The sequence below is a fragment of the Argiope bruennichi genome, chromosome 1 (assembly GCF_947563725.1).
Source record: "Argiope bruennichi chromosome 1, qqArgBrue1.1, whole genome shotgun sequence".
NCBI lineage: Eukaryota > Metazoa > Arthropoda > Arachnida > Araneae > Araneidae > Argiope > Argiope bruennichi.
The window spans coordinates 57,357,960-57,430,048 of record NC_079151.1 but is presented as its reverse complement, the minus strand read 5'-3'; the positions used below and the strand labels follow the sequence as shown (position 1 = coordinate 57,430,048).

The 72,089-nt window shown below is 27.5% G+C and overlaps 4 protein-coding genes across 6 annotated transcripts; 1 reads left to right on the top strand and 3 right to left on the bottom strand.

Annotated features, from left to right (window-relative positions):
* Nucleotides 1–11,898: 11,898 nt before the first annotated feature.
* LOC129971747 (endochitinase-like) lies at nucleotides 11,899–33,512 on the top strand. Its single transcript, XM_056085724.1, has 10 exons — nucleotides 11,899–12,078; nucleotides 13,462–13,581; nucleotides 15,320–15,532; nucleotides 20,313–20,575; nucleotides 23,122–23,225; nucleotides 23,649–23,772; nucleotides 29,024–29,218; nucleotides 29,308–29,430; nucleotides 31,088–31,290; nucleotides 32,449–33,512. The coding sequence occupies exons 2-10, from the start codon at nucleotides 13,503–13,505 to the stop codon at nucleotides 32,855–32,857; spliced, it is 1,713 nt and encodes a 570-aa protein (XP_055941699.1). The 5' UTR covers nucleotides 11,899–12,078; nucleotides 13,462–13,502; the 3' UTR covers nucleotides 32,858–33,512.
* Nucleotides 33,513–36,487: 2,975 nt separating this feature from the next.
* Nucleotides 36,488–45,068, bottom strand: LOC129969056 (actin-binding Rho-activating protein-like). Of its 2 annotated transcripts, none has more exons than XM_056083468.1 (3): nucleotides 44,933–45,068; nucleotides 43,203–43,531; nucleotides 36,488–40,699 (listed from the first exon to the last, which is right to left on the bottom strand). In XM_056083468.1, the coding sequence occupies exons 2-3, from the start codon at nucleotides 43,527–43,529 to the stop codon at nucleotides 40,475–40,477; spliced, it is 552 nt and encodes a 183-aa protein (XP_055939443.1). In that variant the 5' UTR covers nucleotides 43,530–43,531; nucleotides 44,933–45,068; the 3' UTR covers nucleotides 36,488–40,474. The 2 variants fall into 2 exon arrangements, with proteins under 2 accessions (XP_055939443.1, XP_055939450.1); XM_056083475.1 differs by having other exon boundaries at nucleotides 44,913–44,981.
* A 9,649-nt stretch (nucleotides 45,069–54,717) lies between these two features.
* Nucleotides 54,718–62,890, bottom strand: LOC129969842 (uncharacterized). The gene is made up of 3 exons (XM_056084419.1): nucleotides 62,737–62,890; nucleotides 57,539–57,700; nucleotides 54,718–55,499 (listed from the first exon to the last, which is right to left on the bottom strand). The coding sequence occupies exons 1-3, from the start codon at nucleotides 62,798–62,800 to the stop codon at nucleotides 55,300–55,302; spliced, it is 426 nt and encodes a 141-aa protein (XP_055940394.1). The 5' UTR covers nucleotides 62,801–62,890; the 3' UTR covers nucleotides 54,718–55,299.
* A 4,381-nt stretch (nucleotides 62,891–67,271) lies between these two features.
* Nucleotides 67,272–71,876, bottom strand: LOC129969858 (uncharacterized). Of its 2 annotated transcripts, none has more exons than XM_056084420.1 (4): nucleotides 71,711–71,876; nucleotides 70,487–70,577; nucleotides 69,117–69,278; nucleotides 67,272–67,382 (listed from the first exon to the last, which is right to left on the bottom strand). In XM_056084420.1, exons 1-4 carry the CDS (start codon nucleotides 71,821–71,823, stop codon nucleotides 67,359–67,361), a joined length of 390 nt encoding a protein of 129 aa, XP_055940395.1. In that variant the 5' UTR covers nucleotides 71,824–71,876; the 3' UTR covers nucleotides 67,272–67,358. The 2 variants fall into 2 exon arrangements, with proteins under 2 accessions (XP_055940395.1, XP_055940396.1); XM_056084421.1 differs by lacking the exon at nucleotides 71,711–71,876 and adding an exon at nucleotides 71,373–71,443.
* Between the last annotated feature and the right edge of the window lie 213 nt (nucleotides 71,877–72,089).

Here is a 72,089-nt window from a genome sequence, read left to right as displayed (position 1 = left end):
ATATTATGTGATTACACGTTGATTTTCATTTTAAATAATGATAAAAAAATATTTAAATTAACTTCCAGTTACAAAAATACTTTTAAGCACATAAAGAATCATATTTTATGTTGTTTGAGTCAGCAAATGTACTCTGGAAAAGTTGCGATCTAAATTTCTATACAACCTTTTGATAAATAAATCATTCTTGTTTTATTAACATTTTAAACAAAAAAAGTTCAATACTTCAGTGATCAAAACCTGTTGAGTTATGAAACTCTGAATATCACTGTTTTATATAATTTTAGATCATTTGAATGGCCACCAAGAGGAAGATACGCCATTTAATACTCAAGGCTCCTTTAAGGAGGTCATTGATTGACCTAAAATGTGAAGTCAGTTTTGATCACAGAAAAGTGGAACTCTTGTATTTGAAATGATTCTGTATCAAGACTATTTTATTAAATATGGTTAATACGATAGATAAGCTGTATAAAAACTTAAATTTCGTAATTTTTTCACTCAAACAGCATAAAATATGTTTTTTTACATCATTTAAAAAAAAATTTTCATTTGGAACTATGTATTTATCTGTAATGGCTTGAAAAATATCTAATACCCAAGATTACAGTGGACATCTTATATGTAAAAAAAGGAAGACAGGAATTAAAACTGAATTGTAGACAATGCAGAAAGAAATAAAGAAGCAAAATGTCCTAATATTTTACAGAAATGAGATTAATCATGTGAATGAAGATTTGCTCAAAGAGTGTGCTAATATTACCAAATAATAAACAATCAAAATTCATGTGTCAAGATTAGTAATCTTTCATTTTATACAATTTTTATTTATTCAATGTCGTGTGTGTGTGTGTGTGTGTGTATGTGCATAAAGCAACATCAGCTTCTTTTGCTGTGTTTACAATCTTTTATTAAACTTAGAAAATTGAAGTTTATATTGTTACGAAAAATTCCGCCCTTCCATGGTTGGAAAAATTAAAAAGTCCAATAGCCTCATTAAAAATAATGACGCTTTATTCTACGAAAACACAGAAACAAAACTTATCTGAAACATACACAAATAAAATAGTTTGCAGTAAACAGTTGCACACAAGCAGCTGATCGGTTTTAAATAACCGCAACAGCACAAAGTGCTCAGAGATCTCACCAGCACCAGATCAACACTCCAAAGAAAAATTCAACTCAATAAAACTGATAAATCTCTCTCAAATCACTTGACTTACTGGCTGTGCTCTCCTGCTTTTATAGCTCGCGTGAAAAAGCATCGAAAATTCTAGAACAAATGTTCGGACTCGATTCTTAATTGAGCTATCACCAAAATTCTCGAATATTCTAGATCCTTTATTTTTGTTGCAAAAGTTGCCAAATTCATTGTCAAATCGCCAAAGGTTGCCAAAATTGTCACCAAAGCCGGGGACTATTAAACCGGTATCCATTTAGAAGCTATTACTATATTCGTAAAACAATCTTCCTTACTAGGACGCTTACTGTGCAGTAAAGCGATATTACATTATTTGTAGCAATAACCTTCTGACGAAACGTTTATTGGATTTTTGGAGTCATTTATACTATTTCAGAACACATATATAAAAAGTGTAGTGTATAGCTAAATTGATTCTTGTTGTTCCATAGCTTTTTACTTATAAAAATCAAACGATTAAATAACTAATTAATTAATATGTATTTCAAATTAAATAAATATAAATATAAGTGATGTGATAGAAGATGAATCATGTTTCTTACTTATACTTCTCACTCAAAGAAAGCAAACATTATTTCAGTAACACAAAGTAGATCACTAGACTAAATTTTAATAAATGTGGCATTTTAAATAATTAAAGCGACGTGTCTTTACACCATAACAGGGCAATTTAAATCTGTTCATGTATCTTTCTTTCAAGAATCATATATTTGAACGACTGACTAGAAATTTGAAGGATTCCCTATATTTTACCTGCAGTTAACAAAGAAGAATGTGTATGTATATGTTGTGCACTGCATGTTAAAACCAAAGCTTGAACTAAGGTTGGCCTTGAATTGTCTAATCCAATCGGACACAGATATACTTAAATTCAAAATATATCTTTTTAATACCAATTTATTTGCCTTGGAATTCATAAATTGTCGATTTATAAATGCTTGGAATTAGGCATTTTTTTTAAAAATATTAAGTTTTCAACAATGGACTTCATTATTATAATGAAATTTAAGCCGTTTTCAATGTTCCATCACATATTAAATTGCGTGATTTATAAATACAGCTGGAGAAAAGAAATCTTCTTTTTATCTGTACTATTTATATGAGGAAAATCAGAAAATGAAATTACAATGCAGCAATTCGTTGTAAGTTCCTAAGATACTTAAATTTTAAATGACATTATGTTTTTAAGAAATTCTACTCCATTAAGAAAGTTCTTGTATGTAATAAACAAAATTAATATCTGCTGCAATTAGATGATTAAAAATACTTTTACATCATGAATTTTAAATTATGCATAAATTTTACACATCAAACATTCCCGACGAACTAACTGGTCGCTTAAAGCAGCAAGTTTGTAAAAATATCATTTTTTTCTAAACAGAATCTTGAAAAGAATGTAATTCATATTCATCGCACTATAAAGAAAAAATAATAAAAATATTGGTACTTACATAATAAGGGCGCATTAAAAAGCTAACATTTTGTCAAACAATTAACAGCTAACTTTTTGTCAAACAAAGCCTCCTGCTTTGACATGCAAGTTTTAATTTTTACAGTTTCATTTTTATATTTTGTAAAAATTAAAATAATATTCCATTTACACGATTACTTTTAATCATGATTTGTTGGTAAAGTTGGATTCACGTTGCCATCTATCTCTCGAATTTGGCACATCATATTAATTAAAGAATGCTGACAAATTTAATGCGAGCCATTCCTGTTTTCTTATTAGATTTTCCGTGGAATTTGGTCTCATGCCTTCGCCCTTTGCTCCTACTTCATGGCAACTCCCTAAACTGTTTTTAGTACATAATATTCATTCCTTGTTAAACATATTAATTTACTGAACGACAAAAAATTCATTTCGTTATTCATATGCTTTTAAATACGAAAGATATCCGGAAACGATTGTTAATAAGACAATTTTATTCAATAATTAAATACAATGCTTAGGCCATTTATCAATGTAGTTGCCACTATTTTTGAAGCATTTAGCATGGACACACGAGGTTTTGTATGCCCCCTCCACAGAAAGATGTCGCCTGTGATGAAGAAGTGAGCAGGAAATTCGAGAAAAATTCGTTAACGGTGTCGTAATGGAGAATTTTGAGTTCTCCTTAATCCTTTTCAATTTCTGTAAGCAAATTGTCATCAATCGGAGACCATCCCTACTATTAGAAACCACTTACATCCCTACCATTGAATCACTCATTCAATTTTGTTCATAAACTTCATAGATTTATCCTATCTAGGAATTTCAATTTATTTAGTGTTCCAAGCATTAAAGATGCAGATGATAAATTGTAAGCCTCAAGAGGCAGAATACTCAATTTTTTTAAACATTCAACATGCAGTCGGTGCAATACTCAAGCTATCTAAAAATGGCACCTATTGTTCGACAATGAATCAGTGGGCGTGCAGGCGTAAACCACAAATTGCAAAAATTGAAAATGGAACTTAGTTTCTAAATACTCCTTGTATGATTCAGGTATGTAAAAAACGCTTTCAATTTTTTTCATTAATCAATCACTATTTTATCGGTAATTGAATAAAAATCAAAATACTATCAGGCTCAGTTCTTAAAAACTTCAAAAGTAGTATTTAGATATAAAATAGTGTTGGGTTCAACTGCGTCCTCGCAGAAATATCAAGAAATTTACACACATAGAAAAAAAACGAAACGAAGTGCCTAACAATGCCTTTATAAGAACAAAAATCATGACTTCTCCTCTTTTCTTGAAAGTAAAATATATTTGTTTTGCCACGTGTAGTGAAGACAAAACATGGACAACTATAAACATTAAGCAATCCCAATGAAAAATCACTTCTTACTCGTGAATTATTCATACAGACTGCACTATAAATCACAGTTGCTGCAAATATACGACCAAAATAAAGATAAAACTTGGAAGATGAATAATAAAAAGACACTAACCTTCTGGAAGCCGAGTTTTTAGTCTTAGGCTTTCCACTGAACCCAGCGAGGTAATTGGATTTGCAGAATAGAGCCTCCTGACCTTGAAAAAGAATTCACCTTCAAAAAAAGTGAACTCGAGAATGTGTAACTTCTTTTTCTTCTGTGAATTGAATAAAAAATGACTATCATTAAAAAAGTGAGCTTTGCAGCTTTAAATTCAAGTTATTGGGGGGGGGGGTCTTCTTTTCTTTGAAATAAACATGTTTATTTCGGTTTGAAATAAAGTCTTGTTATTATTTAGAAGAAAATATATCGGTCTCCAAAGCGCAAATTAAAAAATAGCTCCAAAATAGGGGGAAAAGAACAAATTTATCCAGTAATAAAGAGGAGCACCATTATTCTGCGAAGTGACATACTTCCACATTATTTAAATTCAGTCTTTTTTTTAAATGGAAATTTTAGATTCGTGTACCTAAGATAATTTCAACATGTTATTAGATATACAACGCATAATTTTCCATCTTGAATTCAGCATTTATACAAAGTAGTTATACCGATACTTACATAGATATCGTTCTGGTTGATGTGTTTTGTTGAAAATTTGCTCAAAAATTGAATATACAAATCCAATTAATAATTCAAATTTCGACCAGCAAGTGAGTTGGTGGCGCATAAGAAAAAAAAAAAGAAAAAACTTGAAACACAAAACTTTATTTAATCACATTTTTTTTTTTTTTTTTTTTTTGTTCAAAGTGCTTTCTATTTGCATCAATCACACATTCAACAACAGCTGGTGAAGTTTCTTAAGAATCTGCTGAAATATGGCGTGTTATTCTAGCTTTCAATTCACACAGAGTCCAATGCTTTTTCCATAAAAGTAATCTTTCTGGAATTTCCATAACAAGGAATCGCAGTAATATATGTCTGGTGAACGAGAAGACCAGGCAATACAATCATACCCAAAGCAGTTATTTTAAAATAATATATGGGATATTACAATGCCTTGACAATAGTTTCAGAATATTCGCATTTTCATAAGATAGGCATGTTTTGCTACAGTAGAAATGTGCTGTAATAGGAACAGGCGATGAAATACTTTTTAGACCTTTGGAGAGTGTTATCCTCAAAGAAAAAAAGACCAAGAATAAAGTCAGCAGTTAAATTGTAATTTACAGTCACGTAATCAGGAAGCAGAAGCTTTTCATGTACAACACTAGAGCATTCATCACTTCATATGTGATAGTTCTCAATAGTAAATAGTCTATTTGGTGTGAAATGAGCCACAAAATGTTCTAAGATCATGCGCTGTTAACGACAACTCTGACCATAAACCGGTAAGCAAAATCAATGCGTTGTTCGGCACTAGAGAGGGTAACTTTTGCACCAGTTTGGAACTTGAATGGATATCACTTTAAAGCGAATCGCAGTTTTTTGTACCGTAGATCCACGGGGAAATAAATCACGTGATACCACTCAAAGAATATTGGGAGATGGATGCCTTTTTAACCACAACAATAGTGATTACTCCCACACTTTCATTTGCAATCCATTTCCATTTTCTTCTTGGCAGCATATCTAACTCCCAAATTTCTTTAAATTTACAAATCATCTTTTTCACTCCATTTTTAAATATATTCGCTTTTCACAATCCTTTCAAGTGTCAGTTTTCACACAGTATAATTAAATCATTACTGCAGGTCTGATAAAACAACTAGATCAGTAAACCCCTATCTTCCTTCTCTAAAGGCACTGACTTTACGATACTAACACATTTTTAAACGTTCCTAAATCACATTATAACCCGTCTACGTTGAATAAATTGAATCATCTAGGATCAAAATTTAAACTAATATTTCTTGTAGTTTTCTTTGTCCTAATAATGCATAAACCCAGTTTTAATGAAATGCTTTAACCAGAACAGGCTCTGCATAGATCTGAGTCGAATCACTCTAATGATTACCAACTTGAAACTACAATGTATTATTATTTCTTCTCAGTTTAACAATTCGTGAGACAGGGAGTACAGGAAATAATTTTGGCTGGATATCATAACCATATAATTGGTTTTGGTCAACTCATAAGATAGTTCGGACCCCAAGCATGCACCCGATTCATCGATCGTAAGAACACTTGATACTGATTTTAAAAATGTTATTGACATGTTTTATACAACATTCAATGAATATTGAACTTCTCAGCAACACCTTCAATACTCAAGTGTGAAGAATCTAAATTCTTTCTTTGATATTAATCTGATGCTTTCTTTGGATATACTTTTCTATTATATTGATCTAAAAAAACTCAATAGCTGAGAGATTGTCTCCTAATATCTTTCCATTCGAATAAAAATTACTTTAAATTAATCAAAGCGAAATCCAAGATAGGATTTTCTTGTCTGCTCTTTAATCAGTCTAGCACAAACTCGTCCAATTTAAATAGGAATTCTTTTGCATATTTTAAAACTTTCCCAAATCAAATTTAACTTGCCGCCTTCGGCGATCAATTATTTACCGAACATACTAATAACAATAAATTAGTTATGTCAACTAACTTTTATGAAACATCTCATCTCACCGATTAAAAGTTGTGTTTCAAATTATACTTACCCAATAAACGTAGCGCATTCTAATGGGTTTGCTATTCTATTATGGTGAAATAAATGGTTTGCTATTATGGTGAAATTAATTGACGAAAGAAGTGAAAAAAAATCAGTTCAGTTCTTGAGGCTAAGAGCTGGATCAAGACTTCATTTTCCGATATTTCTTGAAAATGGAAGACAGAGGATCAAGTTGAAGACTATTGAGGAATCATGAGTTCTCATATGAAACAAAAATTGATGAAATCAGTAGCACAGTAATAGTTCTAGACATTATCAATGTTAATATTTCTTCGATATAAAATGCACAGTAAAGCAATTTTTTGGAGATTTCTTTCAAAAAGGGGAGGGAAAGGTGACCGCAGATAGCAGAGGTTTGATTTGGTTTGGTTTGAAGGAGTTTATTGGCGTAAGTATCACATATGATTAAACTATATATGATTAAATATATAGTGGGAATTGATCTTATTTTGAAAATTTGTTTCTAAATTACGTCATTTTCCAGGTAAAAAAGTAACCAGTAAAGTCTGGCAACTAGTAAAGTTTGCTAAAAGTAATCGCATGGTAAAATATAATCTAAAAGTTATTTTAGAATCAGGTAAAAAAATAAAAGCCAATCATTTTTAAAAAGGTAAAAACATGGAGATGGGGAACTTTATGAAGAATGCCTTTTAATTTGAGATTTAGGGCATAAACAAGTTTAATATGAAACTAATATTTCAAATGATTTATCAATGGGAAACTAATTCTTTGCTTTTGCCAGTTACAATAAATATATAGATAATCATAATTTAATGACGTCTAGAAGTAATGGACTATTTTAATTTATTGTCATCTGAAATGAGATCAAATGAAACGACATAGTCATTTCACTAAACTACATATCCTTCTTTCACTATATTAAAAATTTAGAAAGAATTTAACATATTATATAGTAATTATATGAATAAACCTTTATGAAATCACTTGAAAAATTTAAAAGTATATTGCTTCTGTTCGGACAAGGAAAGAGAGAGAAGAGAAAGATAGAAAAATGTAACTGTTTGACAACTAGAAGCTAATAATACGTCCGCTTTCCTGTCAAAAAAAAAAACAATTCAACCTTAGATCAGAATGAATTAGATCATTAAGGGCATATCCTTTTTACTCACTAATTGAGAAACTTTGTTTTGAGCCGTGACTTTTAACAATCTCACTTATGCTTCGTAAATGAGGTTTTAAATTGCGTGCGATCTCATTATAATGATCGTAGTTGGTAAAAGTAAAAATATTAGTAATGATTTAACTATGCAAAAAATTATTCGTATAAGCAAATGAAAACTTCCTTTTCTGTTTCAGTTGTAATATATAAAGCATTTATACGTTAAAAGCTGAACCAAAAAAATGTTTATCTTTTTTTCTTATTTTAGTATTCAAACACCAAAAATATGTTAGTTGTTTAATTATTATAAAATCGGTCAATGATTCAAACAACATTTTTTTCCCAATTTGACTGTATAAGATTAATGCAAATTTCCTGAGGAAAACTAGAAAGTGCAATAGAATTCCAAACTTTCGGATTATTTAGAATCAGGCTTGATAACTGAATAATTGACAAAAAAATTAAACTAAATAATAGACTGTTCCTTAGAAACCAAGAATTTTTTTATAACTTATTAATCTATTGATTACAGAAGCAATGTTGTTCACGTTTTGTATATTTATATACTAAATCAATTAAGTATTCGGATAAATGTTATCAACATACAAAAGTGATATTAATTTTTACAGTAAAATTAATTTATGCTTTGTTATTTTCTTCAAGTTAGGGATTTTTTTTTTTTTTTTTGCTTTATTGTATTGATTTCTGTATCATTTCTTCGTCTCTGTTAGCCACACATTTCATCTATGCATGTTCACGTACTCTTTTGTTCTTAATTAATATTTTCTGTTAATCTTCGAAATTATTTTTCAATACGATGAGTTTTAGTGATTAAGTCGGCATTTTTAATAAGATTAAATAAAAATACTAAATTAATAAATTGCACATTTTAATAAAAAATAAAAAATCTTTTTTTTTAATATTAATGTTTTTGTTTGTTAGAATGACATTTGGGGTAAACAACTCAAGTGATGGAGAAGAAAAGCATTTCCCTTTCTCTGGGAAAGGAACCTTTTTTTCCCGACTTGATTCACTTTATTGCCTAACAGCAGGACGGAAATGCCATAGTTCTCATTCACAAAATCAGGTAATACTTCGGAACACTTCCAAAAATTATCGCATCTGTGAGATGAAAGGAAACATTATGTGGTTTTGGGAGAGAAAAAAGATTCCCAGAATAGTTTAGCGAGTACTTTTATGTTGCTTCATCCTATTTGTATGACTAATAAAACATTCGGTTGCAGTGAGTCTTTGTAATTTCTAAATAAAATATTAGGTACGGCAATTTTTCTCAGAAAATATATGACTCCTTAACGATTTATGAAACCCATTATTCAAGCGTCGAAGTAAGGTCAGAAAAAAATTGAAAATGTCTCCAACTTGTGAAATAATAACTTAACTGGTAAAATTTTAACACCATATATGCTTTAGTGTATTATTTAGCGTCCCATATATTCACATTTCTAGCTTTTGTAATATAACTTGGGATGAAATGAAAAAATTCAAAGTGCATTTTAGGAATAAACGCAAATTTAAAAATTCCTCTCGGCAAGCTGGAAGGCAAAAGTCTTTTACATCCAAATTACTATCTGGTAACATAAACTGTTGATGTTAGAAACAGGCAAAATCATGGCTTGAAAATCACTTTTAAGCCTCTAACTTCTAAGACACTGCAATTATCGAAAACTCTTAAATTCAAAAGTTGTTTATCTTAAGGAGACACTATTTGCATTTACTTTTTTAAATTAAGAAAGTTATAACGTTTAATTATAGTTTTCGATTTCAATATTAAGAAAGTTATAGTGAAATGAAAATTTCAACCCTTCCATTACCATTTCCAACACCATTGAACTTCAGCTTGAGCTTTGGCCATTTACGAACTCGTTCGAGATTTTTATATTTCTAACATCAAATCAGTTAAAATCCAACAATATATATATGTGGGGGGGTGTAATGATATTTTGAACTCTAAATTTAATTCAAATTGTTTCCGGTTCTTTATTTTGATTTGGCCCATGGTAAAATATTCTTCTCTTGTTTCCTGATCTCGTTCCACTTAATAATTCAGCTGAGGCTGTGTGGAAATTACTGTTCAATCAGTCTTCATATCAAGTGAAAATGATACTTTCGGTGCCCTTGTCAAAGGTCAACACATGCATTCAGTCGCCACGTGGCCGGAGATCCCATGTTGTATAAGACTAGTGATCATTTGTTTCGGCCCCTTCTTTACTTCTGCTTTTGTGCCGCGCTGCGCCTTCTTGTAAATAAATCATGCCTGTCTCCCAGGAGAGAACAAAACGAAATTAAAAATACGAAGTATCTTCACTATTTGTAAAACCTGCATTCTGCTTCAAACAAAATATGTTTACATTGCAATATATTGCTATAAGAATCTGCCTAAAAATAAAAACTGCTGAAAGTTATGTTTTTTAAGAATTTATAAATATTTTCTGCCCACCTAACTGGAACAAATAACTCAAAATTGCTGTTCAAACTTCTGTCCCCGCTACGTTTAAACTCCAAATGTTTCCTCGGCCATTTTCAAAGAAACAACAAATAAAATTATTAGACTTTTATATTTTGCTAAATTATGACAAATTTATGTAATGAGTAATTGCATCGCTTCAGTAATTAAACTCAAATTTAAATAACCTTTTAAAGCAGAATTTCAAATCATTCTTTTTTTTTCAAAATGATATATTTCATTCTATTGTAATTACTTTTCACATATCTTTTTCTCATTTAATACTATTTTTCACTATATTTCAACAACCAAATAAATTTTATCGATAAATTTTATTGATTTCTCTTTAATTTCGAACACCAATTTTATATATATATATATATATATATATATATAAAATTCTAGACTTTCATGAATCCTGACATTTCAGACTTCAAAAATCACATTGTTAGAATTATGGTTGCCTATTTGTCTGCAAACACAATAATTCAAATACCCGTTGAAGTAGATGGATGAAATTTACTATGTATTCATTTTGCTAAATTTTTAGATTTCTGTCACATTTTAAACGAAATCCATTCAGATTCAATTTCAGCGCAGGAAATTCCAAAAAACAAAGAGTTAGATAGATAAAATCTGGCATACGATTTTAGCAAATATGGATCTAAACCATATATTTAAGGAATTCAGTCAAAGAGTTGACAGTCTATAGTTCTGTATATTTAACATACATGCAAACATGATAAATCATAAACCTAGAGACCTACATCAAAATGTTAATATATGGGACTCTGAAAATAAATATCTGAGTGTGCCCTTCACAATCCGCAATTTTTATGCTGGTGAGTGGATATTATCTTTATTAAGGAGATTTGAGAAAAGTATGGGGAAAAAATCACTCCCTCTAGGGTTTTTTTTAACTATAATGCACAAAATTGTATTTCGTTTGTCCTCAGATGAAAGCTTTTAATTGGAACAATAAGAATTTAACAGCTATATTTTTTAATTTTAATGTTTTCTGCTAATATATTAAATCAATCACCGCAACTGTCAATTCGGAATTTACAGTATTAATTATCATAAAATGAGCAATTGAAGAAGTCAGAAAAAAGGTAAAGAAAAGGGAGAAACTTAATCATTCATAAATAAAGGAAAGTCAATCCGCTTGATACACTTCCAACACAAAGTGCTAATAACAGCCGATAGTAAATTAAATCGCATATGCAATACGATACCAACATCCCTACCACTCCCTCAAGCGGATCCTAGAAGAACCATCCATCACACAAATTCAGATCGATAGCTACATAGTTTACGATCGCAGTAACTTCTATGTCACATGATATAGCCCCTTCAAAATGCATCATTCATTTACCTCCCCTAGAGAAGAGATATGCTGTAAGCAAAGACAAAAATAGCAGAATTCCAGAGTATCTCGAAGAGAGAGGTGAGCAACCTGAATGGTCTACCTTGACCTTCAAGAGGAACCCAACGAGGTTCATCAGCTCCTGTGAAGAGCAATAATGACAAACATAAAAATAAAAGTTACACGAAATTTATATGAGGAAGATGAGATGCAACTCCGAGGGTTCAAGGTCTTAGCCGAAAGTGGTTCTTGTTGTGGTGGGAAGTCAACAGATCGTTCCACAGGGAGGGTATATTTCTCAGGCACCTCCCCAATAAGAGAGGAGGATTCGAAGAGGAGATTCAGCAGCATCAAGACCTCCGAAAGCAGCGGGTGACCACTGACTGTGAAGAGGTAAGCAATTTGTCTTCATAGTGATTCGATTAAGTTGTTTCGGCTCTTTGTTGGAAGAGACTTACTCTTTCCACTCTTTTTCTCTTTCAGAATAAATGATATTAAAGCAATTTAAAATGCTATTCAATTATTAACGTAGATAGAGATGGTTTTGGTCTTTCTGTGTAAAATAAGTTTGAAAAAAATTTCAATGAAAATTAAATTGAGTTTAAAAATAAATATTGTTCCGAATACTTATTAATTTTCAAATTTTATAGTTGAATAATATTACAAATAATTTTTCGATTAACTAAATCCGAAAATTATTTATGTTCTTTTATTGAGATTATGAAAGAGAATAGAAATAGTGTATGGTATAAAATATATTCATTTTTACAAAATTGAATATTTTTGAGATCGGTTAACTAATTATATGCTTGATAATTAACTGCTTGATAATTCCGAATGTGAAATAATCCTCCCTAACGAGTGCAAAATAATTCCTTAATAATGCGTGTTAATGTGAAATAATTCTTTCCTAAATAAAATTTGTAGAAAAACATTTACATTTTTTATCGTCGAAAAAAATATTAATTAAATCTAAAAGATTTTAAATCTCTATAAGGATTAGATAATGTCTTTATTTTAAGACTTCATTTAAAATTTTAATAAATATATTTAAAAAATAATTAACAATCTTTAATAATGCTTGTTAATGCGAAATAATCCCTTCTTAAATAAAAATTGTAGGAAAATAATTAAATTTTTTCATCATCGAAAAAACATATAAATTGAATCTAAAGATTTTAAATCTCTATAATGATTAAATGCTATAACTAAATATTTTAAGATTTCATTTGAAATTTTATTAAATATAATTAAAAATAATTAACAACTTTTTTTAATTATATTTAAATTTAATTATAGTAATAGTAAAAATGTGAATCTTAATTCCTCTAATCTTAACATTTGTAACCGTACTTTTAGAGTAATAAAGAAATTAATAATATTAATAGAAATAATCATTACTCAGATGGAGCTTTATTACCTTAAAGAACATTAAATTTTCATATAGCTTCATTAAGTTGCGCAATCTATGAATACGCATTGCAGAAATCTCACAATATGAGAATTTCATATAATATAATTTTGCCTGATTTCCTATTTACGCATATTCATAAAACACGCTTCTTACGCGTCAGGAATACGAGTTATAAGAAATTGCGTTATATGTTTACTGTTTAAGATTTCATTAAAATCATCTTTTAAATCATGATTCAAATACATAAAGAAAATTCAAATAGATAAATATTAAATGCCATTTTCGTAAAAAATTATTCATCAAAAATTTTTTTTAAAAAAATTATTATGCTTTGAATAATTTTTTTGTTACAATTTTCACAGGTTTCTCTAGAAATCCTGTGTTAAAAAAGAAGCTCCTCAATATGTGGCTGACCATCTTTCTCTCGTGTGTTCTGCTGGCTTCTGTGTATTGCGCTGAACCTCGTTTCAGCCGCCCTAATAGTAAGTTAAACCACATTTCTTCTTTAATCCATTCAGTTGAATTATTTTTATTTAAATATCTAATGGTATCCTTTTTTCATAATTTAGATTTAAAATAAATTTTTAACAATTAATAATAGAAAAAAGCAAAACAATATACACCTAATTATTTTTAAATAGATTGCTTAATATGTATTACGAATATAAAGGGTGTTCCAATTTTTATATTAAATACAAGAACATTAATTCTGTAAAATGGATGTAACTCGAAATTTTATTAATTAATTTTTTAGAAAAAATGGTATGAATATTACGTTTGGTTTTACTGTATATTAATTACTTAAATTTTCTGATTTTTATAACTAAGACAGAAAAAATAAAGAAATAAAATTTAAAATAAGTATTTAATTCCAATATAATTTTAGTAAATGGCTGATTTAAATATAATATTAAGATGTATTATACAATATATCCACGTAACACTTAATTTTCTTAAAGAATTTTGCTCTTTAATTGTAATAAGGTATAAATGATATTAGTTTAATCGTTACTATTTTTGCCAACAAGTAATTATTATTTTTCGACATTACATATAATTAAAAAATAAGTTAGTATACTACTAAAAATACAAAGTTTCTGAAGTAAATAAAAGTTTTCGTGCTAAATATGTCCCATTAATTAAGATTACAATCTAATCTAAACATAATTTTAAATGAAATATGATAATTTTTTTTTGTTTGAAATAAGAAGGAAAAGTTAAATTCATCAGGGTTTGAAATTATATTTCTATATATAATGTCCATAATAATCGTAGTTGAAATAAGTAATTTTTTATCCCTTAAACACGGCCATATATTTTCATTGGAAAATTGCTCTAAATAACGTAAAAATTAAATTTTTTGTTGTTGTTTGAATAAATAAATGTGCAGCAGAAATAATTACGATGTCTGTATTTTTATCCAAGATCTTATTAACTAAATTTAGTAAAATATTCCTGACTCACTAAAATAATAAATAAAAACATGATATTCGTCTGCGGACAAAATTGTCTATGTTATGAAGCTTTCAAATTCATTAAGACCAATCAAGATTTCAGCAAACGTAGGTCGTTGATTGGCGGTTCTTCTCTCTGGCTGAAATTATCTAAAATTGTCTAAAATAGTGGTATTCAAAACTTTAAATTAATATTATTATATATATATTTTAGTCGTAAGAGAATGGAATTATTTTATAATTAAAATGGCAGGGTGTGAAGAATATTTAACTAGATATGGCTAGTAAGATGGGGGGCTATATAAAAATTTAGACTTTGCAATCTTCATTATTATATTTATTGATTTAAATAGCGTAAAATATAATTCCTTATTTAAAGCAATTCTCCAATTGGAAGTCAACTTCTGTGTCTGATGGTTTAGAAATTAACTAATGAATGCGACTGATGTGGGCGTGTTGCATACATTTTATTCACTTAATTCTTCACCATCACCATTTATTCCTCAAAGATTATCCTTGAAATTTTAAAATATCCTTTCCATTTCTTACAGATCATCTCTATAAATCCTAGTTATTCATATAATTAAAAAAAATTTAATAAAATTTAAATTACAAAAATATGAGATTAGAAGTAAAGAAAATAGCCTAATTTTTTCTAATTTCATCTTTTTATTCATAAAGGTTATTCATAAAGGCCCTTCCCTTTTGAAAAATGTCAAAATTTAAAAAATATTATTTAACATGAGATTTTTCTTTAAAATTGCAGGCATCGAAATGTACAATGCAGGCGTTCATCAAGAAAGAGGTAAAATCGTTTGCTACTATAGTGCCTGGGCTTACACGAGACCCGAACCTTGGAACTATGACATCGAACACATTCCAGGAGACTTGTGTACGGACATCATCTATTCTTTTGTGGGCCTCAACAATCAAACCTGGGAGCTCTTCGCCATTGACCCTGAATATGATTTAGAAAGAGGTAAAAAAAATCAATGAAGTGATTTACTTACAAAATTTTTACATTTCCGAAGTTCCAAAAGAAATTATTTTAAAATAAAATTTTGGAACACAGAAAGTGCTTTGCATTTTCGTTATTATGTCAAAAAAATTTTAAAAGATATTAACAATTTTTTAAGGTTTTCACAAAACAGAATGAGATTTTAAACTAAATCAAAGGAAGAAATTCATTTATATCCTAATAAATATTCAACAGAATCCAGTTTTTCTAAATAAATAACTGGAAAATAAATCTGAGAATCTTAAAGATATTTTTGAGTTAAAACTATAATTGCTCGCAAAACACATAAAAGTTTGTTAATCTGAAATTCTCATTAATCCAAATATAAATTTAAGAGCATCACAAAAAAAAAATTACCTTTCAGAACAAAAAGTGAATGAAAGTGTAGCTTCATGAGTTTCTCGTTTTTCAGCGGAAAGAAATGCGCAGCATAAAATTCGTAATTTCTGTTGAAAATTCAGTGATTTTTTTTTAAAAAAATAAAGTAACTTTGATGAAAGATCTATTCTATATTAATTAGCCTCTACGTAAACTAACTTTTTGGCTACTTCTTTATAGCATAAACATGGCAAAAACTTTGACGAATTATACTTGTATTTTATTACATCATATGAAAATATAATTGTAAATTAAACTTGCCTAATAAACACAGAGCATTCTGATTGATTAGCTGTGAACGAAAAAATGATGATATTAATTGCTGAAATCAATCCAATTGGAAGCTGGGGACAAAGTTAAGGTTTTATTTTGCGATATCTAGAAAACGGAGAATGAAGAAGACAGACGAAGATTGACAGACGAAGATTTAAATGATATGAGCTTTCAAATGAATTAAAAGTTGACAAAATCTGTGTAGCAATTTGGGCTAAAAAATTGTCGTGGTGGGTTTTTTCCCCCCATAGGGAATGTAGAGTAAAGAAGCGTATCTGAAATTACTTTCGAAAAAGGACTAGTGAACAGAACTGGAGGTTATTGATGCTTTATCTAGTGACCTTAATATTTTACATGAAATAAAAATAAAAGTATACTATTTGGGACTGGGAAAATTGGCTCTGTTGCTAAGGCTCAAGGACTAGTTCTTTAATTTTCCTATCATTTTAAATGTATAAATGGCAACGGTTCATCAAATAAAAACATTAATATGAAAGAAAAATTCTCAAATGTTTTTGATGAAAGCTGTAAGAATAACTGTTAATTCCTTACTTTCACATTTAATAATTTTTCATTGTTTTAAATGTCAAACACTCACAAAAATACTTCATTTGCCTATCAATGTTTTCTATTAAGTGGATTTGCAGATTACATTTCTTATACTAATTACATTCATTTACAAATATTTCAATATTTTTTATTGTGAATATACATATAACTTTATATTTATAAAAGAATTCATTCTAGGCAAAAAAAAAAAGAAGAAAAAGAACATTTTTTTTTCATCCAAAATCATATTTAGGGGGAATCAGCAAGATTTAATACTCATCCAATGCTACTTCCTGCCTTTAAACTCTTTTCTTGTGATCAATATAAGTCCTATTAATACCAATCACATTTCTTTTCTGTGAGTATGAGCGCTGTAATCACTATAAGAAGAATGACTATTCAGAGCCCAAAGCAGAAATTTTCCTGTAAATAAGAACTACTATTATTGAAATTGTACCGATGAGACACATAATATTATCCCATCAGAGAGCATTCTGTGCATTCTCTAATCACCTTGAGTGTAATTTTATTCTTTCGCTTTAATGTAATATATAAGTAAAGTATGATTGGTAAGTTTATCACTAATAAGGGAAGAAACGAATAGATAATTCTAATAGCAATAGCAATCTGTCACATAACAAATTTTCCAGTGTCATATTTCAGAATTCCCGTTCTTGAACAATTATTTTGAGGTTTCATCTAATCTTATATTAAATGTGGCTATCTCTTACATATTATTATCATTATTCAGATTAAAATCGTTTCATTTATTGAAACGGTTTTAATCTGAAGAGAAACATAACAATAATTTAGAAGAGACATAATAATTAAATTCAGTTATGTTATTGTCCCATTTGTAAAGTTACACTGGTCCTAATCTCGCAATTACGAAACGTAATCAGATGAACAAGATGATATCATTTCTTCTCTCCAAACTTCAATGCTACACCTACGGGAAATTATTTGACCACAACTTCAGGTTTAACGTGCACCATTCCCCCTTTACATGACTAATCTTTAGTGGAATCGTGTTTCGAACTCAGAACCTTCCCGCCCCAAAGCCAAAATTGCATCACTAGACGACTTCAGCTTAGAAAATATAACAGAATTCAATATTTTGAGAAAGATAAAAGTGTGAAAAATGAAGAGAAAAAAATAAACAAATAGTAGAAGTTGTACGTCCAAACGAATATTTTTTAAATGTTTACTTTAAAAAGATTCAGTTGCAAATTAAAAACAAAACCTTCCGCCCAAAGCTAAATACAAGGGTAAACAAGGAAGAACAAGAGTGGATTTCCTTAAATCCCATAGAAAATTCATAAATTTTCATAATTTCAAAAACCAAATGTCATTGAGGTTATTTTTGGTAGCGGATACAAATAATATATTAATTCCCCATTTAGCCATACAGCATAAAATCATGCGCTATGCAATCCTAATGTATTTTAGTGAGAACGAATTCCGGCATTGAATTTTTTCGAGGTTTTTTTTTTTAACTTGAATTTCTTGAGGTTAACTCAAATTGATCTGGTGAGACTTTGGGAGGAATCTTATCAATCATATATATCGTGAGGCCTATAATTAGACATATGTGAGAGAATGTTTCAAACAATTTAATCAAAAGTTTCATAAATGTCTTTCTCGTTACGTCCAATAATCGTTTTGTCGTTCTTAAAAACGATATTGCGTGAAAAATACTCGTTACTATAAACATTCCACATCATTTGCTTCGTAATCATTACGTTGTATGTGCTTGTGACTCTTCTAGAATGTCGTGTTACTGTGCTACACCCATTACCCAATGTGGCCTCAAGTCATTGACTGTAATATTGACTAAAAATATTGAGATCTAAGGTGAGGTCATTGTCCGCGATAGAAATTCTGTTTAAACGTCACTGAAGATAGGGAATGCAGGTGTTAAAGTATTACTCGAAATTTAGACGTTATTATTAAAATATTTTCTTCTCAGAATGATATTAAACATATAGGATGCATTTTATATCTTTACAATTGCGTGTATCATAATTTAATCTATGTTTTATTTCATAATTTTTTATGACTGGCCCTGAATTATATGGTTTTTACTCTAATTTACAAAAAAAAAAAATCGAAAATTATTTCATTTTTTTGATGTAATTAACTACCGGTGACCGAACTGAGAGAACCACTTTTTTTAAAAGATAATTTTTCAAATGATTTTAAATATAAAATGGTGTTTATCTATTTTGGGTACTTTTCCGTTAGCCGGGCACAAATGTCGCCATTTGTAAGCTAAACACGAATTTGGCGTAAGAAATTTGGCGGAATTCTACATTATTTGACGATTTTTCGCTTGCGCCCGGCTAATGGAAAAGTACCCTATTTTGTGAATTTATTAAACTAAACATGGTCTCCTGACTTGTTTTAACAACCATATTTAGTTGTAGTCCTTGCATTTAGAGGTTTAGTCTTTCCTCAACTTTCTGAATATTCAATTTGAAATTCGTAGCAAAAATTAATAAGCTATTGAAGATAGACTCAGAAGTTAGTATATTACAACCATTACTTTATAATATAATTAACTTTTTACATCTTATTTAACTATCAGAAAAATTCTTTATTCGTGTGGTCAGGGCAGTTTAACCTACGAAAGAATTTTGCGCCAAAATAATACCCACTTCATCATTAACTTATTCGTTCGGACACCTGACAAATAACAGAAAACAAAATGTAATTTATAGCAAATATTGAGAATGTGGAAATCTTTTGCCATATCTTAGCATGAGAAAGCATATCTTAGCATTTTCTTTTTAAGAACTTAGAGAATTTTGATACAAAATAAACTCATGATTGGTACGATTTTGAAATTCAGAATTTTTTTAATTATATCTTTGAAACGAAAATAATTGATTAACCATAACTTGGCCAGTCCGGGACCACCACTAAAGCATAGAGATTAATCTGACTGATCAGACCGCCGCGACAGCACCAAAATTAATTGATTAAAATGAACATAAGAACTGACATTATATTTTCTATCATATTTGGTCATGTTAAGATCTGGGTTATGTTTAAGATTTTATTTGAATTAGCAAACCACATTTTCAAGTTGCACAATGTACTTTTAACACTGGATTCAAACACCAAAAATAAATACGCATATATTGCCAAACTTGTTACAAATCAATTCCATAAACAGGATTTATAGTGTGTGTATGCGTGAAAAATAAACTCAAATCTTATAACTATACCTAAATTATTTTGAAATAATAGTCTAAGATTTCGGAACAACTAAACAGTCTACAAAATGCATATAAAAATAATTTTGATATTACCGAAAGGATTTCAATTCATGATATAAACCAGAACACCTGTAAGTAATAAGAGACTAATATCAGTTATGTTCGAATAATTGATTGGAAGGTCTTATTCAATTGAAATTTCAAACGATTCGAACAAAACTAATAAATGAATTAGTTATCATATAAGTTTGGAACAATTCCTTGGATCTTAAGCACCATAAATTCAACCAATAATCAATTGTTGAACTTCTATTTGACAGGTGGTTACAAGAAATTCACTGCTCTTCGAGTCAAGCATCCTCACCTGAAACTACTTCTGGCTGTCGGAGGATGGGCAGAAGGTGGCAGGAAATACTCGGACATGGTGGGTGAGAAATCCAGAAGGGATATCTTCGTGAGGAGTGCGGTCAAGTGGGTCACTGACTTCGGATTCGATGGCTTCGATCTTGATTGGGAATATCCTGGAGCATCGGACAGAGGAGGAAAGTACTCGGACAAAGAGAATTTCTTGAAGTTAGTGGAGGTAAAAGAATGCATCTTCATGCATATAAATAGAATTATTAGAATAAATAATCGTTTCAGAGTGAATTAATCTGTTTAAATTAATTCGATTAATTGTCATTATGATGATCCATTTCGGGTTCAATAAGAATTAACAAATAAAAGAAATATAAATAATATGTAAAGAGTTCACATTATATGAAATGGGTTTCTATTTGCCTATCCATACAGACCTGGTTTATATTTCTGAGATTCATAAGTCTGCAGAAAAAAGAGGAGCTTACCACAGAATATATTACTCTTTAATAAAAATTTTCGTGTCACAAGATCATAAAAATTCAAAATCTTATAAAGAATAAAGCCTCTTAAACATAAATAATCGTCCTAATGAATGTTTGGAAGTATGAAAGATATGACATTATCAGAAATTAGGTATGTAATTAAATATGCGTCGGTAATGGTTACCTTATATACAGGCTGTTTCAAAAAAGATTGAAGATACGGTTTAATTCTTTACCCATTGGATATAAGTGGGAAATGAAAATTGCAAAATAGCTCGAATTTTTTAATATTAAAAAAAATTCCCATTAATTTTCAAAAAGGTGTTTTTTTTAATTTTTATGCTAGTTTGTTAAACAAATTCGGTCAGTTAGAAAGGTTTTCTTTTCCATCCAAAAAAAAAAGATCATTCGAAAAAAAAACGCATAACTGTGTCTAAAACCAAATGAATTATGGTACAGAAAAAAAAATTGACTTATGCCATTTTTTGAATGACTTAAAACGCTGTTTCTTCAGTGAAAATAAAGGTCATATACAAATTAATAAAGGAAATTTTTTTACCAAAAATGCTATAATATGTGTCAAAAAAATCTCAAATGTCCTTAAATAAAGCTTTAACTTACTTTATTTCATTTATTTTTCGAATTTTAGTCCCGGGGTTGGCAGGAAAATATGCAATAATGTCAGTTTCTTCATCTTCAGAGTACAATCAATTTCTCTTCGGGTCAGGTCTCGATTGAAATGAACTAGTAGTCATTTTTCATCATCCGATAAACTGTCATCAGTCATCATTTCATCATCCGATAAACAACTGTGCGTGTGAAATTTCAGTCAAATTCTGATATTGCTGTTCAAATTCCTTAGAAGTTTCTGCATTATTTTTAATGCAGAATTCAGAACAAATCATTGGTAGTTCAAATAGCTTGTCATTTGTTAAAAAATACCATAACACACAACCAGTTTTGCTATGTTCTGAATTCCACAATATAAAACTAAACATTGTTGCATGATTTCCAATCTTTATTTTGAAATGTATACGAAAAATTTGGTTAAGTTGTACTGGAAAGAAATAATTCTGAAAATAAATTAGCAAACTGAAAAAAAATTGTCAGCGTTTCAATATGCGGTTTAAAAAGAATTATTTCATTACAGATATTTGAAACAGTTAAATTACAGTTAAATGAAAGAAAATAAATCGTCTGTGAGTTAATTTGTTAGAATGCCGTTTTGAAAAATTATGATAAATTTGACAATAAATTACTCGCACGTATTTATTTTGTATATTAATTTTTATAAATGAAAATGCTAGTTCGAATATTAAAAAAATAAAACACTTAAGAGTACGTAAAGGTATCACGAATCTGCCCTAAACAGGCAAAAAAATGTTTTATTATAAATATTATCATATATTTTATCTTTTTATAATGTGTAACAAATTTCATTTCTATTTTTTGTATATGATCCCAATGCAACGCGTCCAATTTTCAATTAGATATAACATACAGTTTTTAAAATACGAATATACGATTTTTGTAATGGCATCGTTGCAAAAAAAAATTAAAGCTTTCTAATTGATTAAATTTGCTTAGTTGCATAAAAATTTAAAATTGTAATTTTTAAAAAAATTGCATGAAAAATTTTTACTAACACAATTTTATTTCGTAACTTATTTTGAATTACTTTGCAATTTACATTGACAACTTATCTCTAATAGGTAAAGAATTAAACCGCGTTTCAATCTTTTTGAGATATCCTGTATTCTCCTCCCCTCCGCCTCCTCTACCAAGCGTATAAGAATTTATATCCAACAAGATACCTCATAGAAACAAGTTTTTTTTTTTAATTTAACTTTTTTTTTTAGAATCTATCTTAAACCTAAAAATCTTTTATACTGGGACATTTTATATCTTATTGTTTTTGTTTAAATTTACTATATTGCTGCCGCTGTTATTCCATCTTTATTATATATCTGTAGATATTCGAATAAGGCCGGCAGCAATAATTTGTCACCTTTTCATTAATAATGACAGAATTTTAAAGCACTTGAATTGAGGCATTCTATAGAATTGAGATTGTGTATAAAATAATAAAAGTAATTAGAGTAAAATCATTTGTTTGGAAAAAATAAGAAATATATATCTTATAATACTAAATAATATAGAATTCGATTTTGTGATAATTTAAATTGTTACTAAGTTTTGTATTCTAATAATTTCGTACAACTTCAAACATTAAAAGAATGAATGTATAATATAAGGTAAATAAATTTTTAAAAAATTCTTCTTTCAGGAATTAAAAGCAGCTTTCGAACCTCATAAACTACTTCTGACCTGTGCAGTGCCAGTAGCGAAATTCAGACTTCAAGAAGGCTATGAAGTTCCAAGATTAGCCGAGTATGTACTTATCTTTCTATAAAGAAACTGCCCTCTTAATACTAAAAAAAAAAAAAAAAAAAAAAAAAAAAAACTTTAAGACTGTTAGCCTTAACAATAAATAAGCCACAACAATTTTTTTAAATAATTTTGAAATTTTGGCAGGAGTAATTATGATGATATTTCAATATGTTTACATGACTTTCAGCTATTTTCTGATATTTTCTCAATGTAAACCTGGTTTCAATACAATTGTGGATTTTTACAGAGTTAAATTGTTTCATTTTTATTTGCCGAATCGAATTTTCTACATATAAGTAATTTGAGGTAAAAGTTAATAATGAAAAAAATTCACAATTGAAGAAGATAATATTATAAATCTCATTTGAATCTCTCAGTCTTTTTTAAATTTCAAATTCCTAAATTTTATTATTTTTTTTTCAGATTGTTTGATTGGATAAACGTGATGACCTATGATTTAAGAGGTAATTGGGCAGGCTTCGCGGATGTGCACAGTCCTTTGTACAAAAGACCATTCGACCAATGGGCATATGAGAAACTGAATGTGGTAAGTTTCTAGTATAATAAAGCGATATAAATAAAAATTCATGATTAAATAATTTTAACGCAGAATTAATATTTATTCATTAAAGTATTGATTCTTAATCCTTCCCTTTTATTACATTAATCTACATCTTTCATTAATACTTAATCCTTCACTTTTTTTTCCAGCGGAATTTCAAAATATTCGAAACTGTTTTTAGTAACTGCCAATTCAAACGTTTGATAACTGCTACAGTTATGAGGCGTACTATTACTTCCTGTTAAACAGTCCTAATAAATTCTTATAGTATTTACAAATAATTTATATATCATCATAATACTATTAAAAGTGACTATCAAAAATTAAAAGTGAGTTAATAATAATAATTTAAAATATCATCTAATTTATAATTTAAAATGTCAGAAATATCACATATCAGTAAATTAACAATTCGCATTTTATTGATGAGACATTTTAATATTGACATTTTTATTTGTTCCAACAAAAGCATTTTAAAACAAGTAATACAGAATTTAATTCAATTCCTACTTAGGTCAACAAAGAAATTTTTTATTTCAGTTACTTTTTATTAAATAATTATCAAAAAAATTATTAAGTATCAAAAAATTATTGATTTTTGCAAGAATTGAACTCGCATTCTTCACCTTCACGTGAAAAATGCTGAAATCCTTGCATTTTACCGATTGAGCTGTTGCCTGTTGATTTCAATTTTCATTATAAATTGCTAAAACTTTATTTAGAGTATTAAAAATTAATAAAATTTAATTAATGAATTAATATTTGAAAAAACTGTATTACCATCAACTGTCATCCACTGCAAGTTTTAAAAAATGTATTTGAACTTGAATGGATGAATAAAAAGTATTTTATTAACGAGTGGAAATTTGAACAAGATGTATAAATATATATAGGGAGAATGTATATAGGGAAAGTAACAGTAGGAATTGAACCTTAACTTATTTTTATTTTTATTTGATCACTTCTAGATGTATACTGGGGATATTTGAACAGGATTTCTTTTGAAACGTTTAATAGTTGATATATTTTAACAGAATTCTAATGCCAATAAACGATATATTTGAACAGTATTCAATTTGAAACACCTATAATCGATTCAATTAAACAGAGATCGGTTTGGAATACCACTAACCGATATATTTGAACAGGAATCAATTTATTTCAACAGAGTTCAGCTTGAAATATCAATAATCGATATATTTCAACATGAATCCATTTCAAACACTTATAATCAATATATTTGAACATGAATCAATTTCAAACACTTATAATCAATATATTTGAACATGAATCAATTTCAAACACTTATAATCGATATATTTGAACAAGGTTAAGTTTGAAGTATCAATAACCGATATATTTGAACCTGAATCAATTTCAAACACTTATAATCGATATATTTGAACAAGATTAGTTTGAAATATAAATAATCGATATATTTGTACAGGAATCAATTCGAAACATATAATAGATAAGTTTGTACAGGAATCAATTTGAAACCTATAATCGATAAGTTTAATCGATTAAATCAAAAGTTTGTAGTATTAAGTTTGAAATATCAATAATACTGATTTATTTTACTGAATATATTTCTATGGTCTGAAGCCAAATTAAAATATATGTAATATCATAATTTCTAAGTATTGTCATCGGATGCGATATAAAATTAATTCAGTTAGTGTTCAGATGATTAGAATAAAGATTTAATTCCTAACATTTTTTGTATTTCATTTCGAAATAATTTAATTAAATGTCCATATTTCTGTTATCATGTTCCAATAAGAAATCAAAGCACAGGAGAAAACATAAAACCAAGGACAAGAAGACAGTGAAGTTCTCAGACATTAACTGCATTAACATTTCATAACAATATTCATAAAGCAAAAGCATTGTTGCCGCTAATAAAACAATTATGCATCTCAGCACTATATCACGGGAACGTCAATGGAATACCAAATCATTCCATAAGAATCCAAATAGCATTTATAAATACCTTCTTGAATCATTACTTAATTGCTAGTTTAAGATGTCGGCAAATGGTAAAGTGCGATATTATACGTATCGGTCGACACAAGCAGCAACTGAGTATCTGCAATGCGTGTAAATTTACAGAAACTTATGATGATTAGTTAGAAAAAAGAAAACATAGGACAGACACTCAGTAATTACACCGGATGCTAGTTGAATAGTTGAGTGCGTTGGGTATGTAAAAACTTGAATGAACCTCTCAGCCGGTGAGAGGCGTTGACCCAGTCAGAAAACAATCTTCCCATAATAGAAGCTCTGAAGATTATACAAGTCACGCACTTCGCATTTACAATTCACAGTTTGAAATTCAATTAAATATCGAAACCTGATTTTATTCGTAATAAAAATTATTGTAAGTGAATTTAGGTGCTAATTCTAATATGATAATTAAAAATTAGTGTTGTGGCATTATAGTAGAAAATGATTTAGAAGAGATATCTGTGTATTTCAAAAGAAGATAGGTTTTGCAAGCACGCCAGATCATTTATTGTGCATCTCTCGATAAGGTTTCGATTGAATTTATGGATGAAGTTTTGATTTCTTCACATTCCCTGAATGCCACGGATTTGAATCACACATTCAATAAGGCGAATTCATTTAATTCGAATTTTTCGTCCACTAAATCAATTTTTTGAATAGAGCTCATCAAATATTTCTTTTTAATTACCACATTTAATAATTTCACTCATGAAAAACAGTGAAATTTTTCTCTCCAAATGAATCGCTATATTCTAAACAGGATCGTGTTATTTTTGGTCTACATATATAAGGTGCTCATCTAATCGCGATCCGATATTTAATTTTTAAACTGTTAGATATAGGTGTACACTTTTAGGTAAAAAAAAAAAATACTCTAAAAAGCGTAACTTTTTTTTTTGTTGTTGTTGTTATTTTAGGAATAAACTAATAATATAACTGATATAATTAAGAAGTCTAAATAGGTTCCAGTCCTCAGGTTCTATAAGTCTTATTAAGTAAAATATTATTAACGCACTAAAATGTTAAACAAAAAATATTCCTCACTTTAGCAAATTAAACTAATCAAGTTATGAAGATTAGATTTCAATATTTTAAACTAATCAACGGCTGCCTGGAGGGAAAATATTGCGTTGACTGCCAGAACGTCCTCGGTATAGCTACAGAAATAATCTAAAATCATTCTAAAATGGTGAGATTTAATGTTCCGTAATTAGCCCAATTAGGGTCGCAGGAGTTTGGAAATTTTTTTTTGTTTAAAATTTTAATACGTTCAAGAATATTTTATTTAATATAACTAATAGGACGTGAGGATGGTGCAAAAATTTAGATTTTTTAATTGTATCAGCTGCACATTTCTCAAACAACATAAAAAGTGATTCTTTACATTATTTGGGACATTTTTTTAACTAAACGTACATGCTTATTTCTAAGAGTTAAAAATTTGGCTATAGGCTCCCTAAGAAATCCGGATTATGATTAGAATGGGTATCTTGAATAAAAGAATAGGCCAGGTTTTAGGATTTTTTTTTTTTTTTTTTTTTTTTTTTGTAATGCATTAGAAGCTATGTGAACTAACATAACATTGATTCGTTTCTTGTTAATTTTCTTATTAATGTTGTACTTTTTTTATAGTTCCTCACTTCTGTATACATCACTAAGGAAAATATAATCTCCGAGTCAATACTTCAAATGTCCTTATTTTTATAAAGTCTTTTTTTTTTTTAATTAATGATTGAAAAAAGAAAAAAAAATGCAAGAATGTTGAATGAAAAAGAATGAAAAATAGATGTTTCTTCGCTTAATTTTTGAAATAAATGAAAAACATTTCTTTCATAGCATTCGATTTCGAACATCTTTAGCTTTAACTAATAAAAAAATTAAATTCTTCATTTCTTTGCACGGTTAGATTTTGAAGAAAAGTAGATATAGGTAAGAAATTACTTTCTACTAGCATACATACTACGCTTTCACGATAAATTCTCTTTGTCCTCTTCTATCAAAATCTAATAGCTGAAACTTTAACCATCTCGGATTGATTTTTCACTACCACCCACTAAGCAGCTAATCCAGGAGTTTTTAATTTTCCCATTCCAAACGAGGGCAACTCCCTTATGAGCTATTAAAACTTAGATTGCTCTTCCAACATTGGCTTTAATAACTTTTTATTTTACTGGTCTCATTAAAATCTCATGATCTTCTCATCATTTGCTGGGTCTCATTAAAAGCGGTTATAATTCTAATAGCTTGAACATAATGACTAAAATTAATCTTTCATTTATTTAAAGTATCACAACTAAACTCCCAATACACTATTCACTATATCATCAACGGTTACATACTTTTTTAAGTGCCTACAATACATAACTGAATCTCGTGCTTCAAAATACTTTCTATTCTTTCACTGATTTCAGTAAATTTACATTAAATAAAATTATTGATTTCAGCATTATTCAAGTCCGAACTGGTAGTGAAGTATTCAAGCATTTTGCGGTTCTAGATTGATGCAGATTACGATGTCTTTCTTTAAATAAACTGGTTGATTTGTTTACACATTTCAACATTTTTTTAGCCTAATCAACCTATTAATAATTTATTTTAGGTCACTTTTTTTATTTGAGCAAAATTCTGAAAATATGTTTCCATTTTTATATTAATTATAATAATTTAAAATTGCGCGGTAACCACGTTAATACATAATATTGTATTATAAGCAAATGCTTGACGTTTCCAAATATTGTTATAGCAAAATGAACAAAATGAAAACGCAAAAGAGACTGATAAATTAAACCTGACATAGTATTAATATTATCTTAATCTTTTATAATTTATAGAATTTATATTTCTTACAAATTTTTATTTGGCAAAATTGACCTGCTCTTGACTCTCTATTAGCTTAGAGGCCTTAAATAGCTGCTTAATCGAAAATCCATCTCTGTGAATTAGCTAGAAAAGCTAGCTATGTTTGAAAAAGAGTTCATCATGATTTTTTTCACATATGTATATAATTTAAATGAATTTCTAACAATACTTTTTTTTTTTTTTTTTTGCAATAACTTCTTTGTGACGACGAAATTTAAGACGTATCTATTAATGGAGTTTGAATTTTCAGCCAGGGATGAACTCATAAAATTGATATCCACGAATAATTCAATGAAAAATTTGCAATATTTTAAAACAGAAATACAAAACAAGAAACAGAAAACTAAACATCTTGCTTCTTCTATTACAGCATGATGGGCTACATTTGTGGGTGAGTATGGGAGCCCCTAAACACAAACTGGTAGTTGGCGTACCTTTCTATGGCAGAACTTACACCCTGGGAAGCAAGGATAATACTGATCTCAGAGCTGGAATCAAGAAGTGGGTTGGTGGTGGTCTCCCAGGACCTTACACGAATGCCAGTGGATTTCTTGCGTACTATGAGGTATTTTTTTTACTAGTTTAAATTTAAAAGACAGTTATTATGTATCAGGATTAATAAAAACTGATGTTAATGACAAGTTCCTTTGCTAGATCTGTCCTCATGTAAACAGTGGAGCTTGGACTAAAAAATATGACGACATCGGGAAATGCCCTTACGCTTATTACGATGACCAATGGATTGGTTACGAGGATGAAGACAGCATTGGCATTAAAGTGAGTATGAACGCGTGGTGAATAAAATGTACCGAATTGTCTTCGCCACATAATTTCATTGAATATTAGTGTATGTTGAAAAGTTCGAAAATCCAGTACGATCGATTTACGATTACGGGCATAATCTGTTCAAAGGCAATGTTCATTGCTCAATTATCAGTCATCAAATGTGTTAGTTTTACAAATTCGTTCTAGAAAACATAAAAGATAAATTAAGGGTTAACTTCATACAGTTATTTATAAGTAATAACTCTATTAAATAACCTATGCTTGATTGCTAGAATTAGCATACCTTTTGCAATAAAAAGTTAAGACGTTTTCAAAAATTCAGCGAACAGAAATCAGCTATATACCACAATATGGTTTTCATGCGAAATTATCAGAATTTCACAACAGAAATCATTCTCGGATGTAAAAAATTTCTCTCTTTCGTTTCATTTGATGTTCATTTTCATAAGTTTTTGACTGGCGAACTCTTTGTTGAAAGTGACACCCTCTTTGGTTATACCACTTTCCACTATTCATCTCTCCTGCGGTGGCATTAACAAATGGCAGTAAAACGTAGTCTGAAAATATTACACAAATGATTGCTTCTTGTATCTATATGATATATGTTCGTCATCCTAATAGAAAAATCTTTCTCAAAAATATTCGTTTCCCAATTTATTTACAGATTAAAATGACATTAACCTTCCAACAAGCGTATCCTTTATACTAACATAAAGCATCTCGCGTATTTCCTAAATACGCTATTATAAAATATAAATTTTTAAGAAATTAATCATTAAAATTAGATTGAATTGTTCGTTCTCAGAATCGGAATTCTTCAGCACTTTTACGCATGCGTCAGAAGACGTTTATTTCGACAAAAAAAAAAAAAAAAAAAAAATCGTGAGAGGAAAGGTGGTGAGGCTATCATTTAGCAAAAAGATGAATTCAGATTATTCCAGAATTAGGAAGCGTAATAATTGCTCATCTTTCTGCGCACCATCCCTTTACGAAGTACAGTCGTTGAAAAGGGTTGGTTTAAGGATTCTGAAACGAACAATAAAAGGGCAAACATGATGACATTTCGTCCATTTCTTCAAAACCAAGTTCTGTTCTTATCAATAGTTTTAGATTTAGCTAACTTTGTAAAATAGTAAGATGCTATATGCTCAATGCTTTCTTTCATAACAGCATTTGCTAGATATCTCTTTCAAAGTAGCTTTTTTGTATAGTTCGTCGAATGGTCTGTTGATTGTAGTAGCATTATTTTTAAGACAATTATTTTTTAAAAAAACAAAGAAAAGAAGATAAAACAAAAACTTACAACAAAAGTCATACGTATTTCTGAAATACAAATACACAGTGTCCTATTAACGCTTCGAATTCCAAACGTTGACCAACAATTCATCGAAAAGAGCTAAAATAATAACCTACGTCATGCTTTCGTAGCACCTTGAGATAAAAATATATAAAATGAAATTCTTGTCTGTTTTATCTTTCATATACATGCACCCACTGGATGGTTAATCAGTTAGTTACTCGCTATATTATACTCAAAATAAAGCATTACTGCTTTTTCACAAGTTTAAATCTTTATCTTTCTTATGAACCTAAATATGTCACAGGAATGTATTTTCACTTTTTATGATGGCATTATTTTCTTGCACAGATGGATTACATTCGAGAACAAGGTTTTGGAGGAGCCATGATCTGGGCAATCGATATGGATGATTTCAATGGCGTCTGCGGCCGCAAGAACGCTTTACTGGAGGTAATGAATGAAAAACTGAGAGGTTATACTCCACCACCTCCAGATCCAAGAAGAATTGCTGAAGTCTCCACAATGTCAACAAGCCAGTGGTGGCCACCTAGGTAAGATAATTTCAAGTACAAGAAATATTGACAAAAATATTTCACTTTTAATGAAATGTAGTTTTCCAAAAATTTCACTTTTCTTTCAAAACCGAATGAAAGATTGCTTTTTATTTTTCACTGATCCCCCCCCCTCCAATTTACTTTATTCAACAGATTCATTTTTTTGCTTGTTCTCCTAAATTTGCGACAAAAAAAAAAAAGATAACAAGATGTATAATGAATTAATAAAAATGTCACAAACAGTTATGACTCAAGTAAAGTGAGCTTGTGTCTTATTTTGCACAAATTAACAATTTCCGTAAAGGTAATGGAAAGCAGTTTCACAACACTGCGCTTGAACTGTTAGAGAATTAAATAGAGAAATGAAGCATGCAGTGCCATCTATATTTCAAGAGCAGAATAAAAAATAAGAAGAAAAACAGAAATAAAATCAATAGAAGGAAAAATTGCTCGTGCTGTCAATTCTGAATATTTGAATTTATTTACGTAGCGTAAAAAAATAAGTTCAGATATAATTTATTGCATAAAATAAATAATTAATAGCATTAAAAGAAATTAAAGATCATCGCAAATCATGTATATTTTCAATCAGCAGTTAATTAAAACTATAAAATAACACAGAAAAGTAAAAATTCTTTCTATTTATGCGCGGATTAATGAAATCCTTAACTATTTAGCATAATGCCTATAATAAAGGGAAAAAACTTTGAAAGCAATAAATATTAATAATAAGTCAGTCTGGGAAGGGCTTATCATCAATTTACTCGTACATTCAAAAGTGGCCTTTAAATATTTTCCGCCTAAAATAAGATAACTTGTTATCAGATATATAATAAATGTTAATATATTCAATTATTATCAACAAATTACCATATACGGAGACAAATATCAAATCATCCTGAATTGTATAAAAAATTTTATTAAAAGATGACATTTTAACTAACATTTAACCTTGACTTTTAAAATGCTTCGAAACAGCTTGTTCACAAATCTTAATTCAACTTCCTCCGATATTTCAGAGTCATGATAAGAATTGATGCTTAAAAAAATTATCATACATAAGAAAACCAATCCGAGAAATAAAAACATATAATCAATATAACAATTACACATTTCATAAAAAGAAACTGCAGTGTTGAAAACTTTGTTATTTAGGTCAACTCAAAGTACCACTCAGCAGACCTGGTGGCCTCCTGCAACCACCAAATCTAGCAGTTCTTGGTGGTCACCAAGTAGTTCCACAACCTGGTGGTCACCGAGTAGCTCCACAACACCACGACCCTCTACTGGAGGAAGCTCTGGATCAGCGGATAAGCCATTAGTTTCCCCATACGATCAACCTGGTGCACCAGACTGCAAGACCGGAGGCGAGACTCAACCACATCAAGAAAAAGATAAGTATTACTGGTGCATCGATGGAAGGCCAGTCCTGATGCAGTGCGAAGCAGGATCCCATTATGACCCCGCCAAAGGAAAATGCTCATGGAATCCATTTTTTAACAGAGCCGATGGAGCTAGCCAGGGAGGATATCACTATCAATTCAGAACATATCTTGGAAAATAGACAAATGACACAGAAAAGCAATGTTGGGGCTTTTAGAAAGGGTTGCACGCATGATTGTTGGTGGTAGGGACTTAAAAAAGAAAAAAAGGACTAAAATATCAAATTGTACGGTTTAGTTTCATGATCTTCGAGAATTCAATTGTGAATCCTCGTACCAGCAGTAACACGCTCAGATTGATAATCTGCAATAATAGAACCAGAATTACAATAACAGATTCAGAATATTTCATTTTCTCTCAAGCATAAGCCCGCAAGACAGCGTTTTTCCATCAATCGTTATCGTACCTAAGTTACAGTAATACTTTAAACACTATGCGCCAGTTATCACCTTGATTCTTGTACTTATAATCACCTGCTTCATTGCAAAGAATGTCACATGTTTCGTTGTTTTAGTCCTCACCAAATATTCATCAAGTTAGCTTCCACCAAACTCATTTACCTGTATTCAGTGTGCCAAATGAAACGGTGTAGATCTGTATTTACTGTACAAAATTTTAATGATAAATTTGTCTTTCTTTAATAGCACATGTCCATTGCTCTTTTATGAATTAAATTTTGGCCAGTAAATACTAGGTCTGTTTTACCACAACTTCTTAAAATGCTTGTGTAATTTTAGTGTTTGTAAAATAAACGCCATCTTTTTTTGTTATTGAAATTATTGTTTGTTGTTACTGATTTGTTTGATAAATACAAGAACATTCCATTAAAAAACATTGTATTATTGCATATCATAAAGTTAGAGTGACAGGATGCAGGGGCAAAGTTCTGACTAAGGTAGCAGGCTAGGGTTGCTTGGGCTGAGGAGACCCAGACAGGTCAATCAGGAAATGTAATTGATTTAATTGTAAAATAAATAAATTGCTAAAAAAAATATAAATTTATAAAACACTAAGGCTACAGTACATGTTTACAATAAATTTTTTAAAATCATTATTAAAGAAATAAAATAAATTATTCATGAAAGATTAAAATATTAATTATATTTAACTGGATGTATTATACTGTCTTGATAAGTCCTGTAAAATAAAATTTTCAATGTTATATTTGCTAGGAGTTAAATCATAAAATCTTATAAATTATAATAGATAAATGTTTTATTTGTAAGAGAGGAAATTATAAACTAATAGTTATGTCTAAATTTTCTGCAATTGTATTATTCTATTCATTTTTTCCTATTATAATTATATATCCTATCATATTTACATACATAAAAAATAAATTAATGTAACATATATATGTAAACATATTTTAGCAGTTGCATGGCCGAATAGAAGAAACTTGAAATTTTAACGTCGCTTTATTTCATCACAGGAGGCATACTATGAACAAGGAAGAAGTGGTGATAAGCTGACGTCCGCAAAAAAAAAGTGCAAAATAAACAACAATTGCCTGTTAATATTCTAAAGAAAATTTGACAAGCATATATTTGGTACTAATAAGAGAAAAAGGAAATCTAACACAGTATAATTTATTTTGATTACTTCCATTTGATAACTGTAGTTCATAGGGATAGAAATGAGAAAGAAACTTCCGGGATCATCTCTTGTTTTGCCTAAGCTTTGAGTTCACTGAATGGCCGTCATCACAAGAGCACGAAGATGAGATCTAAGTTGAATCTTAACGGTCATCACCGACTATGACAAAATTCTTCTTGCAGGAGAGAAAACAACTCGGCCCAAATTACTATTCCACCAGTTAAGTAAAAACTAATCACTGAACTCGAAGCTTCCTTCTCCTTCTTATTTCTGGGGTATCCTTTGGTAGGATTAGGAATGAGAAAAATCAAATTGAATATAATTTAATCATTAAATAGTAGAGTTTTAAAAAAAAGTTTTGTTACAGGCAATGAATAAATTATTCTCAGATTTTATAATTGTGCCTGCCTGCTTTTCTCAGCACAAATAAAGTACTAAGGGATTATTTTATGTGATAATAAATAGTTAAAGAAATTCAAGTAAAATAAAATCCTTAACTATTGTATAATTAATCTCAGCTTATATTCTTAAAAAATGTGGAATACGCTCATAATAAATAAATCCTATATGTCCAATTCATTCCTTGGTATTTTACCACAAAATTCAAGCACTTCAATCCATATACAATTGTCATAAAAAAACAGGGTGATTCAACAGTTCTTAAAAGGTTTGTCAAGCAAACAGAAATAAGTTATTTTTACATAAGAAAAAAGAGTAACACAAATAAACAGAGCACAAATGTAAAAGCAACAAGGGGCTCTTTGACAGTGAATTAAAGAAGGGGGACATACAACATGTAAAGTTAACAACAAAAGTGAAAAACAAATACAATAAACCAAATCCATAGATGACAATATGAGAAGCATGCATATCTTCAGATGACAAGTGCTTTGGATGAAAACTTGTTATTGATTCAATATTCTACTTATCACTGTAACTGAATCTGTGTACAACTTGTAATGTTACAACATTACAAATCATATGGTAAATTTTCGATGAAGAACAGAACTGCTATATGCTGAAGGGAGGAATCACAGACATTCCAATTAAAAGATGCTATTAGCAAAGTTGCCAAATAAATATTGTTAAAGATGAAAATCTAATTGAATTATAAGATATTCAGGCAATATTATCAAGTGTAACTGATTATGTTCTTACATATTTATGAATAATATTATAACATAGATACTTTACAATCATAAGACATAATAAATAAATACATGAAAACATTTTCACATAATTACTAAATAAAAAAATTAACTTAAAATGAGTTATCAACATTAAACTAAAAATGCTCTTAAATTTGCAACTAAAAGAGAACTTATTATAAACACTGTCTAAAGAGCTTCAAAATTATTAAATCTGACACTGAGGTACACAGTGTTCATAGAATTTTAATTGTTATAGTAAATTTGTATCCTATTAATCCTGAGTTCTACACTTTATGCCGTGTATCCTTTTCTTTCACCAGCAATGAGCACTTACAGCAATTGATATGGGCGTTTGTGCCTACATGTTAAATTGTAAAAATGTTTACATTTCTTTGCCTCATATACACTTTAAATTTGTCAAAGGATTTTAGAATCACCCTGTATATTTTAATAATATCATAATTTTATTTCTATAAACACAGTTTTATTGTAGCTTTCAAATGGCATTGTATCACCTTGATATAAAATTCTAATTCAATTGTGAATTTGCCAAATACAGAAGTACCGATGGAAACAAAATTTCACCAAGAAAATTTCTAAATCTTTTAGAAAACGCACTTGTATTCTCTGGAGTTTACTTAAAATTAAATAAGTTTAAGAGCCCTCTTTTTTTTTTTTTTACAAAATTTTATACAAATTATGACAGTAAAATTCATTTTATATAACTAGCACCAAAGTGGGTATTTAATAGATTATTTTCATGTGAAAAAAATTAAAAACCTGAAAAAAAAATTAATTTAATTTGTGTTCCACAATTCAAGAATAAGCATGTAAGAAGTTGAGATAAATGTTTAAACATCTCATATGGACATTGTTAAATATACCATGATCATTAAGAGAATATACATGTAAAATCAGAGTGGACACTTAAATGCAAATTTTGATATAAAATAATTATTCTTTAATATAAAATACCAATCAATGAAAGAAATACAGAAAAAAAATGTAAAGTATTATCCTTTATTTATAACAATCCATTTTTAAATGCCACTCCAGACTTTCAAAAGTTGCATACAAAACACATATTTATATAAGAGTTTTTGCAATTTATCAACATTTATCACAGGAATAGAGTCATTTCACCTTAATAGAATTTTGATTATAATATACAACAATATCTACCCATACAAATGAAAGATAAAGATTTCAATCTGAAAAGTCAATACAAATTAAGTACTTTGTAACAAGTTATCACATCATTAAAGCACCATTCTCAGTAGAAGGGAAGTGACAATTCCTCATAATATTTATGAAAAAGGCATGATTAGACTACAAAGAGGTAAAATAAAGAACTTACAAAATATTTCAGAAATACAGAAAAAATAAAAATGCTGAAGAATACAAAAGAAAGAAAATAAAGCTTGCTTTATACGATACTGCTATAAATGCAAAATAAATAGTTTGTTTGTTTTTTTACCTTAAAAATTTTGAAAACAATTTCAAAATTATAAGATATAAATATTATTAGACGAAAGTATAATATTATTAACAATCATATTGCCATACAATGTGGCTCCTATAATTTAGCTACAAAACCTATATTATTAAAAAAAATTGTTATACAAGTAAAGAAAAATAACAAAAATGATTTTAGTGATTTATAATCTAAAAAATTATATGTTTCTGCTGAAGACCAAAGATATCAATTTTGCATCATGTACATTGATTTTATGTTATACGAATTACTAGACAATCAGTTGATTTCCTCAGAAATATTGGTTATACTTGATTTCAAATAAATCGTTGAGATATAACTTCATATCTGTGATTTCATCAGATTGTCTGATGTTAATTAAAGTCACATTATTTAAATTTTTTTAATTAAGTGTTGTTAATTGTATACATAGACCTATCTAATGGGTGAGTGATATAATATCATAGCGCTGTTAAAAACATAAATACTAGTTCATCTGTCTTTTAGATTTTATAATGTAAATTCACTTTGTTATTCATACTGTAAATTACATGATATTAAACAGAATCCCTCTTCTTTAGCTTTCAATAATGGTAAAAAAAAATCAAAGAATTAAATATTTGAAGAGAAAATGAAAACAGTTACAATTTTAGGCCAACAATGTGGTCTACTGTAGAAAATAAAACAAAAAAATATTTTTAAGGAATTTTTAAAATTTAGCAAAAATTCTTTATCAAATTAATATAATAAAAAATCATTTAAAAATTTTGACATAGTGTAAAATAAATTTTTATGCAATCATATTTTCGGAAGTTAACACAGAAAAATGCCAACATTCAACTTAATTTTTAATTTTAAAAAATTTTCAAAAAATTGTTTTGAGGTGCATATTTCTGCCCTCTAAGATATATATGTGCCTAATTTGATAGCTATAGGTCAAATGGTCTGGCCTTCTATAGAGGGCCAGAATAAAACATTCATCTTTATTATTAATAGAGATGTTTTTGTCTTAAATTTTACAATGCTTAATCTATCAGAAAAGAACTTATTTTATTGTTGATTTCCTTCTATAATGGTAAATAGATCACTAAATACTGTAACAGAGCAAAAGAAAAATAGATTAATGAATAAAATATTTTTAGAATACTCATTAACTGTCATGCAAGCTCTATGCAACTCGTACTGAGCTTGACAACAAGGCTTCATGAAGCACATGATCCCTCAATATCATAACACAGTAATGGTCACAGAAAGTGTTAACCATTAAATAATATTTTGCACTTTATATGATTAATATTCAAATGCACTTTTCATTTTACTTTTTCATAAAAATATTAAAGCCTTATGCATTAAATATTTTCTTCTAGTTTGAAGAAAAACTAGTTTTACAGAAAAATATGTAAATAAATAAGAAGAGTTAGTTATTTTAAATCTAAGAAAAATATGCAAAAATCAAAAAGGTATTTCAAGTTCAGGTATGCAATAATTATTGCTGAATTAAATAAATATATTTAATTCTTCATTAATAAACCAATATATCTTTATGAATATAATAACTTTTAGATGATTTTTGCCAATAAAGATATTTCAAAGAAAACTGAGATCTTCATAATTTCATAATTAAAGTTGTTTAAGCTAAGCCTTAATTATTACAGAATTACATAAATATATTAAATTCTCCATTAATAGTTTACAAAATTTAAATGTTTTTAGTAATAAAGAGATCTTAAGGGTGACTGAGGTTCTTAAATTTCCATAGTTAAAATTACTTTATAAAAATTCTAACTCATGGACACATTCTTTAAAACAATACAGAAATAAATCAATGTATAAATAAATATTCAATATTTAAAATAAAAATAAATACTCAAAATTTCAGCCAAACTAAAGGGAAAAAATGAAAGTAGGAACACAAGAAAACTGGAAAAAAAAATTAAGTATTCATAACAAAATACTAATTATAATATGTAAGAGCTATATGTAAAATTTCCCAAATTGATGAAAGTAATTTTTAAAACTGCATTTATCATCCATACTAGAACTTTTTGAAACAAATGTCTTAAATCTGTTGTGGAAATTAAATTAATAAAGCACTCAAATTAATTGCAGAATAAATAAATTGTCTGTCAAAAAAAGAAGGAAAAATGTTTATTCAAAATATTTTTTTTTTTAATTTTAGAATTTTTAGATTTGTATTTTTTTTAATATGCAATTAATAAGTACTTCCAAAAAGTATGTCATTTAAAAATCTCCCAATTTCCTACAAAAGCAAAATAAGTATAACTTCTACTAAAAATTTTAATAAAAAATTAGCAAATTTTTTTTATTAAATTTTAATAGTTTGCTTAATTTCAAAAGAAAAATTATTAATATTAATTCCTTTGAAAAACTTGAAAAGCTAAATGCCTATACAAAAATAGAGCTAAATGCCTATAATAAAATAATAAAAGTCAATAAGAACAATCAAAAAGATAAAGAACATTTACAACTAATAAATGCAATAAAAAATAAATAATATGACACAGATCTAAATCCAACATTTCTTATTTCCTTTGTTTTAGAATTACAGACATTATAGCTTAAAGTAGATGTATCATTTTCCATTTTTTGCATAAATGGTAAACCGTAAATATCCTGTGCTTATATATTTAATTAATCATATATCAGACTTACTTCCATTTAAAACCTTTTTACACCAATATAATGATTTCTTATTTAATCTAAAACAATCTAGTATACAATGCTTTAATGCAATATCAATTCAATCTTTGCTTTTTATCTTAATAAATGAAACATTAGAATAGTATAACCAAATAAATACAGCTTATGAAAATTCTATGATCAATTTCCATTCAAAATAGCTATACAATAATAGTTTTTAACTGATATGAACATTTAATGATATAAATATTTTACAAATTCAAATGCTCTCAAAATAACTGATCTAGCAATATATAGTTTGAATATCAATACCATTTCAAAAAAATAAAACAAAAGCGCTATAATATAAGCATAAACATATAATTTAAATAAATAAAATAAGGACTTCATATATCAATTATAATAATCTTTTTACTGCCTCTCTTAAAACAGACTATGTAAACCTATTCATGTCAATTAAGAAAAACAGCTGCTCTAAAATAATCTTTTTTTTTTTCCTCCAGTTTTAGTCTTTAAGCATACATTAATTGCTAAAAATTTCCCAGTATCTGTACAGAAATTCTTATAATTCAAATAACAAATGCATTCAAAATCAAATCTCCATAAACATGATATGCAAAATTCTCAAGTAAAAAATAAAAGTTCTCAAGTAAAAAATAAAAGCACTTATTCTTGCTGCAAATATGCTAGAATGCACTAAATATATGTATGCTGAAGAAATTTAAATAACCTTCTTGAGCATATGATATGCAATAAACAAAATGAGCACGCTGCCACTTTAAAAGTTAGTATGCACAGTAACAGCAGCATTGATTTAAACTATGCATCATGAAACTAAGCAAAAAGAAAAAAAGACTCAGTAATCTTCTGGAGATAAAGTACTTGTTTGCTCATCTCCATCATCATGTTTACGCTTCAGAGGTACTCTATTGGGACAAATTTCATCAATTGGCTTTAAAAGAGTGACGATAACATTGTCATCTCTTCTTTGATATAGCATTTCACCTTCAAAGTAAATCAGGCCATGTTTTCGAGCTCGCAATAGAATTCCTACAACTTTATTCGATATAGTTGTATATATCTGGAAAAAAAATTATTTGTGTTATTTTCCAAAGAAAAAATATAAATAAAGTATGAATTTATACAGAATTATACTATGTATAATAAGCTAAACAGTTAAAAAAAACTTTTAAAATGCCTTTTATTCAAAAAATTTTATGAAACATATAGAAGATAACATGCCATATAGAATTATAGCGTAGTCATATATAATATGTCATAGAATTCTATAAAATAATTCAACGAGATATCTTCATTAACAGTTTATCTCAGGAAGAAAGGTACTTTATATTCTGCAAACTGAAATTTGTCTAAATCTGGATTTTAATAATTTAATTAACAAAGTATTTCTTTAGCAGACCTCTTAATTGAAACTATAATAGGCTATAATCAAGTAATAATCTCTCGTATATAAAAACAGACCAATATAAAATTTTATTTGCCATATTTGAAAAAATTTACTCCAGAAAAAAATTTGTACCAAATTTCTTTTCTCAAGGTTTATATAACTAAAATCACCTTATTCAGCAGTTTAAACAGACATCTATATCCATTTCTGAGCATGTTAACAGATATTCATTTGATTCTTAAGATAAAAGTAGATACTCATAAAAAACTAGTAAAGAAGTTCAAGAAGTAGAAAAAAGGTCAAACATTCCCAGAAATGGATGTCACATTCTCAAACTAAGCATTCTTAGAAGAGAAAAAACTTAACATTAATACACTTAAGAAAATATCTATATACATTATTACAAGGAGCAATAAAGGTAAAATAAAATTACAAGCAGACTGCAGAATATTTTTAAATATCTTACTCAAAATAATTAGAAATATACCATTCAATGATTTACATTAATTGCTGGATGTATGACATTTTTAAGCATGATAGAAAATGGAAAATGGCATAAAATAAATTAGTTTGTTATCCAAAATAATTATAATTTGTACATCAGATTTTTAATATGATTCAGAAAAGAAAAAAAAAACAGATAATCTTTTAGAATCAATTAAATTATTGAGGAATATTAATGAAAGAATTACGATGTCAAGAACATATTCATTATATTAAAACTACATCCTCAATGTGCATGATATACAATATAAACATGATAATAAAATAATAACAATAAATGAGATGCATTATAATATAAACAAAACAGTGGTGTAATGTTCATTGTATAGATTTTAGAAATAGTAATTATCATCATTAATGCTCTAAGATATTCATTTCTGTCATTGCAAGCATGAATTCAACCTTTCTTAAATGAATTAAAGAACTACTCTAATATTCCTTCCACTCCTTACAAAAAGAAAGTTAAAAAAAACAAAGTTTTAGAAAGTGCTCATGAATTTATTTATCAGAAAAATGATTCTGTAATGTTTTCTTCAATAATTTATTCAGAGACAAAAAAAAAAAAATCATAAGAGCATTAAACAGAAATTATACATATATGTATATATAAGTACGTATATCTTACTTGACTGATTTGTAAAAGGATTATTAACTGATTGACTGATATTATCATTAATCTTGACCACTTATCAATATTTTTACAATTGAATTAATTAAAAATTAGAAAAGAATTTTAATCATAAAACATCATAGTTCAAAGTGTATCAAGATTTCTTTTACTGGAAAAAAAACACTAAATGATAAAATAAAATTATATTTAAAATATTTCCAAAATATTCATATTAAAAGCTACATAGGAACTATTCTGGAATAGACCTCACAATTCTGAAACTGAATGACAAAGACAATACTTCAACAGTAAAATCAATCTCTAAAATTTCCACATAGTCCATATAGATAATATCTTTTGGGGAATCATAGTTTTAAATCTGTAATTTTTTAATTTAGGAAAAGAAAGCCAAGATCACCACTTCATTACAGCTGCTGAATCAACCAAAACAAGCTATGAAACATGCTATGACAAAAAGGTGCAAACATTTGAATAGAAATAACTTATGTAACTTTTTGATTTAAATTTTGCTTTCTAAATGTTTTTGAAATATAATATAAATTAGACTATTTCATACAGTCCATAACATAATGCACCAATTCAAAATCCATTGTACTTCTTCAAAATAAAAATAACAGGTACTTATATATTAACCACAAACCTGCAATTAAATGCAAAAAAAAAAAAAAGCCAATGATGCCATGCTTATTGCAACCCCCAATTAATTGTCAAAAATGTCATGATAATTTATCAACATTATGAAATACATGAAATTAAGCTTAAAATGACATAAGGTTAATACACAAATATCAAATAAAGTAATTAATAGATATATATATATATATATATATATATATATATATATATATATATGCTGTCATCCCATAATTTTTATGACAGCCAAACTAACTTCACACAAACACAAATATAATCTATACAAGCATATTTATATTGCTGATACATATAAATCTAAGGTTTCTTTTTTTTTTTTTTTGGCATAAAAAGTAGTAGGTTTATTATACACTGTATTAAAAATATAAAAAAATGAATAATAATAAATACCTGAAACAGTTCTCCAAATGTTATAGAAATGGTGTTATCATCATTTGGAACACCATATTGTGCAATCATCTCACACAAAAATAGTACCTCATTCCCAATGTGAGCACCAGCAGCCATTCCTCTTTTCTCGGTTTTAGACCCTTCTGGAGGTTTACCATAGCGAGGATCACTTTTGTCCCATTTCTGATGGGTCATCTCAGAAACATTTCCATGGCAAAATGGATTTGTTCTCTGTTTAGCAGTATGCTGTTCAGCTTTCTTTTGAAAGGCTGCAACTCTAGTTGATAGAGCATCATTTCCATAGATCTTGATGGGTTCCTTGTCCATTTCTGCAACAAAATTACAATAGAAACAAAAAATTAACACAAAAAAGCAATATTAAATTATTATTATTAATAAATCATGTTTAATAAGTAAAAACCAATAAGAAAAAAATGTTTAAATTCCTTTTAAAAATAGTTATACTTTCCCAAATATCAAAAAAAAAAAAAATTTAGATATCTGATGCTTTTAAATAAAATAATTACCACCACATCCATATAATAAAAATGTAATTATTTTTGGTTACAAATTAATTACATTTAATTAATTTTTTATTTCCATCTCAGTTTAAATATATAAATAGACAAATAAACCTGATCTTCATTTTTTAAATCAAAAATAAAGCAATCTAAATCATACAACAAACAATAATTAATACTTCAAGCAATAGAGTGAGAGAAAAAAAAAAACTATTTCTTGCTTCTTAATTCAAATAAACCTTTCACAAAAACTTCATGAAAGTAATAACAGACAGAAATTTTAAATATATAAGATTTCAGCATATGGTTTCTGAATTACAACATTTTGAAATAAAGCTTAATAAAGTTTTCACAATCAAAAGTTATAAACTAACAAAGACCCAAAATGCAATGTATCTAGAATTCATTCATAAAAGCTATTTTAGATAAAAGATGTTTCAATAAAATGACAAGTACATTTTTATTTATATACATATGTCTATTTGACAAGCAGAAAATAAAACTTTTTTTAATATTACTTATTATCCTTGATATAGAAGCATAAATATGGATTATTTTAAACTATTATATACTTCTAACAAGTTTTTTTTAACTGTAAAATCTGATGTTGCTATCCATTTTAAAAACTACTTTACTTGTTTTTTCTCCCTTTATCCATCCACATATACACACACAGTTAGAAATTGCATATGGTGAGAGAATTAAATAAAATACTTTAAAAACAACCGATTTTGAATATTTTTCATAGAATTTCTTAAAATAAATAAAATATTCATAACATTACAGCATATCATATATTCACTCATTAGATAAAAAATAAAGCACACATCTCAGTATCAAACACTTACAATAAAAAAAGTTACTCTTATTTTATGACAGCATCACCACTATAAATAGGAATTATAAAATTACATTTTGACAATTCTAATGACAATTGACTTCTTGACTTAACTCTAAATGATATAGAAAAGGCAAATTATACAACAAAATTAAAATAATGTTTGTATAACAAATCTCAACGATAAATTAAAATTTGTAATATTTTTTTTCAAAAAAAAAAAGAAAGAAAAGAAAACACATATCCAATAGTAATAATTATCAATTATAAATAAAAACTGTTTTTAAAAATTTACTTTCCTTATTTCACAAAATTTAAATGCAAAAATAACATATGGAAAATTATAATTACGTCAAGCTAAATGAAATCACCTTTTATGAGCACGACGCAAAATCACCTGGCAAAAGTCGTTTTATTTACAAATAGAAACTGAGCGGAATTCTTGTTAAAATTAGTTCATACGATTACAATATTTAATCGATATGAATGAAAATATCTACAAAATGAAAAAAAAAAAAAATCTTCTGCTGTCTTTAAAAAATTTCGAAATAAATAAATAAAGCAATTACATCACATTCATTGAAAAATATACGCAGTAGTTTTTATTGATTATTGTAATATCTTATTTATTTCATTTCCTGGACTTCTGACAAATAGACATGAGGATACGGCTCTTTCACAATCATCTCGGAACGACAATAAAAGGAAACAGAGATAATACAGAATGCCTCTGAAAGGAAACCAGAACAAAAAGAAATTCGAAATAACAGTTTCTACTAAATAATAACACAATTTTTTTTTAATTATTATTATTTGTTATTTAAAGTGAAAAAATTCAACATATAGAGAAGTTTAAGAAAATGTCTAAGTCTTTTTTAAACCTAAAACCTTATTTCAGTAGTATTGAAGTTGCTAAAAATGAATATGAATTTCATATTACTTTTTTCGCTTCTAGCACAAAAAAGCGCCAAATTAGCCCTTTTTCTTTTTTTGTAAAACACATTTTTTTCATTATTTAACACATATACACATATTTTATCACCTACTCTGCAAACAGAAATGTGAAATTTCGCATCAGTATTAAATTTAACAAGATAATGCATATAGTCAGGAATTTTATTAGTAAATAGCATGATGCGACATGCGCCGCAAAAGTCTGCATTGCAAATTATTGGATAAATAACTACCCAAATTGGCACGCAGTTATTTGTTGGACAATAGGTTCTCAATAAGAATAAGTTTTCGAAAAATTTTATTACTTTTTTTAATTTTCTTTTAAACGAACTAAAATTTCAGTTTATTGTAAATAATTATTTGCAATAAATTTAATTTTTAATTTTTTTTTCTTCATTAACGTATTTTATTGTACAAAAACGAATTTTACTTTAAAACCAAATTTTCAAAATAAACTTTCTAATTATACCAATTTTATTTCCAAATGAATTTTTCATTAATTTAAGTAAGTTTTTAATTTTTTTCGCGGTTTTCACTTATGTCAGCTTCTTTTTGTGTGAGTATATGCATGCTATACACACATGCTATACAATATAATTACGAGTGAATTTTTAAAAATCGTGACAAACAAATAAAGCCTGAAATATTCTTATGCTATTTCGGCCCTAATGATTCGAATTCTTAAAATTCTCATTCTATCAGAAACAAATTTTGAAAACAGGCAAACTTGTTGTTTTGTGTGAGGAGGCCTATATTTTTAAAGAACTAGAAACCGATTTTTTTTTAAATTTGCTATATGTCCTAAGACAATTTAATTTTGTGTTTTTATTTGATTTGTAAACTATCTACTTGAACTTATTCAATTTAAAACTATCGTTCTTAAATTTCTGGACATTATATTTTGGAATTATTTCATGTTTTCAAGTTTATTCGTAGATCAGTATATATGCTCCACTTTTTATTTATTTATTAACCGGTGGTGTATTGACTCAAGCATCAAAAAACCTGGAAAACTTAATCGAGATGCTGAAGCCAGTTCTTTTAAAAGCGACCGGCAATTAAATATTTTGTTATTTAAAGTTGTATTAATATTTATTAAGTAAAAACTGCTTTTATGAATAAGTAATAAATTCATAATTTAGAAAGTTTGGGTGGGAATTTTCCACAGCCTGAAAGCCTCTACAACGCTCAGTCCGACAGTACATTTAAGTCACATTGTCCTATCAATATATTTAGTTTTAAAAATCCGTATTAAAAAGAAAGATTTCTGTGAGAGGGAGAGAGAGAGAAAGAGAAAGAGAGAGGGAGAGTGGGCACTTTACAAGTCAAACCGTTGATTTACAACTAACAAATTTGCCATTTTATCAGGACATCAAAGTACCTCGCATGCAACCTTCTCATTAAACTAATTCATTGACTTTAGAAAAAGAGCTTCTTTACTCATCTAAAGAATTGAATGCAAAATTGAAATAGGGGAGGGGTGCAGGATATTTTACTCTTATGTGAAGTATTCATAATTTTCTCGCACACAAAAATCAAACTTAGCATCTATGAATGTTTAAAAAAATAATGAAACTCATCGTTTTAAAAAATTCATTAAATGTTAGACTGTTTCTTGAATGATCATCCGTATTAGTAGAAAAAGTCCAGCAATATTGTAAGTATAACTTCATGCCATTATACCATATCTTAATGACATTGCATGGTTTTCGAAATTTCGAACAATATCGGCGAAATATCATACACTATATTGTGCTGATCAAAGTGCGTCTAAAATTAGTTCTGCTTTCAGACTGGTGACATTGTAAATTGGTGTTGAGTTCAGCTTTCTTTAATGCTTGTTATAAATAATAATCAGAGTACTGAGTATTTTTAACTTCAAAAATAAATTTGGTACAGTTATGTATTAAATAACCATTTGTCACTTTGTTGATCTCGGGTTCCTATTAAAAGCTACAACTATATGTAAAATATGTTAAGCAAATCTGGTCCATTTTGTTCAGCAATAGACAACAGAATTTAATAGCATTTGAAAAAAATTGTAACAGTAATTTTTTTTTTTTTTGTTAAAATAGTTATACTTGAAGATGTCCATTTTTTTAATGGTTTTCCTATGACATTTCTCTACCCAATTAGAAATCACATTTTATTACAACTGTTTTGAATATTTCTACATTTATTTATGTTATTGAATTATAATTTAAGCGCCATTAATAAAAGATAGGCAATGCCCTACGAAATGAAATTTGGTTTCTTTTGAACTGTTTTGTATGTAACGATAGCGTAGACAAAACGCTTTCAAACAGGTACTAATTGCGTTTTTAATTTTTTTAAGATCAAATTTCTTTAATTCATTTGATGGAAAAAGTTCAAGCATTCATGCAAAATATATTTGAAATGATTGAAAAAAATAGAGCAATTTCTAAGCATTATGGTTGTTTTATTTTTTGTTAACGAAGTAAAAAAATTAGCGAAAGTCATTGAATTCTTACCCCCCCCCCAAGACTGATTTCATTTACTATTTGAAAGATACCATTTTCATACATACCATTGTGAAAGATGCCAAAATTTTAAGTTGTTGAAAATGAAACAGTATAAAATGCCACAATTATTTATTTAGCTCACAGAATCAAGTTTTGCTTGATATGGCATCATATTTTACATATGCAATTAAAAATCTTTCGTAAAAATTCAACTTTTGCAAAATCGTTTGACAAGTAATCATTCGCATTGATTTGGAAAAAGAGAAAACACATTTTTTTTTTTTCTGATTCTGTAAATTAAACATGGTTAAATTTCGTTTGCTCGTACTTTCTTCTAGAGAATACTTATTGGACTTTTTTTTATTTCTAAAACATTGTTGTTCTTCTATTGTGTGAATTCTAAACAGCATTTTGTTTGTAACAGATTGATTTTATAATCTTGGAACATTCAAAGTAAGTTTTTCAATTTTTAACAACGCTTAAAATCAACTGCATAGATTATTCCTTTTTTTTAAAAAAAATCTATCAAATAGTGTTCTTTTTTTAAAAAATAATCTGTTAAAATATTTCAAAAGAATAACTATATAGATTTTTTTTAATTGAGTAACAAAATATTTTTCCTAGATAAATGAGCAAAAATAAAACAATATTTTTTATAAATAAGTTTGAAAACGTATTTATCAGAATTAAAGTCTGATTAATACTTTTTTGAAATTTTGATGGAGAATTGAAAGAAAAAAAAAAGAAGCGAAAATTTCTTGATAATTAATTAAATAAATCTCAATGATTTTCAAGTTCAGATTACTGAATTTTAAGTAACGATGGTTCTGAGAAATTTTACACATCGTAGTATGAGGATATCATCCGTTCAGAAGCGGCAAATTACCAAATTAAAATTTTCTTTTTTTTAATTTATTAATTATTTGCTGTATATCGTCCAAAAATGTCTTAAATTTCTTAATTATACATATTTTCATGTTCAACATTATGTTTCCTTGTGTGTGTATATTATATCATTATCTGAAGATATGGGTATTAACTGTAATCAGCAGATACTTTTTTACTATACAAAGTTAGAAGTTTAAAATAGTTTGCCAATTCGAAGGACTGAAATAGAATAAATTTTGAATTAAAAAAAAAGATTAAAATAAAGTACAACTTTGTTGTTCTTCAGAAATTACAAATAACAGTTGAAAATTTAGATTTAACACAGCCATAAATGTTCATTACAAGCAACAAAAATACGAACAGTATTAAGGCGATACTATAACTCATCTGATATTCTCTCAGCATCTCTGATGTGATGTTTTGAAAGCCTGCAGGTACGATTATTCCAACATAAGTTTTACAACTAACACTTGTTGTCCCAGAAAAAAAAAAAAATTAAGAATCGCCATATGCACATATCTGCATCCTTTCAAAGCATGTAGAAAAAATTGCGGAATGAGTTATCGTACCACTTCGATATCGTTCGCATTTTTAGAGAGGCTCACATTGAACCCTTACAAATGTACTGAGTTTAAATTTTCAACTGTTATTTTTGATTTTCGATGAACGTCAAGGCTGCACTTTATTTTGTTTTCTTTTAATATACATGCAAAGTTGTGATATTCATTTATTATTTATTAGTAATTTTTATACATAATAATGAACATTTTTCCCTTTTTTTATTTATTTCTGTTTACTGATTATCGGTCTCATTTTAATTTAATTATCATTATAATTCACGCTTTCTATTTACTTTTTCAAACATTATACGAAAGAGATAATTTTTAAAAAATTCCCCTTCATCAAATTTAATATGAAAAATTTTGGGATTTAGTGCTTTTTAAAGATATTCTAATTTTCTTGATATTTTTTATAGAAATTTCCTTTTTCTTCCATATTTTTTAAATATAATTTACACTTTTTCTTAACAGTTAATTCTTCCAGTTTTATTTACTCATATTTAGATATAGGTTAATATTAATAGGTTAAAATTAAAATACTTTGTTTTGGAAATATTCTTAAAAATAAATCAGTTTCGCATAACATTTCAAATTCCATTAATTTATATCCCTTATCAAAAAAGTTTGTTTAAACTTAAAAAAAGAAAAATATTTTTCGAAATTACAGTTTTTATCAAAATTTGCACTTGTTGTAGTTCAGTTAATTTAGCGACAACTCATTTAATAGGTATTTTTTAATACTTAAACTTCTCCGATTGATGCATTTATATTTAAAAGCAAAAAGCCGATGTTTAAGATCCTTCTATTCCTCCACTTATTCGGTAACATATCCGAATACAAACTTACGATATCTATTTTGAATAATGAATGCAACTCAAAACAATAAAATTGTTATATGTTTTTTTTCTATGCAAAAGTACAATTTTATTGGACTGATAAATACATGTTGCCATTTTATTATTGTAAATACTAATTGAAATACATCTTTTAATATAATTTGTCAATATGGTTATAAATTAATGTGAATTAGAAATAATTTTAATGCTATTTTAAATCAGCAAGATTGGACTGCATTTCATTATCGGTTTCTTTCTTCCTATAATTTAAAAAGCCACGCTTTGAATAAATTTAGTATATTTTATTGCATAAAATCATTGATTTGTTTAGATTTAAAACGGAAATTAAAAGTTTTGTTTATTTCAAATGCTTTGATTTATTTCGATGATGCTTTCGTTATGCTTTGTTTTATTTTGATGACGTATTGATTTCCTCTATATGAAAAACAGGAAGTATTCCACAAAAATAAATTTGCGGTTTCTTGCAACTCTTAAGTATTTTTTTTTTTATCCTCAACTTGGTAAAAAAAAGGCATTTATTTCTAATGATATTAATTTCATTTCCAATTTGAAAAAGCATTTATTTTTTTAATGTCCTATCCACAGGGCAGTTCAAAGAATTTATTGCTTTCATGCATTCTATTTTTTGTACGCACAGATTTATTTTATTTAAGTTTTTATCTTTCTATCTATTCCGCTTATGTTTTATAGCTTTTTTAATTAAACAATCTTAAAAACAATATAGCCTTATATTTTATCATTCGAAATTCATTGCTTATTTATTTTAATAATTGCACTTTTCTATATATATATATATATATGATATTCTTTGATTTCTAATATTGCTTGTAAACATTTTCCGTCTAATTTTTATGGCATTTAGACAGATATAAGAGTTCCAATTATTTTTCGTTTTCTGTTTTATATGAGGCCATTTGAAGAAAAATCTCGACTGAATATTGCCAATCATTTATCATCGTTTGTTTATTGTAAAACCACATATAATGAAACTTATACAATGCAGCTGTGTTGTCATAGTTGCGTGTTTGTTGTTATTATTTTTTTATAGCTTTCCGCGAAACAAAAGAATAAGTAAGACAAAAATGAGAAATAAGACGCCAAGATAATTCTAGATTTCAGAGAATAATCGTTCACTGAAAGAGATAGTTGAATTCTTGTATATTATATAGTCTGAATTTAAATTTAAAAGTTTGTGGTTTTAATAATTGAAATTAATTGCATTGAAAATATTATTTAATTACTTAATATAATTTATTGCAATATAATTTAATGTACTATTATTGTCTTTAAATTTCAAAATTGCGATAAGGATTAATAGGAATCATTACTATCAATGTGTGTGTAGCTAAGTCGTTCTCTTGGCCCTAGATGGCGCTACTATAGAAACAAGAGGCGCCCCCCCAGGCTTAAATCCGCTGTCTTCGAACAGCGGGCTTGCCTATGGCAAGTGCCATAAGAAACAACAACAACAACAACTATCAATCAATGTTTATATAATCCGAATAATTATTAAACAATTGTAAAATCCTTTTTTGTTTTATGCATTCACTGCAATTTTTTTTCATTTAACTACCGATAAAATATCACAAAATTTAGTGAATAAATTTTGAGTTCTGTAACTTATAAAGTTGTAAAAATAGCGACGAAATCAGCTACAGTATTTGTACGATCTTCAGTAACTTGATGCGAAGTGATATTAATGACCTTTAAAAGTAGCACATTGCATTCCAATCTGTAATTTTTTCAGGAATGCTTAAATAACTGGTTCTCTGGAGAATTCAGGTTATTTTATTGATTAATGATATAAGATTAAAATATCTTCTATTTAGAATTTAAACAACCTAGTATTTCATCTATGGTTTTGTTCTGCGGAAAAGATCTGAAACTATATCTTGACACTTTTACAATAAACTATTATCGGTTAAATATTTATCTCGATGATGCGTATTTCGAATTTGTTCCGAAATTAGACTTATAATCTTAAAATTCATCTAAGATTAAAATGTAGAAATTTTTGTTTCTTTCATTTCACCGATTTGCTAGTGAAAGTGATTGAAAGTATATAGTGAAGTGGGCTCCATTAATTCAGTAAATATCAAAAGCCTGAGGATTGCAGGCTTAATTAAAGTGTTGGCAAAGATCCATGTAAATAATAATAATAAAAAAAAATGCTCAAGTGCATAATTTACAAAATTATTCAGAAAACAATCAAATTGTAATAAATTTTACGAAATACAATACAAAATCAGAAAAGAGGCCTATAGTTTATATCGCACCAAAGTCACTGTATCGGCAGGCAGGGTTTTTTTTTTTTTTTAACATTCTTTATTATTTTGAAAATTGCTTCACAATAAGAAGAGATGGATTGGTGCAGTGCTGAATTATTGAGGGTTTTTCGTGGTTTCTTCAAAATGAAATGAGGTACCATTAGTGCTTATATTATTTAACTTTTTTTTCTTTATAAATCTTTTATTTCTTGCAAAATATTTCTACTTTAATTCTTAGTCAGTGATTATTTTTTTAAGAATTATCAAGAATTTTTATCAAGAATTTATCTTAAATTTCAATTGAAAATCTAATAAATATTCTTTTGGTATACCTCTAGCATGTTTTTAGGTTGAAATTGCATAGTTGTCGATATATTGTGTCTCCAACAGACACGCATTTTTATCTTTCTTACTTTTATCGTCCTCATTTTTACTTTTACAATAGATTGGGAGTCTATAAAGTGCAGTATTTCAGTTATGCATTACTTACGACTTTGAAGCAAAATTTAGTACAAATATGTTATCGGACACCAAATGTCATTTTATAAATTTAGAATTCATAAAAAAAAAAATACTTAACATTACATAGTTTGCCAAGCAAAACTGAATAATTCATTGCATTGTAAATAATCTAATAATTGTAATATGTAATAACATACAGTATAATATTCAATAATGGGAAAATGCAGAATTATAATTTCCTGTAAAGCTTGGAGAAAAATCGAAATTTAATAATTGAAATGCAATTTCAAAATATATATTTTCGAATCGGTACCTTGTTGAATAATTGAACCAAATTAAAAATAAAATTGCTAGAGTTTCATTTACCAAATTTTTAATGTGGCAATTTCATATGTTAATGGAATAACAATTAGAAAATAATTATATAATCCCGCAAGTAAAATAATTTTTTAGTCCCAAAAATAATAATATGATGTTGCTTTAACCTTAATTCGCCTGTCTTTCTTTCCTTTATTTTAATTCTTAAACCGTTGCACCCTATATTTAAAACATTTTTACATCATGCAGTTTACAGGAAGAATGCTAGCCTACAAACATTATTACGTTTATCCAGGCGACAACAAAAATTCTACTTAGGAGTTATATCCACAGAAAGTCAGTAAAAACGAAGATAACCAATGCTAAATCTATCATAATTTTAACAACGGGAAAGGTTAGGTAACTGAAAGATTTGAGGAAACAATTTAATTTGTTTGAATTTATTAGAACAATAAAAAGCATTGTTACAAATTACAAAAATCAATTCTGATTTTTTTTATTCCTGGAAAACATTGTACGAAAATAAATTTGGTTTTGTTGTTTCATTTTAATGTGGCTTAAAAAGTACTCTTTGTGTAATAATATGCTTCAAAATTATTGAGGAAAACGTTAAAATTCTGATTAATTTTTAATTAATTAAAAACTGATTAAACTTTTAAAGTCCTTTGTCAAAATAAACACCTACTGTAAAAGAAGCTAATACATGTCATAGATCGAACAATCTGTTCCGTCGAATATTAAATTACCTTTCATCCACTATACAATTTACAGAAAGGAAAGCAACATAAACGTTATTCGTCATATTTAAATATCAGAAATATTTATTGTTTCACTTTGTTTCAACAAATCATAATTAACATTATTCGCACAAAATACATTTTATAGAATCGTTGAATACTGAACAAATTATCATTAATTTCCAAAGAATTTTTCTCTCTTGCTAATAAAGACTGGAATTTTTTTAAAAAACCTTTCTTTTTTATTAAATTTATCAGAAAATAAATTTTTATTTATTTTTAATAATTTAGGCAATATTTCAGTTTTCTGACTTTTGTCAGCAAGATTAAATTCAAAAATTACCACTTATAGAACTACTTTATTCAATTAATACATTTGAATGAAATATTTCCAGTTTTAATTGTTTTTATTGAACATTATATGAAATTCCACTCCTTTTTAATTAAAAGGTACAAGAAATTCAAAACCACACAAAAGAGCTCATTTTATTTTATGCAATTTTATTTATATGATACAAAAACACAAATATATACAGTGATTAGCATATAGATGTCGATTACTTAAAAATGATATAAAATTAATTAAATTATTTCTCTTTTGGATTTAAGTACCATAACGGTAATTTAGAATTTACATATATTTTTTTTTCTTAAAAAATTTGATTTGTTCAAAAAATTTAAAGGTACGTTGCTATTTGATATTCAGAATAAATGCAAAAAACAAAAAAATAGTTTATTATTATTTATCACCATTTTTTCTTGTTATTTTATTTAATACTCAAAGATTAAAACGAAATGAAGGATAAAAATCAAACGAAATAAAAACTAATACAGCTTAAAAATAAATAATAAATATAAATTAATAACATGAGGTACATTCTTAGAAGTCACAAAAATTTTCTTCAAGTTAAAAATTCTCATAATCGGTTGTTAATAAATCAATCCTTCCCTTCCAAATTAAATACTGCTCTGAATTCCAAAACAGAAGAAAGCTAAAGAAAATTCAACTACTTCAACTTTTGATGAGTAGAAAGTGAAATCTTGCTTAACTAAAATTCTGTCACACTCATGACGTAAATTCAATCTAGCAAATTGGCATATTTCAAAACAATTTTTGAGCATTCGTACATTTTCTTTTCTTTTTATATATACATCGCAATAACTGAGTATGACTTCTTATTCTTAATAATTTCGTTAAGTTCTCTTCTTTCACTACAGCAAATACGATAAAAGAAAGACTAGAAAAATGATTGAAAATATCGTGGGTGCACATCGAGTTCCTTCGTTGCAAGCATCTTCTGTGCATGAGCACACATTCATTCTTCCTAAATAACCCGTTCTATAGTAACAAGGATTATAAGGATCATATTCTGTAGATGCGCATTGTCGAATGATATGCCTATCTCGGCCATCTGAAAAAGAAAAGATTATTCAGTTAAGAAATAAGACTTTTAATAGGATAGAAGGTTAAGGAAATAAATTTTAAAAGGAAAAAATTGTGATATTTCTGGAACTGGAAATAGGAATTCAAAGGGACAGACACCCTTATGCATTCACATATTTTAAGTTGTAGTTGTACGTGTAAAAGTCTACAACTTCCCAAAATTGATTATTGTAGTTTATTATTGTTATTTCGGTTACTATAGAGTACACATTTATAAATAATTTGTATTTAACACGTGCGAACGCACAAGATGGTTATCAGTTCCTGATTACAGAACTAGGTTCAAATAATGATAAAATCCTCATAATGCGTGAGCGGAAAGCTTAAGCAACAATCTAAAATAGTTCATCTGACTTTCAGTACTGAAAAAGTTATATAATTAAAGTTAAAATAACGGAAAATTTTTATTTAAAAAAAATGCTTAAGCAACAGCCTGAAATAGTTCATCTGATTTTCAGTACTGATAAAGTTATGTAATCAAAGTTAAAATAACAGAAAATCTTTATTTAAAAATATTGCTTAAGCAATAGCCTGAAATAGTTAATCAGACTTTCAGTACTGAAAAAGGTATGTAATCAAAGTTAAAATAAAGAGAAACCTTTATTTAAAAATATGAATGGATTTATAATTATATTTGCAGTACGGGAATTCATTTCTACTCTACCATCTTTCTTGATTTATAAAAATGTATTCTTTCCTGTTACTCTTTTTGAAGTTTTCAATCAAACTGACAAGTTGTTCTTGAAATGATGAGAGCAGAACAATTGCCCAAGGTCTTGAATCTTTTTTTCCTTCATTTATTTTATTCTAATCCCTCAAAAACTAATACTTAAAAGTAGTAAGGAATTAGAAAGGAAGAAAAACGGTTATTTATTCAGAATTCGTTTGATTGCCAAACAAAAAAGCGTGCATTAAATTTTTCAACTAACTGATGTAATGCAGTTTGATCGAGTTGCGTCTTTGGAATTATTCTTTTGGATTATGCATAATTCTTTAATACTTAGTTTTACGTAGATACCTTATCATTTCTATTAACTTCGATGTTTAATAAAAACTGTTATAGCATTGCAGATATTCGATAGAGTTCCGCTTGCTCTTTAATGCGTCCAACTCTCCTTTTTAAATTCAAACCGAAATGGTTGGATCTTATTGCTCAATAGAACTGACAAAAAGGCAAATCAGAAATTAAAATATTGCATTTGAAAATTAGCGAAAACTAAAGTAAAATTTTATAAATTCAGTCTCAGTCGTTAGCTAATATACCTATAAAAGCAACCTTGATATAAAAAATTTTGAGTATTTGACGGTTATGAAATTGTGGATTGATATTGCTCCATAATAAATTTGCCCTTCATAAAAATAGTATTTTCGCGCTCGAGCAAGAAGTGACTCTAAAAGCTTTCACTGAAATGGGTGACACCCATGGTGATCAAATTTATTTTTTAAAGAAAAGTCAAGGTTGCTAACAAAAAGAAACAATTAGAAATTGTTTCATTTATTTGCACATCACTTTCTTTTATGATGGCCATGACTTTCAGGTCACTATGCTGTAATGACTTCAAATTTTCTCTCAGTTTACTCATCAAAACCAGATAGTTTGTGTGATAACAATAACTTTATGCAAGCAGATCAACAATACCTGAAAAGTTCTACTTTGATATACATAAAAAGAAAGATTTCTTGTGTGTTGCATAGAACAATGTTAATGCATAATTATAAATCACATAATTCTTAAAATTTTTTCTTACTCATATACGAAGAATAGACCACTCCACCTGGTTTACTTTTTTAAACTAGCACAAAATATGTAATCTCCAGTTAACATAGAGATATATCGTGTTATTTTCCGAGAATTAATACGGTCTGCATTAGCAAATATAGTGATTGGAATAATACATCTATTTTTTAAAGAAGACTTCATTTTAATGACTTTTTTTTATTGTTATTTAATATTTCACTTTTTGCGAGACAGAAATGTAGTGTATGCCCTTGAAGTTCATGACTTACCATCCGAAATTTCAAAATCGATCCATTGTTGCTGTATCCTACAGGTTAGATTTTTTGGAGCGGTACAGTTTTGTAGATACTTGGTACTACCTTCAGGGATCTCAAGGCAATCTTTTTCTTCCGAATTTTTGGTGCTGCATACGTAGCAAGATAAACTGGACACTGAAAATATTGAATAAATTGAACAGAATTTTGGCATTATTGTGAAAGTGAATGAATGCTTATCCATTTGCACTAAACAATCAAGAATTTAGATCATCTTATTTTTGTAATTATTTTTTTTTTCTCTTTTCATAAATTATCTCGACAATTCATGAAAAAAAAATAACGCTATAAAAATTACGCCAAACCATAATCTAAATATTAAATATCTAGAGCATTGAACCTTTTATATTTTCAGTTTTCATATTCAGTGTAGTATTAGGTAATGATTTATGCATGCAATCTATTATATAGAAATTGTGCTCTACGTGATTATCTTCTAACTATTTAATTATTACTACAATTTAAATGACGTCAAAGCATTGAGATTTAAACTAAAATGATTTAGTAGGAATGAGAGGAATGATTTAGTAAGAGTGTAGGAGCAAATCTTCATTTAGTATTACATCTTTAAAAAGCATATGTATTTTTAAGAGTAATAATATTCTTAGATTTAGTAATACCCTCTACTTTTCAATATATATCTAAACAAGAAATATCAAAACAACAATAACATTTAAACTTTGCTGTCTCAAGCGAAATTTTAAAAATTAATGAAATAAAACTGGACGAAAATCGCTTGGTTACTTTAACACACTCAATTACTAAAACGATTATTTATTAAAATTACGTAACACACGGACACATTGTTTTCACTACAGCATTAATTTCAAAACTACGTATGAGTAAACGTAAAAAAGAGAATTATTTGACAGCAGTGTATTGGTAGCTCACTTAGTTCCTACTGAAACTTAAAAGCTTCAAAGGGTTTTGGTTTAGCTGCCAGAAACAATCAGGTACACTTAATGTTACTGAAATTATTATCAATTCTCTTGGCTCTAGTCTGTGGCTTTTTGAACTAGATGTAAATGCTGAATTTTTATCATTACAGAATTGCATATTTCTAATATAATTCTATGCACAATTTGTTGATCTGTATGTTACTAATTTTGCTTTGTTACTGGAAATTGAAATTAACATACAAAACTTTTCTTTAAAGTTTCTTAAAGTAAAGTAAAGTACAAAACTGAACACAAATCTTATTGTGTTGTGTAAGTATGCAAGAACATTACCTCAGTAATTATTTTTATTTGTTCTCTTTATTAAAAAATGCTGAAAACAATCTAATAATCTTGCATCATAGTCTGCATTTTCATAGACTATGTAATCACAGGTCAGATTAAAATAATTATTTCATATTACTGTAAATTTTCATATAAATAGAATGCTCTTTAGTGTAAAGATATTTGGATCAGTTACTAAATTTTGCAGTCAAACAACATTTAAAAAGAGCTTGATATGAGAGAGAGAAAAACGTTAGAAAAGTATTGCAAGAAATTATGCAACTAACTCTCTTTTGGGATCAACTTTCAGCGGAATATAGATATTATCAATTTTAAATTCTAGAGAGAAGGCTGCAAGAAATCTGTGAATAAAATATAATAGACATGTGGTAACTAAAAAAGTAAGAACTAGAATAAAATTCAAGTCATCGATATTCAAACTTTTCAAATCTATTTTTCTCACTATAATTTTTTTTTATTCTTTCAATTCATTGGGACATTTACAAAATATCAAATTTTTATATGAATTCAAAATTTGTTTTGTAAATAGAGAAACTGTAAGCTCAATTCAATAAAAGTAATTTTTAAAGTAAATTTCATTTTTTTAATAAAATAAAATGCGTCTTAATAAAAATACTTTCAAACATCAAATACTTTTATGTGTGAATATATTCAAGTCATTAATATCAATTCATTATTAAATTAAGCCTGCTAATCACAATTAATTTGTTTCCATAGAAAATTTTGTTAAAATTTTAGAAATTTATATATTTTATAACTTATTATTCTAGAAATTCCGTCTATCCAGTTATTTTTATATTGAAATATCCATTGAAAAGCATCACTGCTAACAGCCTTTTAACGAAATCTTTTATCTTCTAACGAAAATTTTTCCAAATTATTGTGCATGTGCGCAAGAAATTGGAACCTTTATATTTTAATGAAGGAATACTCAAATATTTAGTAGGTCATAAATATTCTCTTTTGCTTTCTACTTTAAAAGGAAGTGTTTACTTTTTTATAACTTGAATTTTCATCATCATATCTAGAAAATGTATAACATTTACATTTACTTAATATTCAATTACATTAGTACTTAACATTCAATTAGAAACAGCTTAACTCCCTATCTTCCTTTTTCCCTTTCTTCCAAATTACTTGTGCAAACCTTTGAGCCCATGTGAACTGTTTCTGGTTTTTCCTTTTCTTACATTTACTTATCAGATTAGAATAAATTTATTTTACTAAGCGTTGCATTCTTATTAAGCCCCCCCCCGTCTTGCTATATTTTCTATATTTCTTTCAGCTCAACCGTACATGTGCGATGATGACTTGCATAAAAATGGTAGGTTAAATGTTTTTTGTTTAAAATCTTTTGGTTAAAAACTTTTTTAAGCTAAAGCATAACGGTTAAAAGTTAATTTTTACTATGTTCATGATTTGGCGGATTTGTGTACCATTTTCGTATTTTGCAGTAATTCGTCTTGCTTAAGATCCATTGCCTGATATCAGTTTCACATTATAATGGGTTTTTTTTACTATGGTTTTCATCTTCTAACATCCTACTTTAAAAGTAGATTTAGACACTACATTCAGAATCAAACTAAATCCTGCAAGGCAATGAAATTATGGAGCCCTCTTCACATCCTCAACTTCGGAAACCGAAAGAATATTTTATTGATTTTAATTTTATTTTTATATTATTTATACATAGTAAATTCAATATTATTTATATAATATATTAACTCTATATTATTTATATAGTATAGCTTTTCAATACTAAATATTTTAATTCATTGAAATAATTAACCTTGAGTCACCTTCACGATAACTAGATTCAGTAACTCAAATACAGAAAAAAAATTGTTTTAATAATTTTTAACAACGCAAAAAAATTAAAACATTAAATATAATCTAAATATTTTAATGCAAGATTTGTCTGAGTTACTGACATGTTAGTCAGTTAGACCAGATGCGAAAAGGATTGAATCACACTGATATATCGACTTAAAAAAAAGTCTAAGAATAAAGTTCTGACATTTAAACAGTTCTTGATATTAATTTGAATAAGTTCGTAAACATGACCCTTTTGATCAAATGAAAACATTAAATTTGATTACACTGACAATAGCCTCCTTCCTAAAATCTCTTGTAATATCGGGGATCCCAAAGTCGCAGGGTTCGCAGTTCCCTATTTCATTATCCGGCCCTGGGTATAATGTAAGTTTTTACTAAGCTAAGCATTTACGAATAAATGAAACAACTGTTTAAGGTTTATTTACGTTTTTTTCTTTTTAAATATGCGACACGGTTTTATACAAATATGTTATAAAAACTCGTGATCAATTTTGTCATTAAGCCTTTTATTACATTTATTCAATTTTATCATTCTATTTTATTGATATGTATATTGAAATATACAGTTAATAAACATATAAGTTATTGGACACATTCTTTTAACTGATTTATTATAGGTTTGTTGCAAGTAATAGATATTTAATCACTGAGATTTGTTTCGTTTTCTTTTACGAGAAATATACTATTACATTTTCTATAATATATTATTTTATGTTTATATTAATAGACTAGAAAATTTTTTAAAACTTTATGAATTTCTTTTCTTTTAACGAACAATAGTAAAATTAGGTTAATTAACTAAATTACTGTTTCGAAGTTCAAAGTTTTTTTTTTTTTTTTTTTTTTTTGCTAATGGCTGTGTTAACTATTTCAATAATACTTCACAAAGTATTTTAAAGTATAAATGCAAAACAAATTAGCATGCCTGCAAGCTAAACCATATTATTATCTATTGAATATGAATAGTTTAATTAAACTTCTTTGAATTAACGTTTAATTTCTTTTTCTTAGTTACAGGGGATGAAGTGAGCAAATCAATTTTAAATGAAATACAAACAAAACAAAAAAAAAAAACTTTCTTTCGATGAAATGGTTAAATTTATTACTCGGAGTTGCGTATTTTCACTTAGGCATGGCAGTATTAATATTTTTTTAACATTTATATCATCGTTTTCATAAATAAATTGTTCTATTCTTCTTATTCAAAATAATTGATAAATATGTCCTAAAAAAATAATTTTTATCGACTTTTCTATATTTTTTACAGTTATGTTGAACTACAAATCTCCGGTTAAAAACCTTAAAAAAAAACTAGCAATGTAGAATTCATATCATATTCTAAAATTAACTCTGCTATGGATATTTGCAAAATTTTGCGATTTCTAAATATTGCATATTATAAATTAAATTATCATTTCTGTTAAAATAGGAAGGAATAGGCAGTTTTCGGCAGTCTAATTACTGGCATTTTGTTTTTATTTCTAATTATTGTGTTGCACGTTTGGTTTGATTTTTGGCTACAAAATTACATTAAAAAGACAATGTATTCGTTTCTTATTAACGTAGACGAAGGACAAATAATATTAGAATTAAATAAATGGATGTCAAAATAAAGCATTTAAAAGTAATTTGTAAAATTAGATCCAAAGTTGCCTTATAGACATCGTTTTTAAATTAATCATTATTCTGTTAAATGTTGCTTCAAAAATCGTATTGTTAGGTCATAGTAATTTTTAAATTAATGCTTTAATTTTCCTATATTTTTTAGTATTCATATAAATAAATGTAAAAACGCGTTCAAAATATTAAAAAAAAATTGGAAAAAGAAAAAAGTATAAGAAGTGATAAAAAGAAGAAAAATTAAAGTCAAACAAAAGCACACAATGTTTAAGTGGCATTTTGCTTTCTTTTATTAATTATTTTAGCCATCGGCCGCCGATGTATAGTATCAATTTTGTAAATAACTATCTTCATATTTCTTTTGTTACTTACTTTAGGAGAGCTTTAATACGTTATATTGAAAAGAAAAACAACTATCCATTAAATAAATTTACCTTCTTTTAACGAAAAACTTACCGTAATCGATGTGGAAAGCGACAAAAACCAGACAGGTTAATCCCCAACAAAATTTGGAGCGCATTTTTTTTCAGGATGTTGTAGAGACGCTAAGATTGACAACCTTCTTCCATACCTCAGATACGACCAGTGATTTTTCACGTGTATCTCTCAAGGTGATTCCAACAATCATCCGGTAAAATCATAATTTCGCTTCAAGGGTTGCTTCAATTCACTGGACACTTGGCTTACCTTGGCGCCCATTAAATATTTATATGGATATAAAAATGCGTACTTTTCAAATTTCCAACTGATCTTTGCCATTTCTTTCGTACGGAAATATTTTTTTTTAATTGGTTTCTAAACATTTTTCCCCGAGAGTTCCTGTTTTAGGGAATATTACATTTAGGGAATAAAATTCCCTTGAATATTATAAAAATTCCTTTTGTCAAATTATTCTGTATTTCCCGATTTTAAATAAATGTTCTAAATTAAAAACATAACGGCAAAATAATTAAATAAATAAGCTACTTTTTTACTATATTTATAAGAATATACTGGTCCCAATCTTTTTTTAGTCAGTTTTTTCCATTTTTAAATTTATATCCATAAATAAAACTTTTTAGGTTTTTATGTGTTCCTGTTTTAGAGAATAATATAATTAATTATATTAGGAATAGTATAACTCTTGTTTTAGGAAATAATATATTGTATAATAAAATTCTTTGTATGCTATTAAAAAAACCTTGATTAAAAATATTCTGCATTGTTCCGATTTTGAATAAATGTTTAAAAGCATTGCGGCAAAACAATTAAACAATACGATTCTTTCTTACCAATATTTATAAGAATATACTGGTTCCAATCTTTTTTTCTGTCAGTTTTTCCCACTTTTAAATTTATGTATATAAATGAAAACTTTTCAGATTTTTATATGTCGTGGCCTCATTGTATTTTAAAACCATTCCTAAGACCAACAATTTGAATCGATTTTTTTTTTTTTTTTTTTTTGAAATTTAAACTTTGCACATATAGTTAAATAGAAAAAAAAATAAAAGAAATATGTATACTTACAATATTAAAAAATTCTGATAATTTTTAGAATTATAAATTTAATCTTATCAGTTATTTAATTAATTAAGTTAAAGGATCGGTAACATATTACACTTTCTAAATTTTATAGAAATGTTTTAAAATAGTAATTCTATTAATCAATAATTCAATATCTTAAGATGGGAAAAAATGTAATGTAAAAACAAAACAAAAAGTGAACAGTTTAATATTAGAAATATGTATAGTATCATGTTTTAAAATAAATATGTCCATGTAAGTAATATTCAAGGGGTTTGACATAACCTATCAATGGATGTGTTTTTATCTGATGACTCATAAAACTTTTGGCTTTAAAGTATTTATATAAAAGTAAAAAAATGCAATAAAGAAGTGCATTAATAAATTTGTGTTCCGTGCTTTTTTTTTGTTGATTTTTTTGGTTTTTATAATTATTTCTTCCTTGTATGCCACATTTGGGATTATTATTCACAAAAGAAAATTTATAAAAAGTAGAACTTTTTTATAAGTGAAAATATCATAATAAATTGACTTGTCACAAATGCTTATACCTATTAGGTGGGATTAAAATGTGAATAGAAATTTTATCCATACGTAAATCAGAATTTCCTCAAACTGTCTATAAACATTGAGATTAGGCATTTTTCATCTAGATACTGTTAGATAGTGATTTTTAAAAATACTATTTCCTTTTTAGTATAAAACGCTTTGGGGGGGGAAGAATATTAACTTGAACCTGCATATTCCATATTATAAGGCAAAGAACTTTTTACCACATACTCTTTATTAAATAAAAGCTTGCTGGCATCTGATATTTGTTTTTGTTATTAACAGACAAAATAATGAACAAAAATATGAATGAAGACTTTACTTATGATGTACATTTCCTTATCAATAAATGTTATAAATTCCTTATTGTTTTATCTACTTATTATCAGATTTTATCAAATTGCACTGATTAAACCATTTTAAATTTTTAAGGAAGTAATAATTTTGGAACATTATTAGAATTACATTATTTTATAAATAATTTTTGGAACATTATTATAATTAGTTTGTCGCCAATTTATCAGAAACCATTTATTCCGATTCAAATTCCTGAAAGAAAAGTATCGTGAGATTCAATTTAATATCTATACAATGACATTTAGTTGAAAAATGATAAATTAAGTTCAATGAATTGATTTTCCTCCGTTTTCTATAAATGTCTTTATGAATTATTTTTGATACCATAAATTCATTTAAGAACTGTATTTTAAGAAATTTAATATCCATTCTAAAATGTCCATCTCAATCGCTGGTACGATTTCGTCAATTTTTATTTCATATGTAAGCTCATGTCCCTTTAAATGTGTCATCATTGGTTGATTGCCAATCATCATGACCTCCTATCTTCGACAGAAATCTCAATATATTACTTAACAGTCTCTATAAGGGAAAAAAATCCCTATCACTGTACCAGTTTCATCGGCATTTATTCCATTTGAAAACTGAAGGCATTTAGCTTGAAATAGTCGGTAGTTTCTTTTATGCTCCACTTTTCTGAGATTCTGTAACATAACATTTTGAAGCAGCTGTCAGTCACAGCAACTAGATTGATTTCCATCAATTGTTTCGCCACTTTGCATATTTGGAAAACCTTTAGAATGCAATATGTTTTTTTGTGCAAGTATTTTATCTCATTTGATGTGGTAAGATGCAGTTCCTCAAAATTGATGCTAATGCAATTAATGTTTTGGCAGAAAAACTGATCGCCAAAGGAGAGTAATATTTGGTTAAGGGGAAAAAAAAAGGGCTTGACCTGAATTTTTAAGAATTGTTCATTTAAGAATAGTGCGGCCATTCCGCACTAGGTTAAAAGTCCCACAACTGATCTTCATGATGAAAATAAAATTGTTGATCAAAGTTTAAAAAAATCATTCTTCCAAAAGCGAGGATTTCAAATAACAGGTTAAGAAAGAGAGGTTCAATGGTTCTTTCTAGAGCATCCCAAACATGCTTTATGGGATAGGGATCTAGGTTTGCCACACCTTTCGGCAAACACTCTCTGTTTCCATAAAATTACCCACAAGGCAAGTTGTGAGTTGCCTCGCGTTTTCATTCACAAAAATAAAACTCTAGCCAAAAACTTCCAGGAAAAGTCTCACATTAGTTTTAAGAACGGCATCTTTACAATATTGTTTGTCACAGAATATACATCAAAGACGTAAAAGCCGCAAACATTATCAGCACTGTGTAAATATTTGATCGAGTTGATGTGGTGGCACGAACATTGTAATAAGTAGAACCTTTAACAAATAACTTAAATATCAAGCTCAAGGGAGGCTTGATCAAAAATTCCTTCTCGAAATTTTTTATAGTATTAATATGTATAAGAGTTACTTATTTCCTGCATTCAGTTAATTATTTTAAATAATTTCCATAATTATTTAAATAATAATAGAGCAAAAAGGGAATTATTCACATTCTATTCATTCCATTCCGACACTCTTGCTCCCTATGAAACGTCAATTGAGACCGTTCGTCTATGCCAGTTTCATTGTCGTTTTTTTTTTCTCTCTTTTGTTTTTTTTATTTTTTTTTTATTTTGATAAGCATCTGTCATCCTAAAGTGTTTTTTAAGCCAACCGCTTAGTTATCGTCTGATCCAACAATAATATTGTATACTTTTCAGAAATAATTAAAAAATGATGGAAGTGTTTGAATTTATGTACTTGTTTTCCTGCATATTTTGTAAGAAAATAATTAAAAGATTAGAAATTTGTTGAATATATGAAAAGACATTTTTAATTAATCATGATTGACTTATTAAAATGTAGATCAATATTTTTGCTGTACTCTAAAATAATATTAAATAGTTTTAGAATAATTCGAATCTTGAATCTTCATTTGGTTGTGTTTCCACGGCGCTTTTCTTTTGTCCATAAATACAAGTTGCTAAATAATTTTAAATAATTAAACTGTATGAAAAGACATTTCCCCACATTTTTTTTTCTTTAAAAGGTATTTTTGTTTATAATAAAATAATGTTCTTCAAAAGAAAATTGAAAGATAAATTGTTTTATTGCCATTAGTTTTCATTAACAAATATCATCTGTCTTATTTTTGTAATTTGCATTTGAGCATATTTCAGTATTTACTAATAATACTTAATAACATACTAAAATATTTCTCTTTTTTGAAATAGTATTATTACTTTGTGCATGACCACTGAATAATTATCTATTATTTTCTATAGTTACTAAATATTGTTGAAAATAATAGTTAATCAATAGTTATCTTCTAAGTAAATTTCCAAAGAAAAAAATCATGTTCCTTTGAGTATGATTCTGTTTATATTTCTGCATTTAATTATTGAATTCAAAGCATTTTAACTAAGAATATCTGATATCAAAATGCTTCTTTGACAACAGTTTATCATTATTTGACTGAATTAATTATAAGTATGCAAAATTATCAACATTTTATTTAAAAATTTATTGACTGGATATAATAGTATACATATATTATGTAACCTATTTAGGAGGACAATGGACCCTAAACAACCTTATTCATTCCTGGTTCATTTGGAATCATTCAACATCTGATTTCTGAATCTGAAAGTAAAAGAATGAAAATATTAAAGCTGGAGGTTGATTTTCCAGAAGAGAAAAGAAAAATTCTGAGAAGGAAACATTTAAATCTACTATAATCAAATTTTTACCAAGAAAGTGGGATATAGGTTTTCATTGTTTTCCAATAAATTATCATCTCTAAGTAACTGGAAGTCTATCTTGCATTGAGTAAATAAATGCAAGCATAAATTCATTTAATTTTATTTTAAAAAGAAAAATATTTTTGTTCTTTTGGTATGTGAAACATAATTTAGTTAAAGCATTTTTAAAATTTGATGGTATCATGGTAATGGATTAATGAATTAACAAAAAGGAAATACCAAGGTGTGATATTTCAACCATTCCTCTTGAATAATTTCTGACACATACGCAGAATATTTAATGCATTTTGAATATTGCAATTTTAATTTTTGTTGCTGTTACGCAAGGGTTTCAACATATATAAATCAGTTAGAAGATTTCAATCTTTGAAATGAAACAAAGTATTATAAAGCACCGTTTGTACAGTCGTCAAAAACAACAACAAAATTGAACACCATAACTTTGCTATTCATTACTGCATTTCCACAAAATTGGTATCAATGGAAATGGCTTAGAGGGATATGTTTGTTTTGACTGACAAACTGTTTAACCTAGTTAATTAACCAGTAACTCAAAATGTTCGAGATACTGGTTAACTTCTCGATTTTTCAACAATTCGATCTAGCAGCCATTTTATGTACGTATGCATATCAAATTTCGTTGCGAATTTCGCAATATATCTTAATTTTGTCCGCTGAAAATCTTTTAAAATCGAAATCTTTTTAAATAATATTAATATATTAACATATAGTATTGAAAATAATCATTAAAATTTTTTTTTAATCATAAAAGGGTGAAAATGATAATTTAATCGCTTACTTTAAGTACCAAATAAACATTTCGTATTTTATACGATTTATATGTATGTAGAAAAAAAGAGTTTAATTTTAAAAAATTAATGTTGATGGCTTGCTGATTATTTATAACTATTAATCAGAGTATTATGAATCGAATTAGAATGCATTGCATTGAATCGAATGTATTGAATTAGCATTGAATGCTTTTTCAGTAGTGTTGTGACTCAAACAACGTAAATGCGATGTTTTTCTGTTGAATTATTGGCGTCTTTAAAAACAGAATAACTTCACATTTGTATTTTATTACTTACTTCAACAGTGAATAATTCCGAAGTCATGATATCTATATGTCCGATTACACACGTCTCGAAAATGATCTCGAAACGAGCATATAAAACGATTATAATCAATATTTTGTTTCCTTCCCGTAGTATAAACAAAATACTTCATCTTTACAATGATTACTAACGAATCAAGGTAGTGATGGAACGACGTATTTACAAGAAATGCATGGACGGCACTTTTCTGTATGTTTTCAGCGCTATTTTAGATTAAGAATTTACATATATTATAACGATTTTTTGAAATCAGTTCATAAACAAAATAAATAAATAAAAATATTTTTAACTCACTCAATAAGATAATTCCACAAGCATTCAAAGAAAATTATTTTTATGCAAAGCATATTTTTTTTAAAAAAAAGGAATATTATTACTGTTGTTGAGTTTAATAAAGTGTTTAACTAATAAATAAAATAATGAAACAAATTTGGGTTTTGGAAAATTAATTCAAAACGGACCAATAAAAAATGCATTTCTAAGTCTTTTGAGAAACTTACCGGCCGAATCTTCAAAACTGATCCATTGTAGTCGAAATTTCCATGTTTTACCTTTTGTCGTTCACTTGAAACTTCCTTTTGTAATGTTAAGACAAACTTTCCTTTGCCTTTGCTACTGCCTTGGAATTTCGGTAGTTCACCCAAAATTTGATAAAATGAGTACTGAAAATATAAAATAAGTTGATATTTTGTCATTTCTAAGTAAATAAATATTTTTTCAAAAGAAGTTGTGACTAATTAATATGAGTTCTCATCTTCTTTATGATAACAATAATAATAATTTTTTTTTCAATTTCCAGCAGCTATAAATTATATTAAGAGATTTCGTCTAATAACAAAAATGCAAGAATTCTGATATGAAACAGAAAATAATGCTTGTCTTTCAACATTCTTTTAAATTAATAATTCAGGTATATTACATTCTTTTTTCTCTGAAATAGTACTGTTGTAAAAAAAATATGGTTAAAATGAGCACCCATTTACGAATACGTAGAATAATTAAATATATATATATATATATATATATATATAATATGTGTATAACGCTTTGCCCGTGTTATATTATGTAAAGAATAAATAAATTAATTTTTTTGGATTTTAACTGGCTTGGAATATGTTGTTAGAAATGTAAAAATCTCGTAAATGGTCAATCTAACACAAGGGGGGGAGATGGAAATGGTGGGTGGTTGAAATTTTCATTTCGCTATAACTTTCTTAATATTGAAGAACGAAAAATAAATCTAATTAGTCAAGTTAGCGCATCCTTAAGACGAACAACTTGTGTATTTAAAATTTGTCGATAACTGAAATATCTCGAAAGTTAGGGGTTGAAAAATGATTTTCAAGCCCGAATTTTGACTGTATCTAACTTTAACAATTTATGTTGGTAGATAGTAATTTAAATTTTTTTAAATTTTCGAAAAGTCAAGTTGAATTGAACCTTTTAGATTTAAAATTTTAATCTTCCAGCTGAATATGATAATAATATTTGTTTTTCTTTTCATTTCTTAAGACATATAGTATTTCCTATTTCCAAAACTTATAGTTCTATATTTGCTAGTAATAAGATTTACCATGAAAACAATGCCTTTTCAAAACTGTTTTGTGTTAAAAGAAAAAAAAAAGATAGATACTGTTGTCGATTAAGACTGCACTAAATAACTACTAAAAATAAAGATAAAATTTCATTTCATTCTTAGAAAGTATACTCCTAGAATAGTTAATATACAAATAGAATATCTTAAATGGGATTTTCAAATCTTATTAACTCAAAATAAATGTAGAAATGATTAATTGTTTGATTCCTATCTAATCACTATACGCCTTACTAAACACATATCAAGGATTCTGAAGTTTCCATGAAAACTTACCCCATTCGCATCGTCCACGAATAATTTTCGTATTGGAATGATTATGATTTTCTTTTGATGAATGGCCATTTTCAAAGAGAAATTCTTCTGTCTGTAATAGCAAAAAAACTATATCGGTGAAAACAGATTCTATTTATTTATCAATTTACATATAGTAAAGCATCATTCATACATTTTTCAAGATATAACGTAAAATGCCATATAAGTTAAAAGATGCATTGTCGAAATTTTAACAAAAATCTTTTATTATAAATTTATTGTAACTAAGTTAAATCCCTTTACCATCAATTCACAGATATTTTTATATTTAGAATTTGTTAATTCAAACTTTTACGAATAGAAATTATAATAATTCTTATTTTAAAATACTATTTTCTTATTTCTCATCAAATTTTTAGCATAATTAAATTTCAATATTATTTAATAAAAATTATATAAGATTTTCTTAATGCCATTCCTAACTTTTATCTTTTCACTTGAATTAGTCAAATGAACAATCAATGTACAAGTTTCGAATTAAAATAGTATTGTCCAAAATGACAAGCAACGGCAAAGCGATGTGACAAAGTGCTCACGAGTACCTCCACATCATAATTTGGAATAGTAAATTATAATTTGTAAGTTTAGGGAAAGGTTAAAATTAATTGAAACTAGTTTAAACGAGCGCATATAGCTCTAACGTTATGAAATTTGGTATGATTGTTAAATTAATATTTTTATGATATAATTAGTAACATAAAGTAATATTTGATTATTTATGGGGGACAGAGAACGTTAATGGAATTACTTTGCACATGCCTTTTACTATGGGAACTGAATTAACTAATTTGATTAGTTATTTTTGAAAAAATCCAGAAATTTCACTCGTGTTACCCATTGTAGTTACCTAAGGCAGAAACAAGAATAATTTTGTGAGATTTTAATCCGCCAGAGTGTTAACAGAGTTGACAAGCGTAGAAAAATACACCTCCGAGAAAGAATGCGTCTATTAATCGGAAGTCAAGGTCAAAACCTAACAAGGACTTTCGGAAATGTGCTCATCTTATTACGCATAACTCCTTTGCGAAGTAAAATCGTCCAAAAGTGATTTGTCCATTCGGGATTATGAAACAAACAATATTTATTAATCTTTTAATTAATACAGCAATTTAAAAATAGAAGAGCATAATCAAATCCGAGAGATTTATCAATTGAGAAGATAAGTACCATAAAATTAATTTTTACCTTTGAATGAAACCTGACTGCAAATCTCTGAAACAAATGCAGAATAAATATCCAGAAATAAATGAAAAGTTGTTTAGAAAGCAAACTGAATATAGTATGCAGTGCATCTGCATCGAAATATTCAACAAAAGGCATTCTTATATGAATATCTAAGTTTTTCCCGAAATCTAATTGATTCTTCGATTTCAATTCCCATGATGCAATGTATTGACTGATGATGCAATGCAACTTCATTCCGAGAATTTATTCCTTTTATTTCTTAGAATTTTATTAAAAATGCACGAGTTTAATCATTAAACAATAATGAACATATTGTTTGTTTCCATTTTAATACCTGCGATCTGTGGAAATGGGAATACCAAACTTTTTTTATAGCTTA

Coding starts and splice junctions, on each gene's coding strand:
- LOC129971747 (XM_056085724.1), top strand. CDS start 13,503: ATGTGGCTGACCATCTTTCTCTCGTGTGTTCTGCTGGCTTCTGTGTAT. Junction 20,576..23,121: donor ATTTCTTGAAGTTAGTGGAG/GTAAAAGAATGC, acceptor TTCTTCTTTCAG/GAATTAAAAGCAGCTTTCGA. Junction 23,773..29,023: donor CATATGAGAAACTGAATGTG/GTAAGTTTCTAG, acceptor CTTCTATTACAG/CATGATGGGCTACATTTGTG.
- LOC129969056 (XM_056083468.1), bottom strand. CDS start 43,529: ATGGACAAGGAACCCATCAAGATCTATGGAAATGATGCTCTATCAACT. Junction 40,700..43,202: donor CATTTGGAGAACTGTTTCAG/GTATTTATTATT, acceptor TTTTTTTTCCAG/ATATATACAACTATATCGAA.
- LOC129969842 (XM_056084419.1), bottom strand. CDS start 62,800: ATGCGCTCCAAATTTTGTTGGGGATTAACCTGTCTGGTTTTTGTCGCT. Junction 57,701..62,736: donor CGCTTTCCACATCGATTACG/GTAAGTTTTTCG, acceptor CAATATTTTCAG/TGTCCAGTTTATCTTGCTAC. Junction 55,500..57,538: donor CGATTTTGAAATTTCGGATG/GTAAGTCATGAA, acceptor TTTCTTTTTCAG/ATGGCCGAGATAGGCATATC.
- LOC129969858 (XM_056084420.1), bottom strand. CDS start 71,823: ATGCAGATGCACTGCATACTATATTCAGTTTGCTTTCTAAACAACTTT. Junction 70,578..71,710: donor CAGTCAGGTTTCATTCAAAG/GTAAAAATTAAT, acceptor TTGCTATTACAG/ACAGAAGAATTTCTCTTTGA. Junction 69,279..70,486: donor TCGTGGACGATGCGAATGGG/GTAAGTTTTCAT, acceptor TTATATTTTCAG/TACTCATTTTATCAAATTTT.